Below are 72,089 nucleotides of genomic sequence, written 5' to 3'. Positions count from 1 at the left end.
ACGAGGGTTAGCGTCAGAACAACAAGGGTTAGCGTCACAACAACTAGGGTTAGCATCAGGACAACTAGGGTTAGCGTCAGGACAACTAGGGTTAGCGTCACGACAACTAGGGTTAGCGTCACGACAACTAGGGTTAGCGTCAGGACAACTAGGGTTAGCGTCAGGACAACTAGGGTTAGCGTCAGGACAACTAGGTTTAGCATCAGGACAACTAGGGTTAGCGTCAGGACAACTAGGGTTAGCGTCAGGACAACTAGGGTTAGCGTCGGGACAACTAGGGTTAGCGTCAGGACAACTAGGGTTAGCGTCAGGACAACTAGGGTTAGCGTCAGGACAACTAGGGTTAGCGTCACAACAACTAGGGTTAGCGTCAGGACAACTAGGGTTAGCGTCAGGACAACTAGGATTAGCGTCACGACAACTAGGGTTAGCGTCACGACAACTAGGGTTAGCGTCAGGACAACTAGGGTTAGCGTCAGGACAACTAGGGTTAGCGTCAGGACAACTAGGGTTAGCGTCAGGACAACTAGGGTTGGCGTCAGGACAACTAGGGTTAGCGTCAGGACAACTAGGGTTAGCGTCAGGACAACTAGGGTTAGCGTCACGACAACTAGGGTTAGCGTCAGGACAACTAGGGTTAGCGTCAGGACAACTAGGGTTAGCGTCACGACAACTAGGGTTAGCGTCAGGACAACTAGGGTTAGCGTCACGACAACTAGGGTTAGCGTCAGGACAACTAGGGTTAGCGTCACGACAACTAGGGTTAGCGTCACGACAACTAGGGTTAGCGTCAGGACAACTAGGGTTAGCGTCAGGACAACTAGAGTTAGCGTCAGGACAACTAGGGTTAGCGTCAGGACAACTAGGGATAGCATCAGGACAACTAGGGTTAGCGTCAGGACAACTAGGGTTAGCGTCACGACAACTAGGGTTTACGTCACGACAACTAGGGTTAGCGTCAAGACACCTAGGGTTAGCGTCACGACAACTAGGGTTAACGTCAGTACAACTAGGGTTAGCGTCAGGACAACTAGGGTTAGCGTCAGGACAACTAGGGTTACCGTCAGGACAACTAGGGTTAGCGTCAGGACAACTAGGGTTAGCGTCAGGACAACTAGGGTTAGCGTCAGGACAACTAGGGTTAGCGTCACGACAACTAGGGTTAGCGTCAAGACACCTAGGGTTAGCGTCAGGACAACTAGGGTTACCGTCAGGACAACTAGGGTTAGCGTCAGGACAACTAGGGTTAGCGTCAGGACAACTAGGGTTAGCGTCACGACAACTAGGGTTAGCGTCAAGACACCTAGGGTTAGCGTCACGACAACTAGGGTTAGCGTCAGGACAACTAGGGTTAGCGTCAGGACAACTAGGGTTAGCGTCAGGACAACTAGGGTTAGCGTCAGGACAACTAGGGTTAGCGTCATGACAACTAGGGTTAGCGTCAGGACAACTAGGGTTAGCGTCAGGACAAATAGGGTTAGCGTCAGGACAACTAGGGTTAGCGTCAGGACAACTAGGGTTAGCGTCAGGACAACTAGGGTTAGCGTCACGACAACTAGGGTTAGCGTCACGACAACTAGGGTTAGCGTCAGGACAACTAGGGTTAGAGTCAGGACAACTAGGGTTAGCGTCACGACAACTAGGGTTAGCGTCACGACAACTAGGGTTAGCGTCGGGACAACTAGGGTTAGCGTCGGGACAACTAGGGTTAGCGTCAGGACAACTAGGGTTAGCGTCAGGACAACTAGGGTTAGCGTCAGGACAACTAGGGTTAGCGTCACAACAACTAGGGTTAGCGTCAGGACAACTAGGGTTAGAGTCAGGACAACTAGGGTTAGCGTCACGACAACTAGGGTTAGCGTCACGACAACTAGGGTTAGCGTCGGGACAACTAGGGTTAGCGTCAGGACAACTAGGGTTAGCATCAGGACAACTAGGGTTAGCGTCAGGACAACTAGGGTTAGCGTCAGGACAACTAGGGTTAGCGTCAGGACAACTAGGGTTAGCCTCAGGACAACTAGGGTTAGCGTCAGGACAACTAGGGTTAGCGTCGGGACAACTAGGGTTAGCGTCGGGACAACTAGGGTTAGCGTCAGGACAACTAGGGTTAGCGTCAGGACAACTAGGGTTAGCGTCAGGACAACGAGGGTTAGCGTCAGGACAACAAGGGTTAGCGTCACAACAACTAGGGTTAGCATCAGGACAACTAGGGTTAGCGTCAGGACAACTAGGGTTAGCGTCACGACAACTAGGGTTAGCGTCACGACAACTAGGGTTAGCGTCACGACAACTAGGGTTAGCGTCAGGACAACTAGGGCTAGCGTCAGGACAGCTAGGGTTAGCGTCAGGACAACTAGGGTTAGCGTCAGGACAACTAGGGTTAGCGTCACGACAACTAGGGTTAGCGTCAGGACAACTAGGGTTAGCGTCAGGACAACTAGGTTTAGCATCAGGACAACTAGGGTTAGCGTCAGGACAACTAGGGTAAGCATCAGGACAACTAGGGTTAGCGTCACGACAACTAGGGTTAGCGTCAGGACAACTAGGGTTAGCGTCACGACAACTAGGGTTAGCGTCAGGACAACTAGGGTTAGCGTCAGGACAACTAGGGTTAGCGTCAGGACAACTAGGGTTAGCATCACGACAACTAGGGTTAGCGTCAGGACAACTAGGGTTAGCGTCACGACAACTAGGGTTAGCGTCAGGACAACTAGGGTTAGCGTCAGGACAACTAGGGTTAGCGTCACGACAACTAGGGTTAGCGTCAGGACAACAAGGGTTAGCGTCACAACAACTAGGGTTAGCGTCAGGACAACTAGGGTTAGCGTCATGACAACTAGGGTTAGCGTCAGGACAACTAGGGTTAGCGTCAGGACAAATAGGGTTAGCGTCAGGACAACTAGGGTTAGCGTCAGGACAACTAGGGTTAGCGTCACGACAACTAGGGTTAGCGTCAGGACAACTAGGGTTAGAGTCAGGACAACTAGGGTTAGCGTCACGACAACTAGGGTTAGCGTCACGACAACTAGGGTTAGCGTCGGGACAACTAGGGTTAGCGTCGGGACAACTAGGGTTAGCGTCAGGACAACTAGGGTTAGCGTCAGGACAACTAGGGTTAGCGTCAGGACAACTAGGGTTAGCGTCACGACAACTAGGGTTAGCGTCAGGACAACTAGGGTTAGAGTCAGGACAACTAGGGTTAGCGTCACGACAACTAGGGTTAGCGTCACGACAACTAGGGTTAGCGTCGGGACAACTAGGGTTAGCGTCGGGACAACTAGGGTTAGCGTCGGGACAACTAGGGTTAGCGTCAGGACAACTAGGGTTAGCATCAGGACAACTAGGGTTAGCGTCAGGACAACTAGGGTTAGCGTCAGGACAACTAGGGTTAGCGTCAGGACAACTAGGGTTAGCCTCAGGACAACTAGGGTTAGCGTCAGGACAACTAGGGTTAGCGTCGGGACAACTAGGGTTAGCGTCGGGACAACTAGGGTTAGCGTCAGGACAACTAGGGTTAGCGTCAGGACAACTAGGGTTAGCGTCAGGACAACGAGGGTTAGCGTCAGGACAACAAGGGTTAGCGTCACAACAACTAGGGTTAGCATCAGGACAACTAGGGTTAGCGTCAGGACAACTAGGGTTAGCGTCACGACAACTAGGGTTAGCGTCACGACAACTAGGGTTAGCGTCAGGACAACTAGGGCTAGCGTCAGGACAACTAGGGTTAGCGTCAGGACAACTAGGGTTAGCGTCAGGACAACTAGGGTTAGCGTCACGACAACTAGGGTTAGCGTCAGGACAACTAGGGTTAGCGTCAGGACAACTAGGTTTAGCGTCAGGACAACTAGGGTTAGCGTCAGGACAACTAGGGTTAGCATCAGGACAACTAGGGTTAGCATCAGGACAACTAGGGTTAGCGTCACGACAACTAGGGTTAGCGTCAGGACAACTAGGGTTAGCGTCACGACAACTAGGGTTAGCGTCAGGACAACTAGGGTTAGCGTCAGGACAACTAGGGTTAGCGTCAGGACAACTAGGGTTAGCGTCAGGACAACTAGGGTTAGCATCACGACAACTAGGGTTAGCGTCAGGACAACTAGGGTTAGCGTCACGACAACTAGGGTTAGCGTCAGGACAACTAGGGTTAGCGTCAGGACAACTAGGGTTAGCGTCACGACAACTAGGGTTAGCGTCAGGACAACTAGGGTTAGCGTCACGACAACTAGGGTTAGCGTCAGGACAACTAGGGTTAGCGTCACGACAACTAGGGTTAGCGTCACGACAACTAGGGTTAGCGTCAGGACAACTAGGGTTAGCGTCAGGACAACTAGAGTTAGCGTCAGGACAACAAGGGTTAGCGTCAGGACAACTAGGGATAGCATCAGGACAACTAGGGTTAGCGTCAGGACAACTAGGGTTAGCGTCAGGACAACTAGGGTTAGCCTCACGACAACTAGGGTTAGCGTCAGGACAACTAGGGTTAGCGTCACGACAACTAGGGTTAGCGTCAGGACAACTAGGGTTAGCGACACGACAACTAGGGTTAGCGTCAGGACAACTAGGGTTAGCGACACGACAACTAGGGTTAGCGTCGGGACAACTAGGGTTAGCGTCAGGACAACTAGGGTTAGCGTCAGGACAACTAGGGTTAGCATCAGGACAACTAGGGTTAGCGTCAGGACAACTAGGGTTAGCGTCAGGACAACTAGGGTTAGCGTCAGGACAACTAGGGTTAGAGTCAGGACAACTAGGGTTAGCGTCACGACAACTAGGGTTAGCATCACGACAACTAGGGTTAGCGTCGGGACAACTAGGGTTAGCGTCGGGACAACTAGGGTTAGCGTCAGGACAACTAGGGTTAGCGTCAGGACAACTAGGGTTAGCGTCAGGACAACTAGGGTTAGCGTCAGGACAACTAGGGTTAGCGTCAGGACAACTAGGGTTAGCCTCAGGACAACTAGGGTTAGCGTCAGGACAACTAGGGTTAGCGTCGGGACAACTAGGGTTAGCGTCGGGACAACTAGGGTTAGCGTCAGGACAACTAGGGTTAGCGTCAGGACAACGAGGGTTAGCGTCAGGACAACAAGGGTTAGCGTCACAACAACTAGGGTTAGCATCAGGACAACTAGGGTTAGCGTCAGGACAACTAGGGTTAGCGTCACGACAACTAGGGTTAGCGTCACGACAACTAGGGTTAGCGTCAGGACAACTAGGGTTAGCGCCAGGACAACTAGGGTTAGCATCAGGACAACTAGGGTTAGCGTCAGGACAACTAGGGTTAGCGTCAGGACAACTAGGGTTAGCGTCGGGACAACTAGGGTTAGCGTCAGGACAACTAGGGTTAGCGTCAGGACAACTAGGGTTAGCGTCAGGACAACTAGGGTTAGCGTCACAACAACTAGGGTTAGCGTCAGGACAACTAGGGTTAGCGTCAGGACAACTAGGATTAGCGTCACGACAACTAGGGTTAGCGTCACGACAACTAGGGTTAGCGTCAGGACAACTAGGGTTAGCGTCAGGACAACTAGGGTTAGCGTCAGGACAACTAGGGTTGGCGTCAGGACAACTAGGGTTGGCGTCAGGACAACTAGGGTTAGCGTCAGGACAACTAGGGTTAGCGTCAGGACAACTAGGGTTAGCGTCAGGACAACTAGGGTTAGCGTCACGACAACTAGGGTTAGCGTCAGGACAACTAGGGTTAGCGTCAGGACAACTAGGGTTAGCGTCACGACAACTAGGGTTAGCGTCAGGACAACTAGGGTTAGCGTCACGACAACTAGGGTTAGCGTCAGGACAACTAGGGTTAGCGTCACAACAACTAGGGTTAGCGTCACGACAACTAGGGTTAGCGTCAGGACAACTAGGGTTAGCGTCAGGACAACTAGAGTTAGCGTCAGGACAACTAGGGTTAGCGTCAGGACAACTAGGGATAGCATCAGGACAACTAGGGTTAGCGTCAGGACAACTAGGGTTAGCGTCACGACAACTAGGGTTAGCGTCACGACAACTAGGGTTAGCGTCAAGACACCTAGGGTTAGCGTCACGACAACTAGGGTTAACGTCAGTACAACTAGGGTTAGCGTCAGGACAACTAGGGTTAGCGTCAGGACAACTAGGGTTACCGTCAGGACAACTAGGGTTAGCGTCAGGACAACTAGGGTTAGCGTCAGGACAACTAGGGTTAGCATCAGGACAACTAGGGTTAGCGTCACGACAACTAGGGTTAGCGTCAAGACACCTAGGGTTAGCGTCAGGACAACTAGGGTTACCGTCAGGACAACTAGGGTTAGCATCAGGACAACTAGGGTTAGCGTCAGGACAACTAGGGTTAGCGTCACGACAACTAGGGTTAGCGTCAAGACACCTAGGGTTAGCGTCACGACAACTAGGGTTAGCGTCAGGACAACTAGGGTTACCGTCAGGACAACTAGGGTTAGCGTCAGGACAACTAGGGTTAGCGTCAGGACAACTAGGGTTAGCGTCATGACAACTAGGGTTAGCGTCAGGACAACTAGGGTTAGCGTCAGGACAAATAGGGTTAGCGTCAGGACAACTAGGGTTAGCGTCAGGACAACTAGGGTTAGCGTCACGACAACTAGGGTTAGCGTCAGGACAACTAGGGTTAGAGTCAGGACAACTAGGGTTAGCGTCACGACAACTAGGGTTAGCGTCACGACAACTAGGGTTAGCGTCGGGACAACTAGGGTTAGCGTCGGGACAACTAGGGTTAGCGTCAGGACAACTAGGGTTAGCGTCAGGACAACTAGGGTTAGCGTCAGGACAACTAGGGTTAGCGTCACGACAACTAGGGTTAGCGTCAGGACAACTAGGGTTAGAGTCAGGACAACTACGGTTAGCGTCACGACAACTAGGGTTAGCGTCACGACAACTAGGGTTAGCGTCGGGACAACTAGGGTTAGCGTCGGGACAACTAGGGTTAGCGTCAGGACAACTAGGGTTAGCGTCAGGACAACTAGGGTTAGCGTCAGGACAACTAGGGTTAGCGTCAGGACAACTAGGGTTAGCGTCAGGACAACTAGGGTTAGCCTCAGGACAACTAGGGTTAGCGTCAGGACAACTAGGGTTAGCGTCGGGACAACTAGGGTTAGCGTCGGGACAACTAGGGTTAGCGTCAGGACAACTAGGGTTAGCGTCAGGACAACGAGGGTTAGCGTCAGGACAACAAGGGTTAGCGTCACAACAACTAGGGTTAGCATCAGGACAACTAGGGTTAGCGTCAGGACAACTAGGGTTAGCGTCAGGACAACTAGGGTTAGCGTCACGACAACTAGGGTTAGCGTCACGACAACTAGGGTTAGCGTCAGGACAACTAGGGTTAGCGTCAGGACAACTAGGGTTAGCGTCAGGACAACTAGGGTTAACGTCAGGACAACTAGGGTTAGCGTCAGGACAACTAGGGTTAGCGTCAGGACAACTAGGGTTAGCGTCAGGACAACTAGGGTTAGAGTCACGACAACTAGGGTTAGCGTCAGGACAACTAGGGTTAGCGTCGGGACAACTAGGGTTAGCGTCAGGACAACTAGGGTTAGCATCAGGACAACTAGGGTTAGCGTCACGACAACTAGAGTTAGCGTCAGGACACCTAGGGTTAGCGTCACGACAACTAGGGTTAGCATCAGGACAACTAGGGTTAGCGTCAGGACAACTAGGGTTAGCATCACGACAACTAGGGTTAGCGTCACGACAACTAGGGTTAGCGTCAGGACAACTAGGGCTAGCGTCAGGACAACTAGGGTTAGCGTCAGGACAACTAGGGTTAGCGTCAGGACAACTAGGGTTAGCGTCACGACAACTAGGGTTAGCGTCCGGACAACTAGGGCTAGCGTCAGGACAACTAGGTTTAGCGTCAGGACAACTAGGGTTAGCGTCAGGACAACTAGGGTTAGCATCAGGACAACTAGGGTTAGCGTCACGACAACTAGGGTTAGCGTCAGGACAACTAGGGTTAGCGTCACGACAACTAGGGTTAGCGTCAGGACAACTAGGGTTAGCGTCAGGACAACTAGGGTTAGCGTCAGGACAACTAGGGTTAGCGTCAGGACAACTAGGGTTAGCGTCAGGACAACTAGGGTTAGCATCACGACAACTAGGGTTAGCGTCAGGACAACTAGGGTTAGCGTCACGACAACTAGGGTTAGCGTCAGGACAACTAGGGTTAGCGTCACGACAACTAGGGTTAGCGTCAGGACAACTAGGGTTAGCGTCAGGACAACTAGGGTTAGCGTCAGGACAACTAGGGTTAGCGTCACGACAACTAGGGTTAGCATCAGGACACCTAGGGTTAGCGTCACGACAACTAGGGTTAGCGTCAGGACAACTAGGGTTAGCGTCAGGACAACTAGGGTTAGCGTCACGACAACTAGGGTTAGCGTCACGACAACTAGGGTTAGCGTCAGGACAACTAGGGTTAGCGTCAGGACAACTAGGGTTAGCGTCAGGACAACTAGGGATAGCGTCAGGACAACTAGGGTTAGCGTCAGGACAACTAGGGTTAACGTCAGGACAACTAGGGTTAGCGTCAGGACAACTAGGGTTAGCGTCAGGACAAATAGGGTTAGAGTCACGACAACTAGGGTTAGCGTCAGGACAACTAGGGTTAGCGTCGGGACAACTAGGGTTAGCGTCAGGACAACTAGGGTTAGCGTCAGGACAACTAGGGTTAGCGTCACGACAACTAGGGTTAGCGTCAGGACACCTAGGGTTAGCGTCACGACAACTAGGGTTAGCGTCAGGACAACTAGGGTCAGCGTCAGGACAACTAGGGTTAGCGTCACGACAACTAGGGTTAGCGTCAGGACAACTAGGGTTAGCGTCAGGATAACTAGGGTTAGCGTCAGGACAACTAGGGTTAGCGTCACGACAACTAGGGTTAGCGTCAGGACACCTAGGGTTAGCGTCACGACAACTAGGGTTAGCGTCAGGACAACTAGGGTTAGCGTCAGGACAACTAGGGTTAGCGTCACGACAACTAGGGTTAGCGTCACGACAACTAGGGTTAGCGTCACGACAACTAGGGTTAGCGTCAGGACAACTAGGGTTAGCGTCAGGACAACTAGGGATAGCGTCAGGACAACTAGGGTTAGCGTCAGGACAACTAGGGTTAACGTCAGGACAACTAGGGTTAGCGTCAGGACAACTAGGGTTAGCGTCAGGACAACTAGGGTTAGCGTCGGGACAACTAGGGTTAGCGTCAGGACAACTAGGGTTAGCGTCAGGACAACTAGGGTTAGCGTCGGGACAACTAGGGTTAGCGTCAGGACAACTAGGGTTAGCGTCAGGACAACTAGGGTTAGCTTCAGGACAACTAGGGTTAGCATCAGGACAACTAGGGTTAGCGTCAGGACAACTAGGGTTAGCGTCAGGACAACTAGGGTTAGCGTCAGGACAACTAGGGTTAGCGTCACGACAACTAGGGTTAGCGTCAGGACAACTAGGGTTAGCGTCACGACAGCTAGGGTTAGCGTCAGGACAACTAGGGTTAGCGTCAGGACAACTAGGGTTAGCGTCAGGACAACTAGGGGTAGCGTCAGGACTACTAGGGGTAGCGTCAGGACAACTAGGGCTAGTGTCAGGACAACTAGGGTTAGCGTCAGGACAACTAGGGTTAGCGCCAGGACAACTAGGGCTAGCGTCAGGACAACTAGGGTTAGCGTCAGGACAACTAGGGTTAGCGTCAGGACAACTAGGGTTAGCGTCAGGACAACTAGGTTTAGCGTCAGGACAACTAGGGTTAGCGTCAGGACAACTAGGGTTAGCGTCACGACAACTAGGGTTAGCGTCAGGACAACTAGGGTTAGCGTCACGACAACTAGGGTTAGCGTCAGGACAACTAGGGTTAGCGTCAGGACAACTAGGGTTAGCGTCAGGACAACTAGGGTTAGCGTCACGACAACTAGGGTTAGCGTCAGGACAACTAGGGTTAGCATCACGACAACTAGGGTTAGCGTCAGGACAACTAGGGTTAGCGTCACGACAACTAGGGTTAGCGTCACGACAACTAGGGTTAGCGTCAGGACAACTAGGGTTAGCGTCAGGACAACTAGGGTTAGCGTCAGGACAACTAGGGTTAGCGTCACGACAACTAGGGTTAGCGTCAGGACACCTAGGGTTAGCGTCAGGACAACTAGGGTTAGCGTCAGGACAACTAGGGTTAGCGTCAGGACAACTAGGGTTAGCGTCAGGACAACTAGGGTTAGCGTCACGACAACTAGGGTTAGCGTCAGGACAACTAGGGTTAGCGTCAGGACAACTAGGGTTAGCGTCAGGACAACTAGGGTTAGCGTCAGGACAACTAGGGTTAGCGTCAGGACAACTAGGGTTAGCGTCACGACAACTAGGGTTAGCGTCACGACAACTAGGGTTAGCGTCACGACAACTAGGGTTAGCGACAGGACAACTAGGATTAGCGTCAGGACAACTAGGGTTAGCGTCAGGACACCTAGGGTTATCGTCACGACAACTAGGGTTAGCGTCAGGACAACTAGGGTTAGCGTCAGGACAACTAGGGTTAGCGTCACGACAACTAGGGTTAGCGTCAGGACAACTAGGGTTAGCGTCAGGACGACTAGGGTTAGCTTCAGGACAACTAGGGTTAGCGTCAGGACAACTAGGGTTAGCGTCAGGACAACTAGGGTTAGCGTCACGACAACTAGGGTTAGCGTCAGGACAACTAGGGTTAGCGTCACGACAACTAGGGTTAGCGTCAGGACAACTAGGGTTAGCGTCAGGACAACTAGGGTTAGCGTCAGGACAACTAGGGTTAGCTTCAGGACAACTAGGGTTAGCGTCAGGACAACTAGGGTTAGCGTCAGGACAACTAGGGTTAGCGTCAGTACAACTAGGGATTGCGTCAGGACAACTAGGGTTAGCGTCAGGACAACTAGGGTTAGCGTCACGACAACTAGGGTTAGCGTCACGACAACTAGGGTTAGCGTCAGGACAACTAGGGTTAGCGTCACGACAACTAGGTTTAGCGTCAGGACAACTAGGGTTAGCGTCATGACAACTAGGGTTAGCGTCAGGACAACTAGGGTTAGCGTCAGGACATCTAGGGTTAGCGTCAGGACAACTAGGGTTAGCGTCAGGACACCTAGGGTTAGCGTCACGACAACTAGGGTTAGCGTCAGGACAACTAGGGTTAGCGTCAGGACAACTAGGGTTAGCGTCACGACAACTAGGGTTAGCGTCAGGACAACTAGGGTTAGCGTCAGGACAACTAGGGTTAGCGTCAGGACAACTAGGGATAGCGTCAGGACAACTAGGGTTAGCATCAGGACAACTAGGGTTAGCGTCAGGACAACTAGGGTTAGCGTCACGACAACTAGGGTTAGCGTCACGACAACTAGGGTTAGCGTCAGGACAACTAGGGTTAGCGTCAGGACAACTAGGGTTAGCGTCACGACAACTAGGGTTTGCGTCAGGACAACTAGGGTTAGCGTCACGACAACTAGGGTTAGCGTCACGACAACTAGGGTTAGCGTCAGGACAACTAGGTTTAGCGTCAGGACAACTAGGGTTAGCGTCAGGACAACTAGGGTTAGCGTCACAACAACTAGGGTTAGCGTCAGGACAACTAGGGTTAGCGTCAGGACAACTAGGGTTAGCGTCAGGACAACTAGGGTTAGCGTCACAACAACTAGGGTTAGCGTCAGGACAACTAGGGTTAGCGTCACGACAACTAGGGTTAGCGTCAGGACAACTAGTGTTAGCGTCAGGACAACTAGGGTTAGCGTCAGGACAACTAGGGTTAGCGTCAGGACAACTAGGGTTAGCGTCAGGACAACTAGGGTTAGCGTCACGACAACTAGGGTTAGCGTCAGGACAACTAGGGTTAGCGTCACGACAACTAGGGTTAGCGTCACGACAACTAGGGTTAGCGTCAGGACAACTAGGGTTAGCGTCAGGACAACTAGGGTTAGCGTCAGGACAACTAGGGTTAGCGTCACGACAACTAGGGTTAGCGTCAGGACAACTAGGGTTAGCGTCAGGACAACTAGGGTTAGCGTCAGGACAACTAGGGTTAGCGTCAGGACAACTAGGGTTAGCGTCAGGACAACTAGGGTTAGCGTCAGGACAACTAGGGTTAGCGTCAGGACAACTAGGGTTAGCGTCAGGACAACTAGGGTTAGCTTCAGGACAACTAGGGTTAGCGTCAGGACAACTAGGGTTAGCGTCAGTACAACTAGGGTTAGCGTCAGGACAACTAGGTTTAGCGTCAGGACAACTAGGGTTAGCGTGAGGACAAATAGGGTTAGCGTCAGGACAACTAGGGTTAGCGTCACGACAACTAGGGTTAGCATCAGGACAACTAGGGATAGCGTCACGACAACTAGGGTTAGCGTCAGGACAACTAGGGTTAGCGTTAGGACAACTAGGGTTAGCGTCACGACAACTAGGGTTAGCGTCAGGACAACTAGGGTTAGCGTCACGACAACTAGGGTTAGCGTCAGGACAACTAGGGTTAGCATCACGACAACTAGGGTTAGCGTCAGGACAACTAGGGTTAGCGTCAGGACAACTAGGGTTAGCGTCAGGACAACTAGGGTTAGCGTCACGACAACTAGGGTTAGCGTCAGGACACCTAGGGTTATCGTCACGACAACTAGGGTTAGCGTCAGGACAACTAGGGTTAGCGTCACGACAACTAGTGTTAGCGTCAGGACAACTAGGGTTAGCGTCAGGACAACTAGGGTTAGCGTCAGGACAACTAGGGTTAGCGTCAGGACAACTAGGGATAGCGTCAGGACAACTAGGGTTAGCGTCAGGACAACTAGGGTTAGCGTCACGACAACTAGGGTTAGCGTCACGACAACTAGGGTTAGCGTCAGGACAACTAGGGTTAGCGTCAGGACAACGAGGGTTAGCATCAGGACAACTAGGGTTAGCGTCAGGACAACTAGGGTTAACGTCAGGACAACTAGGGTTAGCGTCAGGACAACTAGGGTTAGCGTCAGGACAACTAGGGTTAGCGTCAGGACAACTAGGGTTAGCGTCAGGACAACTAGGGTTAGCGTCGGGACAACTAGGGTTAGCGTCAGGACAACTAGGGTTAGTGTCAGGACAACTAGGGTTAGCGTCACGACAACTAGGGTTAGCTTCAGGACAACTAGGGTTAGCGTCAGGACAACTAGGGTTAGCGTCAGTACAACTAGGGTTAGCGTCAGGACAACTACGGTTAGCGTCACGACAACTAGGGTTAGCGTCAGGACAACTAGGGTTTGCGTCAGGACAACTAGGGTTAGCGTCACCACTAGGGTTAGAGTCACGACAACTAGGGTTAGCGTCACGACAACTAGGGTTAGCGTCAGGACAACTAGGGTTAGCGTCAGGACAACTAGGGTTAGCGTCACGACAACTAGGGTTAGCGTCACGACAACTAGGGTTAGCATCAGGACAACTAGGGTTAGCGTCAGGACAACTAGGGTTAGCGCCAGGACAACTAGGGTTAGCGTCACGACAACTAGGGTTAGCGTCAGGACAACTAGGGTTAGCGTCAGGACAACTAGGGTTAGCTTCAGGACAACTAGGGTTAGCGTCAGGACAACTAGGGTTAGCGTCAGGACAACTAGGGTTAGCGTCACGACAACTAGGGTTAGCGTCAGGACAACTAGGGTTAGCGTCACGACAACTAGGGTTAGCGTCAGGACAACTAGGGTTAGCGTCAGGACAACTAGGGTTAGCGTCAGGACAACTAGGGTTAGCGCCAGGACAACTAGGGTTAGCGCCAGGACAAGTAGGGTTAGCGCCAGGACAACTAGGGTTAGCGCCAGGACAACTAGGGTTAACGTCAGGACAACTAGGGTTAGCGCCAGGACAACAAGGAGGAAATGGTTGAGGAGGTAAAAGTGGCTGGGACCCTAGGAGGCAGCGATCATGCTATTATAGAATTTTGGATAACTAGAGGAGGAAGACATGTGAAGACTCAAACTTCAAGGTTAGATTTTAGAAAGGCAGATTTTAAGAGACTCAGAAAGAGAATAGGAGGGATCCAATGGCTGGATGTCCTTAAGGACAAAAATGTCCAGGAAGGATGGGAAATTTTTAAAAATGAGATTCTCAAAGCACAATCGTTAACAATCCCGAAAAGTAGGAAGAATGGGAAGCATTTAAGGAAACCAGGATGGATGAACACAGAACTTAAACACATGCTAAAAAGAAAGAAAGAAATGTTTATTAAATGGAAAGAGGGAGGCATATCTAAAGAAGATTATAATGCAGTCTGCAGATCCTGCAGGGCATGTATCAGGTTAGCTAAAGCTGACAATGAATTAAGGCTTGCAAGAGATGTCAAAAGCAATAAAAAAGGATTTTGGGGGTATGTCAAAAGTAAAAGAAAAGTCAAAGATGCTATAGGATTTTTACAGGATGAAAATGGAGAAATGGTAAGAGAGGATGTTGAGAAGGCTAAACTTTTTAATTCCTATTTTGCATCTGTTTTCTCTCAGAAAGAAAATGTAACATCAACTGATCTTCACTGTCCTTTTAAAGGAATAGAAGAATCCAAGTTATCTGTAAACAGAAAGATTGTGAGGGAATATTTAGCTAACATAAATGAGTTCAAGTCTCCAGGTCCAGATGAATTACACCCCAGAGTACTGAAGGAGATCGTAGAAGAAATTTTAGAACCACTCTCCATAATCTTTGAAAATTCTTGGAGAACAGGAGAAGTCCCAGAAGACTGGAGAAGAGCAAATGTTGTTCCTATCTTCAAAAAGGGGAAGAAGGTGGACCCAGGGAACTATAGGCCGGTGAGTCTGACTTCTATACCAGGAAAGATCTTTGAACAAATTATTAAACAACATGTATGTAAGTACCTGGATAAGAATGAAGTGATTAACCAGAGTCAGCATGGGTTTATAACTAACAAGTCATGTCAGACTAACTTAATTTCCTTCTATGACAGAATCACTGACTGGGTGGATCAGGGAAATGCTGTAGATATAGTATATCTTGACTTCAGCAAAGCATTTGACAAAGTATCTCACACCATCCTTATTGAAAAAATGACCAAGTATGCAATGGACCAGGCAACTGTTAGGTGGATTCATAACTGGCTTAGTGATCGGACTCAAAGGGTGATTGTAAATGGCTTCACATCCAGCTGGATGAATGTCTCAAGTGGGGTACCACAGGGCTCCGTCCTGGGACCTGTATTGTTCAACATCTTTATCAATGATTTAGATGAAGGAATTGAGGGTAAACTGATTAAATTTGCTGATGACACAAAGCTAGGAGGGATAGCTAATACTAGAGAAGAGAGAGAGAGGATTCAAAAAGACCTAAATAAACTGGAGCAGTGGGCAGCAACCAACAGAATGGTTTTTAACAGGGAAAAATGCAAAGTACTACATCTGGGCAATAAAAATGAAAAAAGCATATACAGAATGGGAGGAATAGAGCTAAGCAACAGTACATGTGAAAAAGACTTAGGTATACTAATAGATCATAGACTGAACATGAGTCAACAGTGTGATGCAGCAGCAAAAAAGGCAAATACAATTCTGGGATGTATTAACAGAAGCATACAGTCTAGATCACGTGAAGTCATTATTGGTCTTTACTCCTCTTTGGTCAGACCTCATCTGGAATACTGTGTACAGTTTTGGGCACCACATTTTAAAAAAGACATAGACAAACTGGAGCAAGTTCAGAGAAGAGCGACCAGAATGGTGACTGGTCTGCAAACCATGTCCTATGAGGAACGGTTGCAGGATTTGGGAATGTTTAGCTTGCAAAAAAGAAGACTGAGAGGAGACTTAATAGCTGTCTACAAATATGTCAAGGGCTGTCACATTGTAGAAGGATCATCTTTATTCTCATTTGCACAAGGAAAGACTAGAAGCAATGGGATGAAACTAAATGGGAGGAGACACAGATTAGATATTAGAAAAAACTTTTTGACAGTTAGGGTGATTAATGAGTGGAACAGGCTGCCACGAGAGGTGGTGAGTTCCCCTTCAATGGACGTCTTCAAACAGAGGCTGGACAGACATCTGTCTGAGATGATTTAGTGAATCCTGCTTTAAGCAGGGGGTTGGACCAGATGACCCAGGAGGTCCCTTCCAACTCTACCATTCTATGATTCTATGATTCTATGATTCTATGAACTAGGGTTAGCGCCAGGACAACTAGGGTTAGCGTCAGGACAACTAGGGTTAGCTTCAGGACAACTAGGGTTAGCGCCAGGACAACTAGGGTTAGCGCCAGGACAACTAGGGTTAACGTCAGGACAACTAGGGTAAGCGCCAGGACAACTAGGGTTAGCGCCAGGACAACTAGGTTTAGCGTCAGGACAACTAGGGTTAGCGTCAGGACAACTAGGATTAGCTTCAGGACAACTAGGGTTACCGTCAGGACAACTAGGGTTAGCGTCAGGACAACTAGGGTTAGCGTCAGGACAACTACGGTTAGCGTCACGACAACTAGGGTTAGCGTCAGGACAACTAGGGTTAGCGTCAGGACAACTAGGGTTAGCGTCACCACTAGGGTTAGCGTCACGACAACTAGGGTTAGCGTCACGACAACTAGGGTTAGCGTCAGGACAACTAGGGTTAGCGTCAGGACAACTAGGGTTAGCGTCAGGACAACTAGGGTTAGCGTCACGACAACTAGGGTTAGCGTCAGGACAACTAGGGTTAGCGCCAGGACAACTAGGGTTAGCGTCACGACAACTAGGGTTAGCGTCAGGACAACTAGGGTTAGCGTCAGGACAACTAGGGTTAGCGTCAGGACAACTAGAGTTAGCATCAGGACAACTAGGGTTAGCTTCAGGACAACTAGGGTTAGCGTCAGGACAACTAGGGTTAGCGTCAGGACAACTAGGGTTAGCGTCAGGACAACTACGGTTAGCGTCACGACAACTAGGGTTAGCGTCAGGACAACTAGGGTTAGCGTCAGGACAACTAGGGTTAGCGTCACCACTAGGGTTAGCGTCATGACAACTAGGGTTAGCGTCAGGACAACTAGGGTTAGCGTCAGGACAACTAGGGTTAGCGTCAGGACAACTAGGGTTAGCGTCACGACAACTAGGGTTAGCGTCAGGACAACTAGGGTTAGCGTCAGGACAACTAGGGTTAGCGCCAGGACAACTAGGGTTAGCGTCACGACAACTAGGGTTAGCGTCACGACAACTAGGGTTAGCGTCAGGACAACTAGGGTTAGCGTCAGGACAACTAGGGTTAGCGTCACGACAACTAGGGTTAGCGTCAGGACAACTAGGGTTAGCGTCACGACAACTAGGGTTAGCGTCAGGACAACTAGGGTTAGCGTCAGGACAACTAGGGTTAGCGTCAGGACAACTAGGGTTAGCTTCAGGACAACTAGGGTTAACGTCAGGACAACTAGGGCTAGCGTCAGGACAACTAGGGTTAGCGTCAGGACAACTAGGGTTAGCGTCAGGACAACTAGGGTTAGCGCCAGGACAACTAGGGTTAGCGCCAGGACAACTAGGGTTAGCGCCAGGAAAACTAGGGTTACCGCCAGGACAACTAGGGTTAGCGCCAGGACAACTAGGGTTAGCGCCAGGACAACTAGGGTTAGCGCCAGGACAACTAGGGTTAGCGCCAGGACAACTAGGGTTAACATCAGGACAACTAGGGTTAGCGCCAGGACAACTAGGGTTAGCGCCAGGACAACTAGGATTAGCATCAGGACAACTAGGGTTAGCGTCAGGACAACTAGGGTTAGCGTCAGGAAAACTAGGGTTAGCGTCAGGACAACTAGGGTTAGCGTCAGGACAACTAGGGTTAGCTTCAGGACAACTAGGGTTAGCATCAGGACAACTAGGGCTAGCTTCAGGACAACTAGGGTTAGCGTCAGGACAACTAGGGTTAGCGTCAGGATAACTAGGGTTAGCGTCAGGACAACTAGGGTTAGCGCCAGGACAACTAGGGTTAGCGCCAGGACAACTAGGGTTAGCGCCAGGAAAACTAGGGTTACCGCCAGGACAACTAGGGTTAGCGCCAGGACAATTAGGGTTAGCGCCAGGACAACTAGGGTTAGCGCCAGGACAACTAGGGTTAGCGCCAGGACAACTAGGGTTAACGTCAGGACAACTAGGGTTAGCGCCATGACAACTAGGGTTAGCGCCAGGACAACTAGGGTTAGCGTCAGGACAACTAAGGTTAGCGTCAGGACAACTAGGGTTAGCTTCAGGACAACTAGGGTTAGCGTCAGGACAACTAGGGTTAGCATCAGGACAACTACGGTTAGCGTCACGACAACTAGGGTTAGCGTCAGGACAACTAGGGTTAGCGTCAGGACAACTAGGGTTAGCGTCAGGACAACTAGGGTTAGCGTCACCACTAGGGTTAGCGTCACGACAACTAGGGTTAGCGTCACGACAACTAGGGTTAGCGTCAGGACAACTAGGGTTAGCTTCCGGACAACTAGGGTTAGCGTCACGACAACTAGGGTTAGCGTCAGGACAACTAGGGTTAGCGTCAGGACAACTAGGGTTAGCGCCAGGACAACTAGGGTTAGCGTCAGGACAACTAGGGTTAGCGTCAGGACAACTAGGGTTAGCGTCAGGACAACTAGGGTTAGCGTCAGGACAACTAGGGTTAGCGTCAGGACAACTAGTGTTAGCTTCAGGACAACTAGGGTTAGCGTCAGGACAACTAGGGTTAGCGTCAGGACAACTAGGGTTAGCGTCAGGACAACTAGGGTTAGAGTCACGACAACTAGGGTTAGCGTCAGGACAACTAGGGTTAGCGTCACGACAACTAGGGTTAGCGTCAGGACAACTAGGGTTAGCGTCAGGGCAACTAGGGTTAGCGTCAGGACAACTAGGGTTAGCATCAGGACAACTAGGGTTAGCGCCAGGACAACTAGGGTTAGCGCCAGGACAACTAGGGTTAGCGCCAGGACAACTAGGGTTAGCGCCAGGACAACTAGGGTTAGCGCCAGGACAACTAGGGTTAGCGCCAGGACAACTAGGGTTAGCGCCAGGACAACTAGTATTAGCGCCAGGACAACTAGGGTTAACGTCAGGACAACTGGGGTTAGCGCCAGGACAACTAGGGTTAGCGTCAGGACAACTAGGGTTAGCGTCAGGACAACTAGGGTTAGCTTCAGGACAACTAGGGTTAGCTTCAGGACAACTAGGGTTAGCGTCAGGACAACTAGTGTTAGCGTCAGGACAACTAGGGTTAGCGTCAGGACAACTACGGTTAGCGTCACGACAACTAGGGTTAGCGTCAGGACAACTAGGGTTAGCGTCAGGACAACTAGGGTTAGCGTCAGGACAACTAGGGTTAGCGTCACGACAACTAGGGTTAGCGTCAGGACAACTATGGTTAGCGTCAGGACAACTAGGGTTAGCGCCAGGACAACTAGGGTTAGCGTCAGGACAACTAGGGTTAGCGTCAGGACAACTAGGGTTAGCGTCAGGACAACTAGGGTTAGCGCCAGGACAACTAGGGTTAGCGTCACGACAACTAGGGTTAGCGTCAGGACAACTAGGGTTAGCGTCAGGACAACTAGGGTTAGCTTCAGGACAACTAGGGTTAGCGTCAGGACAACTAGGGTTAGCGTCAGGACAACTAGGGTTAGCGTCAGGACAACTAGGGTTAGCGTCAGGACAACTAGGGTTAGCGTCACGACAACTAGGGTTAGCGTCAGGACAACTAGGGTTAGCGTCACGACAACTAGGGTTAGCGTCAGGACAACTAGGGTTAGCGTCAGGACAACTAGGGTTAGCGCCAGGACAACTAGGGTTAGCGCCAGGACAACTAGGGTTAGCGCCAGGACAACTAGGGTTAGCGCCAGGACAACTAGGGTTAACGTCAGGACAACTAGGGTTAGCGCCAGGACAACTAGGGTTAGCGCCAGGACAACTAGGGTTAGCGTCAGGACAACTAGGGTTAGCTTCAGGACAACTAGGGTTAGCGCCAGGACAACTAGGGTTAGCGCCAGGACAACTAGGGTTAACGTCAGGACAACTAGGGTAAGCGCCAGGACAACTAGGGTTAGCGCCAGGACAACTAGGGTTAGCGTCAGGACAACTAGGGTTAGCGTCAGGACAACTAGGGTTAGCTTCAGGACAACTAGGGTTACCGTCAGGACAACTAGGGTTAGCGTCAGGACAACTAGGGTTAGCGTCAGGACAACTACGGTTAGCGTCACGACAACTAGGGTTAGCGTCAGGACAACTAGGGTTAGCGTCAGGACAACTAGGGTTAGCGTCACCACTAGGGTTAGCGTCACGACAACTAGGGTTAGCGTCAGGACAACTAGGGTTAGCGTCAGGACAACTAGGGTTAGCGTCAGGACAACTAGGGTTAGCGTCACGACAACTAGGGTTAGCGTCAGGACAACTAGGGTTAGCGTCAGGACAACTAGGGTTAGCGCCAGGACAACTAGGGTTAGCGTCACGACAATTAGGGTTAGCGTCAGGACAACTAGGGTTAGCGTCAGGACAACTAGGGTTAGCGTCAGGACAACTAGAGTTAGCGTCAGGACAACTAGGGTTAGCGTCAGGACAACTAGGGTTAGCGTCTCGACAACTAGGGTTAGCGTCAGGACAACTAGGGTTAGCGCCAGGACAACTAGGGTTAGCGCCAGGACAACTAGGGTTAGCGCCAGGACAACTAGGGTTAGCACCAGGACAACTAGGGTTAGCGCCAGGACAACTAGGGTTAACGTCAGGACAACTAGGGTTAGCGCCAGGACAACTAGGGTTAACGTCAGGACAACTAGGGTTAGCGCCAGGAGAACTAGGGTTAGCGCCAGGACAACTAGGGTTAGCGTCAGGACAACTAGGGTTAGCTTCAGGACAACTAGGGTTAGCGTCAGGACAACTAGGGTTAGCGTCAGGACAACTAGGGTTAGCGTCAGGACAACTACGGTTAGCGTCACGACAACTAGGGTTAGCGTCAGGACAACTAGGGTTAGCGTCACCACTAGGGTTAGCGTCATGACAACTAGGGTTAGCGTCAGGACAACTAGGGTTAGCGTCAGGACAACTAGGGTTAGCGTCACGACAACTAGGGTTAGCGTCAGGACAACTAGGGTTAGCGTCAGGACAACTAGGGTTAGCGCCAGGACAACTAGGGTTAGCGTCACGACAACTAGGGTTAGCGTCAGGACAACTAGGGTTAGCGTCAGGACAACTAGTGTTAGCGTCACGACAACTAGGGTTAGCGTCAGGACAACTAGGGTTAGCGTCACGACAACTAGGGTTAGCGTCAGGACAACTAGGGTTAGCGTCAGGACAACTAGGGTTAGCGTCAGGACAACTAGGGTTAGCGTCAGGACAACTAGGGTTAGCTTCAGGACAACTAGGGTTAACGTCAGGACAACTAGGGCTAGCGTCAGGACAACTAGGGTTAGCGTCAGGACAACTAGGGTTAGCGTCAGGACAACTAGGGTTAGCGTCACCACTAGGGTTAGCGTCACGACAACTAGGGTTAGCGTCAGGACAACTAGGGTTAGCGTCAGGACAACTAGGGTTAGCGTCAGGACAACTAGGGTTAGCGTCACGACAACTAGGGTTAGCGTCAGGACAACTAGGGTTAGCGTCAGGACAACTAGGGTTAGCGCCAGGACAACTAGGGTTAGCGTCACGACAATTAGGGTTAGCGTCAGGACAACTAGGGTTAGCGTCAGGACAACTAGGGTTAGCGTCAGGACAACTAGAGTTAGCGTCAGGACAACTAGGGTTAGCGTCAGGACAACTAGGGTTAGCGTCTCGACAACTAGGGTTAGCGTCAGGACAACTAGGGTTAGCGCCAGGACAACTAGGGTTAGCGCCAGGACAACTAGGGTTAGCGCCAGGACAACTAGGGTTAGCACCAGGACAACTAGGGTTAGCGCCAGGACAACTAGGGTTAACGTCAGGACAACTAGGGTTAGCGCCAGGACAACTAGGGTTAACGTCAGGACAACTAGGGTTAGCGCCAGGAGAACTAGGGTTAGCGCCAGGACAACTAGGGTTAGCGTCAGGACAACTAGGGTTAGCTTCAGGACAACTAGGGTTAGCGTCAGGACAACTAGGGTTAGCGTCAGGACAACTAGGGTTAGCGTCAGGACAACTACGGTTAGCGTCACGACAACTAGGGTTAGCGTCAGGACAACTAGGGTTAGCGTCACCACTAGGGTTAGCGTCATGACAACTAGGGTTAGCGTCAGGACAACTAGGGTTAGCGTCAGGACAACTAGGGTTAGCGTCACGACAACTAGGGTTAGCGTCAGGACAACTAGGGTTAGCGTCAGGACAACTAGGGTTAGCGCCAGGACAACTAGGGTTAGCGTCACGACAACTAGGGTTAGCGTCAGGACAACTAGGGTTAGCGTCAGGACAACTAGTGTTAGCGTCACGACAACTAGGGTTAGCGTCAGGACAACTAGGGTTAGCGTCACGACAACTAGGGTTAGCGTCAGGACAACTAGGGTTAGCGTCAGGACAACTAGGGTTAGCGTCAGGACAACTAGGGTTAGCGTCAGGACAACTAGGGTTAGCTTCAGGACAACTAGGGTTAACGTCAGGACAACTAGGGCTAGCGTCAGGACAACTAGGGTTAGCGTCAGGACAACTAGGGTTAGCGTCAGGACAACTAGGGTTAGCGCCAGGACAACTAGGGTTAGCGCCAGGACAACTAGGGTTAGCGCCAGGAAAACTAGGGTTACCGACAGGACAACTAGGGTTAGCGCCAGGACAACTAGGGTTAGCGCCAGGACAACTAGGGTTAGCGCCAGGACAACTAGGGTTAGCGCCAGGACAACTAGGGTTAACATCAGGACAACTAGGGTTAGCGCCAGGACAACTAGGGTTAGCGTCAGGACAACTAGGGTTAGCGTCACGACAACTAGGGTTAGCGTCAGGACAACTAGGGTTAGCGTCAGGACAACTAGGGTTAGCGTCAGGACAACTAGGGTTAGCTTCAGGTCAACTAGGGTTAGCGTCAGGACAACTAGGGCTAGCGTCAGGACAACTAGGGTTAGCGTCAGGACAACTAGGGTTAGCGTCAGGATAACTAGGGTTAGCGTCAGGACAACTAGGGTTAGCGCCAGGACAACTAGGGTTAGCGCCAGGAACACTAGGGTTAGCGCCAGGAAAACTAGGGTTACCGCCAGGACAACTAGGGTTAGCGCCAGGACAATTAGGGTTAGCGCCAGGACAACTAGGGTTAGCGCCAGGACAACTAGGGTTAGCGCCAGGACAACTAGAGTTAACGTCAGGACAGCTAGGGCTAGCGCCATGACAACTAGGGTTAGCGCCAGGACAACTAGGGTTAGCATCAGGACAACTAGGGTTAGCGTCAGGACAACTAGGGTTAGCTTCAGGACAACTAGGGTTAGCGTCAGGACAACTAGGGTTAGCGTCAGGACAACTAGGGTTAGCATCAGGACAACTACGGTTAGCGTCACGACAACTAGGGTTAGCGTCAGGACAACTACGGTTAGCGTCACGACAACTAGGGTTAGCGTCAGGACAACTAGGGTTAGCGTCACCACTAGGGTTAGCGTCATGACAACTAGGGTTAGCGTCAGGACAACTAGGGTTAGCGTCAGGACAACTAGGGTTAGCGTCACGACAACTAGGGTTAGCGTCAGGACAACTAGGGTTAGCGTCAGGACAACTAGGGTTAGCGCCAGGACAACTAGGGTTAGCGCCAGGACAACTAGGGTTAGCGTCACGACAACTAGGGTTAGCGTCACGACAACTAGGGTTAGCGTCAGGACAACTAGGGTTAGCGTCAGGACAACTAGTGTTAGCGTCACGACAACTAGGGTTAGCGTCAGGACAACTAGGGTTAGCGTCACGACAACTAGGGTTAGCGTCAGGACAACTAGGGTTAGCGTCAGGACAACTAGGGTTAGCGTCAGGACAACTAGGGTTAGCGTCAGGACAACTAGGGTTAGCTTCAGGACAACTAGGGTTAACGTCAGGACAACTAGGGCTAGCGTCAGGACAACTAGGGTTAGCGTCAGGACAACTAGGGTTAGCGTCAGGACAACTAGGGTTAGCGCCAGGACAACTAGGGTTAGCGCCAGGACAACTAGGGTTAGCGCCAGGACAACTAGGGTTAGCGCCAGGAAAACTAGGGTTACCGACAGGACAACTAGGGTTAGCGGCAGGACAACTAGGGTTAGCGCCAGGACAACTAGGGTTAGCGCCAGGACAACTAGGGTTAGCGCCAGGACAACTAGGGTTAACATCAGGACAACTAGGGTTAGCGCCAGGACAACTAGGGTTAGCGCCAGGACAACTAGGGTTAGCGTCAGGACAACTAGGGTTAGCGTCACGACAACTAGGGTTAGCGTCAGGACAACTAGGGTTAGCGTCAGGACAACTAGGGTTAGCTTCAGGTCAACTAGGGTTAGCGTCAGGACAACTAGGGCTAGCGTCAGGACAACTAGGGTTAGCGTCAGGACAACTAGGGTTAGCGTCAGGATAACTAGGGTTAGCGTCAGGACAACTAGGGTTAGCGCCAGGACAACTAGGGTTAGCGCCAGGAACACTAGGGTTAGCGCCAGGAAAACTAGGGTTACCGCCAGGACAACTAGGGTTAGCGCCAGGACAATTAGGGTTAGCGCCAGGACAACTAGGGTTAGCGCCAGGACAACTAGGGTTAGCGCCAGGACAACTAGAGTTAACGTCAGGACAGCTAGGGCTAGCGCCATGACAACTAGGGTTAGCGCCAGGACAACTAGGGTTAGCGTCAGGACAACTAGGGTTAGCGTCAGGACAACTAGGGTTAGCTTCAGGACAACTAGGGTTAGCGTCAGGACAACTAGGGTTAGCGTCAGGACAACTAGGGTTAGCATCAGGACAACTACGGTTAGCGTCACGACAACTAGGGTTAGCGTCAGGACAACTAGGGTTAGCGTCAGGACAACTAGGGTTAGCGTCAGGACAACTAGGGTTAGCGTCACCACTAGGGTTAGCGTCACGACAACTAGGGTTAGCGTCACGACAACTAGGGTTAGCGTCAGGACAACTAGGGTTAGCGTCAGGACAACTAGGGTTAGCGTCACGACAACTAGGGTTAGCATCAGGACAACTAGGGTTAGCGTCAGGACAACTAGGGTTAGCGCCAGGACAACTAGGGTTAGCGTCAGGACAACTAGGGTTAGCGTCAGGACAACTAGTGTTAGCGTCAGGACAACTAGGGTTAGCGTCAGGACAACTAGGGTTAGCTTCAGGACAACTAGGGTTAGCGTCACGACAACTAGGGTTAGCGTCACGACAACTAGGGTTAGCGTCAGGACAACTAGGGTTAGCGTCAGGACAACTAGGGTTAGCGTCACGACAACTAGGGTTAGCGTCAGGACAACTAGGGTTAGCGTCACGACAACTAGGGTTAGCGTCAGGACAACTAGGGTTAGCGTCAGGACAACTAGGGTTAGCGTCAGGACAACTAGGGTTAGCTTCAGGACAACTAGGGTTAACGTCAGGACAACTAGGGCTAGCGTCAGGACAACTAGGGTTAGCGTCAGGACAACTAGGGTTAGCGTCAGGACAACTAGGGTTAGCGCCAGGACAACTAGGGTTAGCGCCAGGACAACTAGGGTTAGCGCCAGGAAAACTAGGGTTACCGACAGGACAACTAGGGTTAGCGCCAGGACAACTAGGGTTAGCGCCAGGACAACTAGGGTTAGCGCCAGGACAACTAGGGTTAGCGCCAGGACAACTAGGGTTAACATCAGGACAACTAGGGTTAGCGTCACGACAACTAGGGTTAGCGTCAGGACAACTATGGTTAGCGTCAGGACAACTAGGGTTAGCGCCAGGACAACTAGGGTTAGCGTCAGGACAACTAGGGTTAGCGTCAGGACAACTAGGGTTAGCGCCAGGACAACTAGGGTTAGCGTCACGACAACTAGGGTTAGCGTCAGGACAACTAGGGTTAGCGTCAGGACAACTAGGGTTAGCTTCAGGACAACTAGGGTTAGCGTCAGGACAACTAGGGTTAGCGTCAGGACAACTAGGGTTAGCGTCAGGACAACTAGGGTTAGCGTCACGACAACTAGGGTTAGCGTCACGACAACTAGGGTTAGCGTCAGGACAACTAGGGTTAGCGTCACGACAACTAGGGTTAGCGTCAGGACAACTAGGGTTAGCGTCAGGACAACTAGGGTTAGCGTCAGGACAACTAGGGTTAGCGCCAGGACAACTAGGGTTAGCGCCAGGACAACTAGGGTTAGCGCCAGGACAACTAGGGTTAGCGCCAGGACAACTAGGGTTAGCGCCAGGACAACTAGGGTTAGCGTCAGGACAACTAGGGTTAGCGCCAGGACAACTAGGGTTAGCGCCAGGACAACTAGGGTTAGCGTCAGGACAACTAGGGTTAGCTTCAGGACAACTAGGGTTAGCGCCAGGACAACTAGGGTTAGCGCCAGGACAACTAGGGTTAACGTCAGGACAACTAGGGTAAGCGCCAGGACAACTAGGGTTAGCGCCAGGACAACTAGGGTTAGCGTCAGGACAACTAGGGTTAGCGTCAGGACAACTAGGGTTAGCTTCAGGACAACTAGGGTTACCGTCAGGACAACTAGGGTTAGCGTCAGGACAACTAGGGTTAGCGTCAGGACAACTACGGTTAGCGTCACGACAACTACGGTTAGCGTCAGGACAACTAGGGTTAGCGTCAGGACAACTAGGGTTAGCGTCACCACTAGGGTTAGCGTCACGACAACTAGGGTTAGCGTCAGGACAACTAGGGTTAGCGTCAGGACAACTAGGGTTAGCGTCAGGACAACTAGGGTTAGCGTCACGACAACTAGGGTTAGCATCAGGACAACTAGGGTTAGCGTCAGGACAACTAGGGTTAGCGCCAGGACAACTAGGGTTAGCGTCAGGACAACTAGGGTTAGCGTCAGGACAACTAGGGTTAGCGTCAGGACAACTAGGGTTAGCGTCAGGACAACTAGAGTTAGCATCAGGACAACTAGGGTTAGCGTCAGGACAACTAGGGTTAGCGTCTCGACAACTAGGGTTAGCGTCAGGACAACTAGGGTTAGCGCCAGGACAACTAGGGTTAGCGCCAGGACAACTAGGGTTAGCGCCAGGACAACTAGGGTTAGCACCAGGACAACTAGGGTTAGCGCCAGGACAACTAGGGTTAACGTCAGGACAACTAGGGTTAACGTCAGGACAACTAGGGTTAGCGCCAGGACAACTAGGGTTAGCGCCAGGACAACTAGGGTTAGCGTCAGGACAACTAGGGTTAGCTTCAGGACAACTAGGGTTAGCGTCAGGACAACTAGGGTTAGCGTCAGGACAACTAGGGTTAGCGTCAGGACAACTACGGTTAGCGTCACGACAACTAGGGTTAGCGTCAGGACAACTAGGGTTAGCGTCACCACTAGGGTTAGCGTCATGACAACTAGGGTTAGCGTCAGGACAACTAGGGTTAGCGTCAGGACAACTAGGGTTAGCGTCACGACAACTAGGGTTAGCGTCAGGACAACTAGGGTTAGCGTCAGGACAACTAGGGTTAGCGCCAGGACAACTAGGGTTAGCGTCACGACAACTAGGGTTAGCGTCACGACAACTAGGGTTAGCGTCAGGACAACTAGGGTTAGCGTCAGGACAACTAGTGTTAGCGTCACGACAACTAGGGTTAGCGTCAGGACAACTAGGGTTAGCGTCACGACAACTAGGGTTAGCGTCAGGACAACTAGGGTTAGCGTCAGGACAACTAGGGTTAGCGTCAGGACAACTAGGGTTAGCGTCAGGACAACTAGGGTTAGCGTCAGGACAACTAGGGTTAGCATCAGGACAACTACGGTTAGCGTCACGACAACTAGGGTTAGCTTCAGGACAACTAGGGTTAGCGTCAGGACAACTAGGGTTAGCGTCAGGACAACTAGGGTTAGCGTCACCACTAGGGTTAGCGTCACGACAACTAGGGTTAGCGTCACGACAACTAGGGTTAGCGTCAGGACAACTAGGGTTAGCGTCAGGACAACTAGGGTTAGCGTCACGACAACTAGGGTTAGCATCAGGACAACTAGGGTTAGCATCAGGACAACTAGGGTTAGCGCCAGGACAACTAGGGTTACCGTCAGGACAACTAGGGTTAGCGTCAGGACAACTAGGGTTAGCGTCAGGACAACTACGGTTAGCGTCACGACAACTAGGGTTAGCGTCAGGACAACTAGGGTTAGCGTCAGGACAACTAGGGTTAGCGTCACCACTAGGGTTAGCGTCAGGACAACTAGGGTTAGCGTCAGGACAACTAGGGTTAGCGTCAGGACAACTAGGGTTAGCGTCAGGACAACTAGGGTTAGCGTCACGACAACTAGGGTTAGCGTCAGGACAACTAGGGTTAGCGTCAGGACAACTAGGGTTAGCGCCAGGACAACTAGGGTTAGCGTCACGACAACTAGGGTTAGCGTCAGGACAACTAGGGTTAGCGTCAGGACAACTAGGGTTAGCGTCAGGACAACTAGAGTTAGCGTCAGGACAACTAGAGTTAGCGTCAGGACAACTAGGGTTAGCGTCAGGACAACTAGGGTTAGCGTCTCGACAACTAGGGTTAGCGTCAGGACAACTAGGGTTAGCGCCAGGACAACTAGGGTTAGCGCCAGGACAACTAGGGTTAGCGCCAGGACAACTAGGGTTAGCACCAGGACAACTAGGGTTAGCGCCAGGACAACTAGGGTTAACGTCAGGACAACTAGGGTTAGCGCCAGGACAACTAGGGTTAGCGCCAGGACAACTAGGGTTAGCGTCAGGACAACTAGGGTTAGCTTCAGGACAACTAGGGTTAGCGTCAGGACAACTAGGGTTAGCGTCAGGACAACTAGGGTTAGCGTCAGGACAACTACGGTTAGCGTCACGACAACTAGGGTTAGCGTCAGGACAACTAGGATTAGCGTCACCACTAGGGTTAGCGTCATGACAACTAGGGTTAGCGTCAGGACAACTAGGGTTAGCGTCAGGACAACTAGGGTTAGCGTCACGACAACTAGGGTTAGCGTCAGGACAACTAGGGTTAGCGCCAGGACAACTAGGGTTAGCGTCACGACAACTAGGGTTAGCGTCACGACAACTAGGGTTAGCGTCAGGACAACTAGGGTTAGCGTCAGGACAACTAGTGTTAGCGTCACGACAACTAGGGTTAGCGTCAGGACAACTAGGGTTAGCGTCACGACAACTAGGGTTAGCGTCAGGACAACTAGGGTTAGCGTCAGGACAACTAGGGTTAGCGTCAGGACAACTAGGGTTAGCTTCAGGACAACTAGGGTTAACGTCAGGACAACTAGGGCTAGCGTCAGGACAACTAGGGTTAGCGTCAGGACAACTAGGGTTAGCGTCAGGACAACTAGGGTTAGCGCCAGGACAACTAGGGTTAGCGCCAGGACAACTAGGGTTAGCGCCAGGAAAACTAGGGTTACCGACAGGACAACTAGGGTTAGCGCCAGGACAACTAGGGTTAGCGCCAGGACAACTAGGGTTAGTGCCAGGACAACTAGGGTTAGCGCCAGGACAACTAGGGTTAACATCAGGACAACTAGGGTTAGCGCCAGGACAACTAGGGTTAGCGCCAGGACAACTAGGGTTAGCGTCAGGACAACTAGGGTTAGCGTCACGACAACTAGGGTTAGCGTCAGGACAACTAGGGTTAGCGTCAGGACAACTAGGGTTAGCTTCAGGTCAACTAGGGTTAGCGTCAGGACAACTAGGGCTAGCGTCAGGACAACTAGGGTTAGCGTCAGGACAACTAGGGTTAGCGCCAGGAACACTAGGGTTAGCGCCAGGAAAACTAGGGTTACCGCCAGGACAACTAGGGTTAGCGCCAGGACAATTAGGGTTAGCGCCAGGACAACTAGGGTTAGCGCCAGGACAACTAGGGTTAGCGCCAGGACAACTAGGGTTAACGTCAGAACAGCTAGGGCTAGCGCCATGACAACTAGGGTTAGCGCCAGGACAACTAGGGTTAGCGTCAGGACAACTAGGGTTAGCGTCAGGACAACTAGGGTTAGCTTCAGGACAACTAGGGTTAGCGTCAGGACAACTAGGGTTAGGGTCAGGACAACTAGGGTTAGCATCAGGACAACTACGGTTAGCGTCACGACAACTAGGGTTAGCGTCAGGACAACTAGGGTTAGCGTCAGGACAACTAGGGTTAGCGTCAGGACAACTAGGGTTAGCGTCACCACTAGGGTTAGCGTCACGACAACTAGGGTTAGCGTCACGACAACTAGGGTTAGCGTCAGGACAACTAGGGTTAGCGTCAGGACAACTAGGGTTAGCGTCACGACAACTAGGGTTAGCATCAGGACAACTAGGGTTAGCGTCAGGACAACTAGGGTTAGCGCCAGGACAACTAGGGTTAGCGTCAGGACAACTAGGGTTAGCGTCAGGACAACTAGTGTTAGCGTCAGGACAACTAGGGTTAGCGTCAGGACAACTAGGGTTAGCTTCAGGACAACTAGGGTTAGCGTCACGACAACTAGGGTTAGCGTCACGACAACTAGGGTTAGCGTCAGGACAACTAGGGTTAGCGTCAGGACAACTAGGGTTAGCGTCACGACAACTAGGGTTAGCGTCAGGACAACTAGGGTTAGCGTCAGGACAACTAGGGTTAGCGTCAGGACAACTAGGGTTAGCGTCACGACAACTAGGGTTAGCGTCAGGACAACTAGGGTTAGCTTCAGGACAACTAGGGTTAACGTCAGGACAACTAGGGCTAGCGTCAGGACAACTAGGGTTAGCGTCAGGACAACTAGGGTTAGCGTCAGGACAACTAGGGTTAGCGCCAGGACAACTAGGGTTAGCGCCAGGACAACTAGGGTTAGCGCCAGGAAAACTAGGGTTACCGACAGGACAACTAGGGTTAGCGCCAGGACAACTAGGGTTAGCGTCAGGACAACTAGGGTTAGCTTCAGGACAACTAGGGTTAGCGTCACGACAACTAGGGTTAGCGTCACGACAACTAGGGTTAGCGTCAGGACAACTAGGGTTAGCGTCAGGACAACTAGGGTTAGCGTCACGACAACTAGGGTTAACGTCAGGACAACTAGGGTTAGCGTCAGGACAACTAGGGTTAGCGTCAGGACAACTAGGGTTAGCGTCAGGACAACTAGGGTTAGCGTCAGGACAACTAGGGTTAGCTTCAGGACAACTAGGGTTAACGTCAGGACAACTAGGGCTAGCGTCAGGACAACTAGGGTTAGCGTCAGGACAACTAGGGTTAGCGTCAGGACAACTAGGGTTAGCGCCAGGACAACTAGGGTTAGCGCCAGGACAACTAGGGTTAGCGCCAGGAAAACTAGGGTTACCGACAGGACAACTAGGGTTAGCGCCAGGACAACTAGGGTTAGCGCCAGGACAACTAGGGTTAGCGCCAGGACAACTAGGGTTAGCGCCAGGACAACTAGGGTTAACATCAGGACAACTAGGGTTAGCGCCAGGACAACTAGGGTTAGCGCCAGGACAACTAGGGTTAGCGTCAGGACAACTAGGGTTAGCGTCACGACAACTAGGGTTAGCGTCAGGACAACTAGGGTTAGCGTCAGGACAACTAGGGTTAGCTTCAGGTCAACTAGGGTTAGCGTCAGGACAACTAGGCCTAGCGTCAGGACAACTAGGGTTAGCGTCAGGACAACTAGGGTTAGCGTCAGGATAACTAGGGTTAGCGTCAGGACAACTAGGGTTAGCGCCAGGACAACTAGGGTTAGCGCCAGGACAACTAGGGTTAGCGCCAGGAAAACTAGGGTTACCGCCAGGACAACTAGGGTTAGCGCCAGGACAATTAGGGTTAGCACCAGGACAACTAGGGTTAGCGCCAGGACAACTAGGGTTAGCGCCAGGACAACTAGGGTTAACGTCAGGACAGCTAGGGTTAGCGCCATGACAACTAGGGTTAGCGCCAGGACAACTAGGGTTAGCGTCAGGACAACTAGGGTTAGCGTCAGGACAACTAGGGTTAGCTTCAGGACAACTACGGTTAGCGTCACGACAACTAGGGTTAGCGTCAGGACAACTAGGATTAGCGTCACCACTAGGGTTAGCGTCATGACAACTAGGGTTAGCGTCAGGACAACTAGGGTTAGCGTCAGGACAACTAGGGTTAGCGTCACGACAACTAGGGTTAGCGTCAGGACAACTAGGGTTAGCGTCAGGACAACTAGGGTTAGCGTCAGGACAACTAGGGTTAGCGTCACGACAACTAGGGTTAGCGTCAGGACAACTAGGGTTAGCGTCAGGACAACTAGGGTTAGCGCCAGGACAACTAGGGTTAGCGTCACGACAACTAGGGTTAGCGTCAGGACAACTAGGGTTAGCGTCAGGACAACTAGGGTTAGCTTCAGGACAACTAGAGTTAGCGTCAGGACAACTAGAGTTAGCGTCAGGACAACTAGGGTTAGCGTCAGGACAACTAGGGTTAGCGTCTCGACAACTAGGGTTAGCGTCAGGACAACTAGGGTTAGCGCCAGGACAACTAGGGTTAGCGCCAGGACAACTAGGGTTAGCGCCAGGACAACTAGGGTTAGCACCAGGACAACTAGGGTTAGCGCCAGGACAACTAGGGTTAACGTCAGGACAACTAGGGTTAGCGCCAGGACAACTAGGGTTAGCGCCAGGACAACTAGGGTTAGCGTCAGGACAACTAGGGTTAGCTTCAGGACAACTAGGGTTAGCGTCAGGACAACTAGGGTTAGCGTCAGGACAACTAGGGTTAGCGTCAGGACAACTACGGTTAGCGTCACGACAACTAGGGTTAGCGTCAGGACAACTAGGATTAGCGTCACCACTAGGGTTAGCGTCATGACAACTAGGGTTAGCGTCAGGACAACTAGGGTTAGCGTCAGGACAACTAGGGTTAGCGTCACGACAACTAGGGTTAGCGTCAGGACAACTAGGGTTAGCGCCAGGACAACTAGGGTTAGCGTCACGACAACTAGGGTTAGCGTCACGACAACTAGGGTTAGCGTCAGGACAACTAGGGTTAGCGTCAGGACAACTAGTGTTAGCGTCACGACAACTAGGGTTAGCGTCAGGACAACTAGGGTTAGCGTCACGACAACTAGGGTTAGCGTCAGGACAACTAGGGTTAGCGTCAGGACAACTAGGGTTAGCGTCAGGACAACTAGGGTTAGCTTCAGGACAACTAGGGTTAACGTCAGGACAACTAGGGCTAGCGTCAGGACAACTAGGGTTAGCGTCAGGACAACTAGGGTTAGCGCCAGGACAACTAGGGTTAGCGCCAGGACAACTAGGGTTAGCGCCAGGAAAACTAGGGTTACCGACAGGACAACTAGGGTTAGCGCCAGGACAACTAGGGTTAGCGCCAGGACAACTAGGGTTAGCGCCAGGACAACTAGGGTTAGCGCCAGGACAACTAGGGTTAACATCAGGACAACTAGGGTTAGCGCCAGGACAACTAGGGTTAGCGCCAGGACAACTAGGGTTAGCGTCAGGACAACTAGGGTTAGCGTCACGACAACTAGGGTTAGCGCCAGGACAACTAGGGTTAGCGTCAGGACAACTAGGGTTAGCTTCAGGTCAACTAGGGTTAGCGTCAGGACAACTAGGGCTAGCGTCAGGACAACTAGGGTTAGCGTCAGGACAACTAGGGTTAGCGCCAGGAACACTAGGGTTAGCGCCAGGAAAACTAGGGTTACCGCCAGGACAACTAGGGTTAGCGCCAGGACAATTAGGGTTAGCGCCAGGACAACTAGGGTTAGCGCCAGGACAACTAGGGTTAGCGCCAGGACAACTAGGGTTAACGTCAGAACAGCTAGGGCTAGCGCCATGACAACTAGGGTTAGCGCCAGGACAACTAGGGTTAGCGTCAGGACAACTAGGGTTAGCGTCAGGACAACTAGGGTTAGCTTCAGGACAACTAGGGTTAGCGTCAGGACAACTAGGGTTAGGGTCAGGACAACTAGGGTTAGCATCAGGACAACTACGGTTAGCGTCACGACAACTAGGGTTAGCGTCAGGACAACTAGGGTTAGCGTCAGGACAACTAGGGTTAGCGTCAGGACAACTAGGGTTAGCGTCACCACTAGGGTTAGCGTCACGACAACTAGGGTTAGCGTCACGACAACTAGGGTTAGCGTCAGGACAACTAGGGTTAGCGTCAGGACAACTAGGGTTAGCGTCACGACAACTAGGGTTAGCATCAGGACAACTAGGGTTAGCGTCAGGACAACTAGGGTTAGCGCCAGGACAACTAGGGTTAGCGTCAGGACAACTAGGGTTAGCGTCAGGACAACTAGTGTTAGCGTCAGGACAACTAGGGTTAGCGTCAGGACAACTAGGGTTAGCTTCAGGACAACTAGGGTTAGCGTCACGACAACTAGGGTTAGCGTCACGACAACTAGGGTTAGCGTCAGGACAACTAGGGTTAGCGTCAGGACAACTAGGGTTAGCGTCACGACAACTAGGGTTAGCGTCAGGACAACTAGGGTTAGCGTCAGGACAACTAGGGTTAGCGTCAGGACAACTAGGGTTAGCGTCACGACAACTAGGGTTAGCGTCAGGACAACTAGGGTTAGCTTCAGGACAACTAGGGTTAACGTCAGGACAACTAGGGCTAGCGTCAGGACAACTAGGGTTAGCGTCAGGACAACTAGGGTTAGCGTCAGGACAACTAGGGTTAGCGCCAGGACAACTAGGGTTAGCGCCAGGACAACTAGGGTTAGCGCCAGGAAAACTAGGGTTACCGACAGGACAACTAGGGTTAGCGCCAGGACAACTAGGGTTAGCGTCAGGACAACTAGGGTTAGCTTCAGGACAACTAGGGTTAGCGTCACGACAACTAGGGTTAGCGTCACGACAACTAGGGTTAGCGTCAGGACAACTAGGGTTAGCGTCAGGACAACTAGGGTTAGCGTCACGACAACTAGGGTTAACGTCAGGACAACTAGGGTTAGCGTCAGGACAACTAGGGTTAGCGTCAGGACAACTAGGGTTAGCGTCAGGACAACTAGGGTTAGCGTCAGGACAACTAGGGTTAGCTTCAGGACAACTAGGGTTAACGTCAGGACAACTAGGGCTAGCGTCAGGACAACTAGGGTTAGCGTCAGGACAACTAGGGTTAGCGTCAGGACAACTAGGGTTAGCGCCAGGACAACTAGGGTTAGCGCCAGGACAACTAGGGTTAGCGCCAGGAAAACTAGGGTTACCGACAGGACAACTAGGGTTAGCGCCAGGACAACTAGGGTTAGCGCCAGGACAACTAGGGTTAGCGCCAGGACAACTAGGGTTAGCGCCAGGACAACTAGGGTTAACATCAGGACAACTAGGGTTAGCGCCAGGACAACTAGGGTTAGCGCCAGGACAACTAGGGTTAGCGTCAGGACAACTAGGGTTAGCGTCACGACAACTAGGGTTAGCGTCAGGACAACTAGGGTTAGCGTCAGGACAACTAGGGTTAGCTTCAGGTCAACTAGGGTTAGCGTCAGGACAACTAGGCCTAGCGTCAGGACAACTAGGGTTAGCGTCAGGACAACTAGGGTTAGCGTCAGGATAACTAGGGTTAGCGTCAGGACAACTAGGGTTAGCGCCAGGACAACTAGGGTTAGCGCCAGGACAACTAGGGTTAGCGCCAGGAAAACTAGGGTTACCGCCAGGACAACTAGGGTTAGCGCCAGGACAATTAGGGTTAGCACCAGGACAACTAGGGTTAGCGCCAGGACAACTAGGGTTAGCGCCAGGACAACTAGGGTTAACGTCAGGACAGCTAGGGTTAGCGCCATGACAACTAGGGTTAGCGCCAGGACAACTAGGGTTAGCGTCAGGACAACTAGGGTTAGCGTCAGGACAACTAGGGTTAGCTTCAGGACAACTAGGGTTAGCGTCAGGACAACTAGGGTTAGCGTCAGGACAACTAGGGTTAGCATCAGGACAACTACGGTTAGCGTTACGACAACTAGGGTTAGCGTCAGGACAACTAGGGTTAGCGTCAGGACAACTAGGGTTAGCGTCAGGACAACTAGGGTTAGCGTCACCACTAGGGTTAGCGTCACGACAACTAGGGTTAGCGTCACGACAACTAGGGTTAGCGTCAGGACAACTAGGGTTAGCGTCAGGACAACTAGGGTTAGCGTCACGACAACTAGGGTTAGCATCAGGACAACTAGGGTTAGCGTCAGGACAACTAGGGTTAGCGCCAGGACAACTAGGGTTAGCGTCAGGACAACTAGGGTTAGCGTCAGGACAACTAGGGTTAGCGTCAGGACAACTAGGGTTAGCGTCAGGACAACTAGGGTTAGCGCCAGGACAACTAGGGTTAGCGCCAGGACAACTAGGGTTAGCGCCAGGAAAACTAGGGTTACCGACAGGACAACTAGGGTTAGCGCCAGGACAACTAGGGTTAGCGTCAGGACAACTAGGGTTAGCTTCAGGACAACTAGGGTTAGCGTCACGACAACTAGGGTTAGCGTCACGACAACTAGGGTTAGCGTCAGGACAACTAGGGTTAGCGTCAGGACAACTAGGGTTAGCGTCACGACAACTAGGGTTAACGTCAGGACAACTAGGGTTAGCGTCAGGACAACTAGGGTTAGCGTCAGGACAACTAGGGTTAGCGTCACGACAACTAGGGTTAGCGTCAGGACAACTAGGGTTAGCTTCAGGACAACTAGGGTTAACGTCAGGACAACTAGGGCTAGCGTCAGGACAACTAGGGTTAGCGTCAGGACAACTAGGGTTAGCGTCAGGACAACTAGGGTTAGCGCCAGGACAACTAGGGTTAGCGCCAGGACAACTAGGGTTAGCGCCAGGAAAACTAGGGTTACCGACAGGACAACTAGGGTTAGCGCCAGGACAACTAGGGTTAGCGCCAGGACAACTAGGGTTAGCGCCAGGACAACTAGGGTTAGCGCCAGGACAACTAGGGTTAACATCAGGACAACTAGGGTTAGCGCCAGGACAACTAGGGTTAGCGCCAGGACAACTAGGGTTAGCGTCAGGACAACTAGGGTTAGCGTCACGACAACTAGGGTTAGCGTCAGGACAACTAGGGTTAGCGTCAGGACAACTAGGGTTAGCTTCAGGTCAACTAGGGTTAGCGTCAGGACAACTAGGCCTAGCGTCAGGACAACTAGGGTTAGCGTCAGGACAACTAGGGTTAGCGTCAGGATAACTAGGGTTAGCGTCAGGACAACTAGGGTTAGCGCCAGGACAACTAGGGTTAGCGCCAGGACAACTAGGGTTAGCGCCAGGAAAACTAGGGTTACCGCCAGGACAACTAGGGTTAGCGCCAGGACAATTAGGGTTAGCACCAGGACAACTAGGGTTAGCGCCAGGACAACTAGGGTTAGCGCCAGGACAACTAGGGTTAACGTCAGGACAGCTAGGGTTAGCGCCATGACAACTAGGGTTAGCGCCAGGACAACTAGGGTTAGCGTCAGGACAACTAGGGTTAGCGTCAGGACAACTAGGGTTAGCTTCAGGACAACTAGGGTTAGCGTCAGGACAACTAGGGTTAGCGTCAGGACAACTAGGGTTAGCATCAGGACAACTACGGTTAGCGTCACGACAACTAGGGTTAGCGTCAGGACAACTAGGGTTAGCGTCAGGACAACTAGGGTTAGCGTCAGGACAACTAGGGTTAGCGTCACCACTAGGGTTAGCGTCACGACAACTAGGGTTAGCGTCACGACAACTAGGGTTAGCGTCAGGACAACTATGGTTAGCGTCAGGACAACTAGGGTTAGCGTCACGACAACTAGGGTTAGCATCAGGACAACTAGGGTTAGCGTCAGGACAACTAGGGTTAGCGCCAGGACAACTAGGGTTAGCGTCAGGACAACTAGGGTTAGCGTCAGGACAACTAGGGTTAGCGTCAGGACAACTAGGGTTAGCGTCAGGACAACTAGGGTTAGCTTCAGGACAACTAGGGTTAGCGTCAGGACAACTAGGGTTAGCGTCAGGACAACTAGGGTTAGCGTCAGGACAACTAGGGTTAGAGTCACGACAACTAGGGTTAGCGTCAGGACAACTAGGGTTAGCGCCAGGACAATTAGGGTTAGCGCCAGGAAAACTAGGGTTACCGCCAGGACAACTAGGGTTAGCGCCAGGACAATTAGGGTTAGCACCAGGACAACTAGGGTTAGCGCCAGGACAACTAGGGTTAGCGCCAGGACAACTAGGGTTAACGTCAGGACAGCTAGGGTTAGCGCCATGACAACTAGGGTTAGCGCCAGGACAACTAGGGTTAGCGTCAGGACAACTAGGGTTAGCTTCAGGACAACTAGGGTTAGCGTCAGGACAACTAGGGTTAGCGTCAGGACAACTAGGGTTAGCATCAGGACAACTACGGTTAGCGTCACGACAACTAGGGTTAGCGTCAGGACAACTAGGGTTAGCGTCAGGACAACTAGGGTTAGCGTCACCACTAGGGTTAGCGTCATGACAACTAGGGTTAGCGTCACGACAACTAGGGTTAGCGTCAGGACAACTAGGGTTAGCGTCAGGACAACTAGGGTTAGCGTCACGACAACTAGGGTTAGCATCAGGACAACTAGGGTTAGCGTCAGGACAACTAGGGTTAGCGCCAGGACAACTAGGGTTAGCGTCAGGACAACTAGGGTTAGCGTCAGGACAACTAGGGTTAGCGTCAGGACAACTAGGGTTAGCGTCAGGACAACTAGGGTTAGCTTCAGGACAACTAGGGTTAGCGTCAGGACAACTAGGGTTAGCGTCAGGACAACTAGGGTTAGCGTCAGGACAACTAGGGTTAGAGTCACGACAACTAGGGTTAGCGTCAGGACAACTAGGGTTAGCGTCACGACAACTAGGGTTAGCGTCAGGACAACTAGGGTTAGCGTCAGGGCAACTAGGGTTAGCGTCAGGACAACTAGGGTTAGCATCAGGACAACTAGGGTTAGCGCCAGGACAACTAGGGTTAGCGCCAGGACAACTAGGGTTAGCGCCAGGACAACTAGAGTTAGCGCCAGGAAAACTAGGGTTACCGCCAGGACAACTAGGGTTAGCACCAGGACAACTAGGGTTAGCGCCAGGACAACTAGGATTAGCGCCAGGACAACTAGGGTTAACGTCAGGACAACTAGGGTTAGCGCCAGGACAACTAGGGTTAGCGTCAGGACAACTAGGGTTAGCGTCAGGACAACTAGGGTTAGCGTCAGGACAACTAGGGTTAGCGTCAGGACAACTAGTGTTAGCGTCAGGACAACTAGGGTTAGCGTCAGGACAACTACGGTTAGCGTCACGACAACTAGGGTTAGCGTCAGGACAACTAGGGTTAGCGTCAGGACAACTAGGGTTAGCGCCAGGACAACTAGGGTTAGCGCCAGGACAACTAGGGTTAGCACCAGGACAACTAGGGTTAGCGCCAGGACAACTAGGGTTAGCGCCAGGACAACTAGGGTTAACGTCAGGACAACTAGGGTTAGCGCCAGGACAACTAGGGTTAGCGCCAGGACAACTAGGGTTAGCATCAGGACAACTAGGGTTAGCGTCAGGACAACTAGGGTTAGCTTCAGGACAACTAGGGTTAGCGTCAGGACAACTAGGGTTATCGCCAGGACAACTAGGGTTAACGTCAGGACAACTAGGGTTAGCGCCAGGACAACTAGGGTTAGCGCCAGGACAACTAGGGTTAGCGTCAGGACAACTAGGGTTAGCGTCAGGACAACTAGGGTTAACTTCAGGACAACTAGGGTTAGCGTCAGGACAACTAGGGTTAGCGTCAGGACAACTACGGTTAGCGTCACGACAACTAGGGTTAGCGTCAGGACAACTAGGGTTAGCGGCAGGACAACTAGGGCTAGCGTCACCACTAGGGTTAGCGTCACGACAACTAGGGTTAGCGTCACTACAACTAGGGTTAGCGTCAGGACAACTAGGGTTAGCGTCAGGACAACTAGGGTTAGCGTCAGGACAACTAGGGTTAGCGTCACGACAACTAGGGTTAGCGTCAGGACAACTAGGGTTAGCGTCAGGACAACTAGGGTTAGCGCCAGGACAACTAGGGTTAGCGTCAGGACAACTAGGGTTAGCGTCAGGACAACTAGGGTTAGCGTCAGGACAACTAGGGTTAGCGTCAGGACAACTAGGGTTAGAGTCAGGACAACTAGGGTTAGCGTCAGGACAACTAGGGTTAGCGTCAGGACAACTAGGTTTAGCGTCAGGACAACTAGGGTTAGCGTCAGGACAACTAGGGTTAGCATCAGGACAACTAGGGTTAGCGTCACGACTACTAGGGTTAGCGTCAGGACAACTAGGGTTAGCGTCAGGACAACTAGGGTTAGCGTCACAACTAGGGTTAGCGTCAGGACAACTAGGGTTAGCATCACGACAACTAGGGTTAGCGTCAGGACAACTAGGGTTAGCGTCAGGACAACTAGGGTTAGCGCCAGGACAACTAGGGTTAGCGTCAGGACAACTAGGGTTAGCGTCAGGACAACTAGGGTTAGCGTCAGGACAACTAGGTTTAGCGTCAGGACAACTAGGGTTAGAGTCAGGACAACTAGGGTTAGCGTCAGGACAACTAGGGTTAGCGTCAGGACAACTAGGTTTAGCATCAGGACAACTAGGGTTAGCGTCAGGACAACTAGGGTTAGCGTCAGGACAACTAGGGTTAACTTCAGGACAACTAGGGTTAGCGTCAGGACAACTAGGGTTAGCGTCAGGACAACTACGGTTAGCGTCACGACAACTAGGGTTAGCGTCAGGACAACTAGGGTTAGCGTCAGGACAACTAGGGTTAGCGTCAGGACAACTAGGGTTAGAGTCAGGACAACTAGGGTTAGCGTCAGGACAACTAGGGTTAGCGTCAGGACAACTAGGTTTAGCGTCAGGACAACTAGGGTTAGCGTCAGGACAACTAGGGTTAGCATCAGGACAACTAGGGTTAGCGTCACGACTACTAGGGTTAGCGTCAGGACAACTAGGGTTAGCGTCAGGACAACTAGGGTTAGCGTCACAACTAGGGTTAGCGTCAGGACAACTAGGGTTAGCGTCACGACAACTAGGGTTAGCGTCAGGACAACTAGGGTTAGCGCCAGGACAACTAGGGTTAGCGTCAGGACAACTAGGGTTAGCGTCAGGACAACTAGGGTTAGCGTCAGGACAACTAGGTTTAGCGTCAGGACAACTAGGGTTAGAGTCAGGACAACTAGGGTTAGCGTCAGGACAACTAGGGTTAGCGTCAGGACAACTAGGTTTAGCATCAGGACAACTAGGGTTAGCGTCAGGACAACTAGGGTTAGCGTCAGGACAACTAGGGTTAACTTCAGGACAACTAGGGTTAGCGTCAGGACAACTAGGGTTAGCGTCAGGACAACTACGGTTAGCGTCACGACAACTAGGGTTAGCGTCAGGACAACTAGGGTTAGCGTCAGGACAACTAGGGCTAGCGTCACCACTAGGGTTAGCGTCACGACAACTAGGGTTAGCGTCACTACAACTAGGGTTAGCGTCAGGACAACTAGGGTTAGCGTCAGGACAACTAGGGTTAGCGTCAGGACAACTAGGGTTAGCGTCACGACAACTAGGGTTAGCGTCAGGACAACTAGGGTTAGCGTCAGGACAACTAGGGTTAGCGCCAGGACAACTAGGGTTAGCGTCAGGACAACTAGGGTTAGCGTCAGGACAACTAGGGTTAGCGTCAGGACAACTAGGTTTAGCGTCAGGACAACTAGGGTTAGAGTCAGGACAACTAGGGTTAGCGTCAGGACAACTAGGGTTAGCGTCAGGACAACTAGGGTTAGCGTCAGGACAACTAGGGTTAGCATCAGGACAACTAGGGTTAGCGTCACGACTACTAGGGTTAGCGTCAGGACAACTAGGGTTAGCGTCAGGACAACTAGGGTTAGCGTCACAACTAGGGTTAGCGTCAGGACAACTAGGGTTAGCGTCACGACAACTAGGGTTAGCGTCAGGACAACTAGGGTTAGCGTCAGGACAACTAGGGTTAGCGTCACGACAACTAGGGTTAGCGTCAGGACAACTAGGGTTAGCGTCACGACAACTAGGGTTAGCATCAGGACAACTAGGGTTAGCGTCACGACAACTAGGGTTAGCGTCAGGACAACTAGGGTTAGCGTCAGGACAACTAGGGTTAGCGTCAGGACAACTAGGGTTAGCGTCAGGACAACTAGGGTTAGCTTCAGGACAACTAGGGTTAGCGTCAGGACAACTAGGGCTAGCGTCAGGACAACTAGGGTTAGCGTCAGGACAACTAGGGTTAGCGCCAGGACAACTAGGGTTAGCGCCAGGACAACTAGGGTTAGCGCCAGGACAACTAGGGTTACCGCCAGGACAACTAGGGTTAGCACCTGGACAACTAGGGTTAGCGCCAGGACAACTAGGGTTAGCGCCAGGACAACTAGGGTTAGCGCCAGGACAACTAGGGTTAACGTCAGGACAACTAGGGTTAGCGCCAGGACAACTAGGGTTAGCGTCAGGACAACTAGGGTTAGCGTCAGGACAACTAGGGTTAGCTTCAGGACAACTAGGGTTAGCGTCAGGACAACTAGGGTTAGCGTCAGGACAACTAGGGTTAGCGTCAGGACAACTATGGTTAGCGTCACGACAACTAGGGTTAGCGTCAGGACAACTAGGGTTAGCGTCAGGACAACTAGGGTTAGCGTCAGGACAACTAGGTTTAGCGTCAGGACAACTAGGGTTAGAGTCAGGACAACTAGGGTTAGCGTCAGGACAACTAGGGTTAGCGTCAGGACAACTAGGTTTAGCGTCAGGACAACTAGGGTTAGCGTCAGGACAACTAGGGTTAGCGTCAGGACAACTAGGGTTAGCGTCAGGACAACTAGGGTTAACTTCAGGACAACTAGGGTTAGCGTCAGGACAACTAGGGTTAGCGTCAGGACAACTACGGTTAGCGTCACGACAACTAGGGTTAGCGTCAGGACAACTAGGGTTAGCGTCAGGACAACTAGGGCTAGCGTCACCACTAGGGTTAGCGTCACGACAACTAGGGTTAGCGTCACTACAACTAGGGTTAGCGTCAGGACAACTAGGGTTAGCGTCAGGACAACTAGGGTTAGCATCAGGACAACTAAGGTTAGCGTCACGACAACTAGGGTTAGCGTCAGGACAACTAGGGTTAGCGTCAGGACAACTAGGGTTAGCGCCAGGACAACTAGGGTTAGCGTCAGGACAACTAGGGTTAGCGTCAGGACAACTAGGGTTAGCGTCAGGACAACTAGGTTTAGCGTCAGGACAACTAGGGTTAGAGTCAGGACAACTAGGGTTAGCGTCAGGACAACTAGGGTTAGCGTCAGGACAACTAGGTTTAGCGTCAGGACAACTAGGGTTAGCGGCAGGACAACTAGGGTTAGCATCAGGACAACTAGGGTTAGCGTCACGACTACTAGGGTTAGCGTCAGGACAACTAGGGTTAGCGTCAGGACAACTAGGGTTAGCGTCACAACTAGGGTTAGCGTCAGGACAACTAGGGTTAGCGTCAAGACAACTAGGGTTAGCGTCAGGACAACTAGGGTTAGCGTCAGGACAACTAGGGTTAGCGTCACGACAACTAGGGTTAGCGTCAGGACAACTAGGGTTAGCGTCACGACAACTAGGGTTAGCGTCAGGACAACTAGGGTTAGCGTCACGACAACTAGGGTTAGCGTCAGGACAACTAGGGTTAGCGTCAGGACAACTAGGGTTAGCGTCAGGACAACTAGGGTTAGCGTCAGGACAACTAGGGTTAGCTTCAGGACAACTAGGGTTAGCGTCAGGACAACTAGGGCTAGCATCAGGACAACTAGGGTTAGCGTCAGGACAACTAGGGTTAGCGTCAGGACAACTAGGGTTAGCGCCAGGACAACTAGGGTTAGCGCCAGGACAACTAGGGTTAGCGCCAGGACAACTAGGGTTAGCGCCAGGACAACTAGGGTTACCGCCAGGACAACTAGGGTTAGCGCCTGGACAACTAGGGTTAGCGCCAGGACAACTAGGGTTAGCACCAGGACAACTAGGGTTAGCGCCAGGACAACTAGGGTTAACGTCAGGACAACTAGGGTTAGCGCCAGGACAACTAGGGTTAGCGTCAGGACAACTAGGGTTAGCGTCAGGACAACTAGGGTTAGCGTCAGGACAACTAGGGTTAGCATCAGGACAACTATGGTTAGCGTCACGACAACTAGGGTTAGCGTCAGGACAACTAGGGTTAGCGTCAGGACAACTAGGGTTAGCGTCAGAACAACTAGGGTTAGCGTCAGGACAACTAGGTTTAGCGTCAGGACAACTAGGGTTAGCGTCAGGACAACTAGGGTTAGCGTCAGGACAACTAGGGTTAGCGTCACGACAACTAGGGTTAGCATCAGGACAACTAGGCTTAGCGTCAGGACAACTAGGGTTAGCGTCAGGACAACTAGGGTTAGCGTCAGGACAACTAGGGTTAGCGTCGGGACAACTAGGGTTAGCGTCACGACAACTAGGGTTAGCGTCACGACAACTAGGGTTAGCGTCAGGACAACTAGGGTTAGCGTCAGGACAACTAGGGTTAGCGTCAGGACAACTAGGGTTAGCGTCAGGACAACTAGGGTTAGCGTCAGGACAACTAGGGTTAGCTTCAGTACAACTAGGGTTAGCGTCAGGACAACTAGGGTTAGCGTCAGGACAACTAGGGTTAGCGTCAGGACAACTAGGGTTAGTGTCAGGACAACTAGCGTTAGCGTCAGGACAACTAGGGTTAGCGTCGGGACAACTAGGGTTAGCGTCAGGACAACTAGGGTTAGCGTCAGGACAACTAGGGTTAGCGTCCGGACAACTAGGGTTAGCGTCAGGACAACTAGGGTTAGCTTCAGGACAACTAGGGTTAGCGTCAGGACAACTAGGGTTAGCGTCAGGACAACTAGGGTTAGCGTCAGGACAACTACGGTTAGCGCCAGGACAACTAGGGTTAGCGTCAGGACAACTAGGGTTAGCGTCAGGACAACTAGGGTTAGCGTCAGAACAACTAGGGTTAGCGTCAGGACAACTAGGTTTAGCGTCAGGACAACTAGGGTTAGCGTCAGGACAACTAGGGTTAGCGTCACGACAACTAGGGTTAGCATCAGGACAACTAGGCTTAGCGCCAGGACAACTAGGGTTAGCGCCAGGACAACTAGGGTTAGCGCCAGGACAACTAGGGTTACCGCCAGGACAACTAGGGTTAGCGCCTGGACAACTAGGGTTAGCGCCAGGACAACTAGGGTTAGCGCCAGGACAACTAGGGTTAGCGCCAGGACAACTAGGGTTAACGTCAGGACAACTAGGGTTAGCGCCAGGACAACTAGGGTTAGCGTCAGGACAACTAGGGTTAGCGTCAGGACAACTAGGGTTAGCTTCAGGACAACTAGGGTTAGCGTCAGGACAACTAGGGTTAGCGTCAGGACAACTAGGGTTAGCGTCAGGACAACTATGGTTAGCGTCACGACAACTAGGGTTAGCGTCAGGACAACTAGGGTTAGCGTCAGGACAACTAGGGTTAGCGTCAGGACAACTAGGTTTAGCGTCAGGACAACTAGGGTTAGAGTCAGGACAACTAGGGTTAGAGTCAGGACAACTAGGGTTAGCGTCAGGACAACTAGGGTTAGCGTCAGGACAACTAGGTTTAGCGTCAGGACAACTAGGGTTAGCGTCAGGACAACTAGGGTTAGCGTCAGGACAACTAGGGTTAACTTCAGGACAACTAGGGTTAGCGTCAGGACAACTAGGGTTAGCGTCAGGACAACTACGGTTAGCGTCACGACAACTAGGGTTAGCGTCAGGACAACTAGGGTTAGCGTCAGGACAACTAGGGCTAGCGTCACCACTAGGGTTAGCGTCACGACAACTAGGGTTAGCGTCACTACAACTAGGGTTAGCGTCAGGACAACTAGGGTTAGCGTCAGGACAACTAGGGTTAGCATCAGGACAACTAAGGTTAGCGTCACGACAACTAGGGTTAGCGTCAGGACAACTAGGGTTAGCGTCAGGACAACTAGGGTTAGCGCCAGGACAACTAGGGTTAGCGTCAGGACAACTAGGGTTAGCGTCAGGACAACTAGGGTTAGCGTCAGGACAACTAGGTTTAGCGTCAGGACAACTAGGGTTAGAATCAGGACAACTAGGGTTAGCGTCAGGACAACTAGGGTTAGCGTCAGGACAACTAGGTTTAGCGTCAGGACAACTAGGGTTAGCGGCAGGACAACTAGGGTTAGCATCAGGACAACTAGGGTTAGCGTCACGACTACTAGGGTTAGCGTCAGGACAACTAGGGTTAGCGTCAGGACAACTAGGGTTAGCGTCACAACTAGGGTTAGCGTCAGGACAACTAGGGTTAGCGTCAAGACAACTAGGGTTAGCGTCAGGACAACTAGGGTTAGCGTCAGGACAACTAGGGTTAGCGTCACGACAACTAGGGTTAGCGTCAGGACAACTAGGGTTAGCGTCACGACAACTAGGGTTAGCGTCAGGACAACTAGGGTTAGCGTCACGACAACTAGGGTTAGCGTCAGGACAACTAGGGTTAGCGTCAGGACAACTAGGGTTAGCGTCAGGACAACTAGGGTTAGCGTCAGGACAACTAGGGTTAGCTTCAGGACAACTAGGGTTAGCGTCAGGACAACTAGGGCTAGCGTCAGGACAACTAGGGTTAGCGTCAGGACAACTAGGGTTAGCGTCAGGACAACTAGGGTTAGCGCCAGGACAACTAGGGTTAGCGCCAGGACAACTAGGGTTAGCGCCAGGACAACTAGGGTTAGCGCCAGGACAACTAGGGTTACCGCCAGGACAACTAGGGTTAGCACCTGGACAACTAGGGTTAGCGCCAGGACAACTAGGGTTAGCACCAGGACAACTAGGGTTAGCGCCAGGACAACTAGGGTTAACGTCAGGACAACTAGGGTTAGCGCCAGGACAACTAGGGTTAGCGTCAGGACAACTAGGGTTAGCGTCAGGACAACTAGGGTTAGCGTCAGGACAACTAGGGTTAGCATCAGGACAACTATGGTTAGCGTCACGACAACTAGGGTTAGCGTCAGGACAACTAGGGTTAGCGTCAGGACAACTAGGGTTAGCGTCAGAACAACTAGGGTTAGCGTCAGGACAACTAGGTTTAGCGTCAGGACAACTAGGGTTAGCGTCAGGACAACTAGGGTTAGCGTCAGGACAACTAGGGTTAGCGTCACGACAACTAGGGTTAGCATCAGGACAACTAGGCTTAGCGTCAGGACAACTAGGGTTAGCGTCAGGACAACTAGGGTTAGCGTCAGGACAACTAGCGTTAGCGTCAGGACAACTAGGGTTAGCGTCAGGACAACTAGGGTTAGCGTCAGGACAACTAGGGTTAGCTTCAGGACAACTAGGGTTAGCGTCAGGACAACTAGGGTTAGCGTCAGGACAACTAGGTTTAGCGTCAGGACAACTAGGGTTAGCGTCAGGACAACTAGGGTTAGCGTCAGGACAACTAGGGTTAGCGTCACGACAACTAGGGTTAGCGTCAGGACAACTAGGGTTAGCGTCACGACAACTAGGGTTAGCGTCACGACAACTAGGGTTAGCGTCAGGACAACTAGGGTTAGCGTCAGGACAACTAGGTTTAGCGTCAGGACAACTAGGGTTAGCGTCAGGACAACTAAGGTTAGCGTCACGACAACTAGGGTTAGCGTCAGGACAACTAGGGTTAGCGTCACGACAACTAGGGTTAGCGTCAGGACACCTAGGGTTAGCGTCACGACAACTAGGGTTAGCGTCAGGACAACTAGGGTTAGCGTCAGGACAACTAGGGTTAGCGTCACGACAACTAGGGTTAGCGTCACGACAACTAGGGTTATCGTCAGGACAACTAGGGTTAGCGTCACGACAACTAGGGTTAGCGTCAGGACAACTAGGGTTAGCGTCACGACAACTAGGGTTAGCGTCAGGACAACTAGGGTTAGCGTCAGGACAACTAGGGTTAGCGTCAGGACAACTAGGGTTAGCGTCAGGACAACTAGGGTTAGCTTCAGGACAACCAGTGCTAGCGTCAGGACAACTAGGGTTAGCGTCAGGACAACTAGGGTTAGCGTCAGGACAACTAGGGTTAGCGTCACGACAACTAGGGTTAGCGTCAGGACAACTAGGGTTGGCGTCAGGACAACTAGGGTTAGCGCCAGGACAACTAGGGTTAGCGTCAGGACAACTAGGGTTAGCGTCAGGACAACTAGGGTTAGCGTCAGGACAACTAGGGTTAGCGTCAGGACAACTAGGGTTAGCTTCAGGACAACTAGGGTTAGCGTCAGGACAACTAGGGTTAGCGTCAGGACAACTAGGGTTAGCGTCACGACAACTAGGGTTAGCGTCAGGACAACTAGGGTTAGCGTCACGACAACTTGGGTTAGCGCCAGGACAACTAGGGTTAGCGCCAGGACAACTAGGGTTAGCGCCAGGACAACTAGGGTTAACGTCAGGACAACTAGGGTTAGCGTCAGGACAACTAGGGTTAGCGTCAGGACAACTAGGGTTAGCGTCACGACAACTAGGGTTAGCGTCAGGACAACTAGGGTTAGCGTCAGGACAACTAGGGTTAGCGCCAGGACAACTAGGGTTAGCGTCAGGACAACTAGGGTTAGCGTCAGGACAACTAGGGTTAGCGTCAGGACAACTAGGGTTAGCTTCAGGACAACTAGGGTTAGCGTCAGGACAACTAGGGTTAGCGTCAGGACAACTAGGGTTAGCGTCAGGACAACTAGGGTTAGCGTCACGACAACTAGGGTTAGCGTCACGACAACTAGGGTTAGCGTCAGGACAACTAGGGTTAGCGTCACGACAACTAGGGTTAGCGTCAGGACAACTAGGGTTAGCGTCAGGACAACTAGGGTTAGCATCAGGACAACTAGGGTTAGCGTCACGACAACTAGGGTTAGCGTCAGGACACCTAGGGTTAGCGTCACGACAACTAGGGTTAGCGTCAGGACAACTAGGGTTAGCGTCAGGACAACTAGGGTTAGCGTCACGACAACTAGGGTTAGCGTCACGACAACTAGGGTTATCGTCAGGACAACTAGGGTTAGCGTCACGACAACTAGGGTTAGCGTCAGGACAACTAGGGTTAGCGTCACGACAACTAGGGTTAGCGTCAGGACAACTAGGGTTAGCGTCAGGACAACTAGGGTTAGCGTCAGGACAACTAGGGTAAGCTTCAGGACAACTAGGGCTAGCGTCAGGACAACTAGGGTTAGCGTCAGGACAACTAGGGTTAGCGTCAGGACAACTAGGGTTAGCGTCACGACAACTAGGGTTAGCGTCAGGACAACTAGGGTTAGCGTCAGGACAACTAGGGTTAGCGCCAGGACAACTAGGGTTAGCGTCAGGACAACTAGGGTTAGCGTCAGGACAACTAGGGTTAGCGTCAGGACAACTAGGGTTAGCGTCAGGACAACTAGGGTTAGCTTCAGGACAACTAGGGTTAGCGTCAGGACAACTAGGGTTAGCGTCACGACAACTAGGGTTAGCGTCAGGACAACTAGGGCTAGCGTCACGACAACTAGGGTTAGCGTCAGGACAACTAGGGTTAGCGTCAGGACAACTAGGGTTAGCGTCAGGACAACTAGGGTTGGCTTCAGGACAACTAGGGCTAGCGTCAGGACAACTAGGGTTAGCGTCAGGACAACTAGGGTTAGCGTCAGGACAACTAGGGTTAGCGCCAGGACAACTAGGGTTAGCGCCAGGACAACTAGGGTTAGCGCCAGGACAACTAGGGTTAGCGCCAGGACAACTAGGGTTAGCGCCAGGACAACTAGGGTTAACGTCAGGACAACTAGGGTTAGCGCCAGGACAACTAGGGTTAGCACCAGGACAACTAGGGTTAGCGTCAGGACAACTAGGGTTAGCGTCAGGACAACTAGGGTTAGCTTCAGGACAACTAAGGTTAGCGTCAGGACAACTAGGGTTAGCGCCAGGACAACTAGGGTTAACGTCAGGACAACTAGGGTTAGCGCCAGGACAACTAGGGTTAGCGCCAGGACAACTAGGGTTAGCGTCAGGACAACTAGGGTTAGCGTCAGGACAACTAGGGTTAGCTTCAGGACAACTAGGGTTAGCGTCAGGACAACTAGGGTTAGCGTCAGGACAACTACGGTTAGCGTCACGACAACTAGGGTTAGCGTCAGGACAACTAGGGTTAGCGTCAGGACAACTAGGGTTAGCGTCACCACTAGGGTTAGCGTCACGACAACTAGGGTTAGCGTCACTACAACAAGGGTTAGCGTCAGGACCACTAGGGTTAGCGTCAGGACAACTAGGGTTAGCGTCAGGACAACTAGGGTTAGCGTCACGACAACTAGGGTTATCGTCAGGACAACTAGGGTTAGCGTCAGGACAACTAGGGTTAGCGCCAGGACAACTAGGGTTAGCGTCAGGACAACTAGGGTTAGCGTCAGGACAACTAGGGTTAGCGTCAGGACAACTAGGTTTAGCGTCAGGACAACTAGGGTTAGAGTCAGGACAACTAGGGTTAGCGTCAGGACAACTAGGGTTAGCGTCAGGACAACTAGGGTTAGCGTCAGGACAACTAGGGTTAGCGTCAGGACAACTAGGGTTAGCGTCACGACTACTAGGGTTAGCGTCAGGACAACTAGGGTTAGCGTCAGGACAACTAGGGTTAGCGTCACAACTAGGGTTAGCGTCAGGACAACTAGGGTTAGCGTCACGACAACTAGGGTTAGCGTCAGGACAACTAGGGTTAGCGTCAGGACAACTAGGGTTAGCGTCAGGACAACTAGGGTTAGCGTCACGACAACTAGGGTTAGCGTCAGGACAACTAGGGTTAGCGTCACGACAACTAGGGTTAGCGTCAGGACAACTAGGGTTAGCGTCAGGACAACTAGGGTTAGCATCAGGACAACTAGGGTTAGCGTCAGGACAACTAGGGTTAGCGTCAGGACAACTAGGGCTAGCGTCAGGACAACTAGGGTTAGCATCAGGACAACTAGGGTTAGCGTCAGGACAACTAGGGTTAGCGCCAGGACAACTAGGGTTAGCGCCAGGACAACTAGGGTTAGCGCCAGGACAACTAGGGTTAGCGTCAGGACAACTAGGGTTAGCGTCAGGACAACTAGTTTTAGCGTCAGGACAACTAGGGTTAGAGTCAGGACAACTAGGGTTAGCGTCAGGACAACTAGGTTTAGCGTCAGGACAACTAGGGTTAGCGTCAGGACAACTAGGGTTATCGTCAGGACAACTAGGGTTAGCGTCACGACTACTAGGGTTAGCGTCAGGACAACTAGGGTTAGCGTCAGGACAACTAGGGTTAGCGTCACAACTAGGGTTAGCGTCAGGACAACTAGGGTTAGCGTCACAACAACTAGGGTTAGCGTCAGGACAACTAGGGTTAGCATCAGGACAACTAGGGTTAGCGTCACGACAACTAGGGTTAGCGTCAGGACAACTAGGGTTAGCGTCACGACAACTAGGGTTAGCGTCAGGACAACTAGGGTTAGCGTCACGACAACTAGGGTTAGCGTCAGGACAACTAGGGTTAGCGTCAGGACAACTAGGGTTAGCGTCACGACTACTAGGGTTAGCGTCAGGACAACTAGGGTTAGCGTCAGGACAACTAGGGTTAGCGTCACAACTAGGGTTAGCGTCAGGACAACTAGGGTTAGCGTCACGACAACTAGGGTTAGCGTCAGGACAACTAGGGTTAGCGTCAGGACAACTAGGGTTAGCGTCACGACAACTAGGGTTAGCGTCAGGACAACTAGGGTTAGCGTCAGGACAACTAGGGTTAGCGTCAGGACAACTAGGGTTAGCGCCAGGACAACTAGGGTTAGCGCCAGGACAACTAGGGTTAGCGCCAGGACAACTAGGGTTAGCGCCAGGACAAATAGGGTTAGCGCCAGGACAACTAGGGTTACCGCCAGGACAACTAGGGTTAGCGCCTGGACAACTAGGGTTAGTGCCAGGACAACTAGGGTTAGCGCCAGGACAACTAGGGTTAGCGCCAGGACAACTAGGGTTAACGTCAGGACAACTAGGGTTAGCGCCAGGACAACTAGGGTTAGCGTCAGGACAACTAGGGTTAGCGTCAGGACAACTAGGGTTAGCTTCAGGACAACTAGGGTTAGCGTCAGGACAACTAGGGTTAGCGTCAGGACAACTACGGTTAGCGTCACGACAACTAGGGTTAGCGTCAGGACAACTAGGGTTAGCGTCAGGACAACTAGGGTAGCATCAGGACAACTAGGGTTAGCGTCACCACTAGGGTTAGCGTCACGACAACTAGGGTTAGCGTCACGACAACTAGGGTTAGCGTCAGGACAACTAGGGTTAGCGTTAGGACAACTAGGGTTAGCGTCACGACAACTAGGGTTAGCGTCAGGACAACTAGGGTTAGCGCCAGGACAACTAGGGTTAGCGTCAGGACAACTAGGGTTAGCGTCAGGACAACTAGGGTTAGCGTCAGAACAACTAGGGTTAGCGTCAAGACAACTAGGTTTAGCGTCAGGACAACTAGGGTTAGCGTCAGGACAACTAGGGTTAGCGTCAGGACAACTAGGGTTAGCGTCACGACAACTAGGGTTAGCATCAGGACAACTAGGGTTAGCGTCAGGACAACTAGGGTTAGCGTCAGGACAACTAGGGTTAGCGTCAGGACAACTAGCGTTAGCGTCAGGACAACTAGGGTTAGCGTCGGGACAACTAGGGTTTGCGTCAGGACAACTAGGGTTAGCGTCAGGACAACTAGGGTTAGCGTCCGGACAACTAGGGTTAGCGTCACGACAACTAGGGTTAGCGTCAGGACAACTAGGGTTAGCGTCAGGACAACTAGCGTTAGCGTCAGGACAACTAGGGTTAGCGTCAGGACAACTAGGGTTAGCGTCAGGACAACTAGGGTTAGCTTCAGGACAACTAGGGTTAGCTTCAGGACAACTAGGGTTAGCGTCAGGACAACTAGGGCTAGCGTCAGGACAACTAGGGTTAGCGTCAGGACAACTAGGGTTAGCGTCAGGACAACTAGGGTTAGCGCCAGGACAACTAGGGTTAGCGTCAGGACAACTATGGTTAGCGTCAGGACAACTAGGTTTAGCGTCAGGACAACTAGGGTTAGAGTCAGGACAACTAGGGTTAGCGTCAGGACAACTAGGTTTAGCGTCAGGACAACTAGGGTTAGCGTCAGGACAACTAGGGTTATCGTCAGGACAACTAGGGTTAGCGTCACGACTACTAGGGTTAGCGTCAGGACAACTAGGGTTAGCGTCAGGACAACTAGGGTTAGCGTCACAACTAGGGTTAGCGTCAGGACAACTAGGGTTAGCGTCACAACAACTAGGGTTAGCGTCAGGACAACTAGGGTTAGCATCAGGACAACTAGGGTTAGCGTCACGACAACTAGGGTTAGCGTCAGGACAACTAGGGTTAGCGTCACGACAACTAGGGTTAGCGTCAGGACAACTAGGGTTAGCGTCACGACAACTAGGGTTAGCGTCAGGACAACTAGGGTTAGCGTCAGGACAACTAGGGTTAGCGTCAGGACAACTAGGGTTAGCGTCACGACTACTAGGGTTAGCGTCAGGACAACTAGGGTTAGCGTCAGGACAACTAGGGTTAGCGTCAGGACAACTAGGGTTAGCGTCACAACTAGGGTTAGCGTCAGGACAACTAGGGTTAGCGTCACGACAACTAGGGTTAGCGTCAGGACAACTAGGGTTAGCGTCAGGACAACTAGGGTTAGCGTCACGACAACTAGGGTTAGCATCAGGACAACTAGGGTTAGCGTCACGACAACTAGGGTTAGCGTCAGGACAACTAGGGTTAGCGTCACGACAACTAGGGTTAGCGTCAGGACAACTAGGGTTAGCGTCAGGACAACTAGGGTTAGCGTCAGGACAACTAGGGTTAGCTTCAGGACAACTAGGGTTAGCGTCAGGACAACTAGGGCTAGCGTCAGGACAACTAGGGTTAGCGTCAGGACAACTAGGGTTAGCGTCAGGACAACTAGGGTTAGCGCCAGGACAACTAGGGTTAACGTCAGTACAACTAGGGTTAGCGCCAGGACAACTAGGGTTAGCGCCAGGACAACTAGGGTTAGCGTCAGGACAACTAGGGTTAGCGTCAGGACAACTAGGGTTAGCTTCAGGACAACTAGGGTTAGCGTCAGGACAACTAGGGTTAGCGTCAGGACAACTACGGTTAGCGTCACGACAACTAGGGTTAGCGTCAGGACAACTAGGGTTAGCGTCAGGACAACTAGGGTAAGCGTCACCACTAGGGTTAGCGTCACGACAACTAGGGTTAGCGTCACTACAACAAGGGTTAGCGTCAGGACCACTAGGGTTAGCGTCAGGACAACTAGGGTTAGCGTCAGGACAACTAGGGTTAGCGTCACGACAACTAGGGTTATCGTCAGGACAACTAGGGTTAGCGTCAGGACAACTAGGGTTAGCGCCAGGACAACTAGGGTTAGCGTCAGGACAACTAGGGTTAGCGTCAGGACAACTAGGGTTAGCGTCAGGACAACTAGGTTTAGCGTCAGGACAACTAGGGTTAGAGTCAGGACAACTAGGGTTAGCGTCAGGACAACTAGGGTTAGCGTCAGGACAACTAGGGTTAGCGTCAGGACAACTAGGGTTAGCGTCAGGACAACTAGGGTTAGCGTCAGGACAACTAGGGTTAGCGTCACGACTACTAGGGTTAGCGTCAGGACAACTAGGGTTAGCGTCAGGACAACTAGGGTTAGCGTCACAACTAGGGTTAGCGTCAGGACAACTAGGGTTAGCGTCACGACAACTAGGGTTAGCGTCAGGACAACTAGGGTTAGCGTCAGGACAACTAGGGTTAGCGTCAGGACAACTAGGGTTAGCGTCACGACAACTAGGGTTAGCGTCAGGACAACTAGGGTTAGCGTCACGACAACTAGGGTTAGCGTCAGGACAACTAGGGTTAGCGTCAGGACAACTAGGGTTAGCATCAGGACAACTAGGGTTAGCGTCAGGACAACTAGGGTTAGCTTCAGGACAACTAGGGTTAGCGTCAGGACAACTAGGGCTAGCGTCAGGACAACTAGGGTTAGCATCAGGACAACTAGGGTTAGCGTCAGGACAACTAGGGTTAGCGCCAGGACAACTAGGGTTAGCGCCAGGACAACTAGGGTTAGCGCCAGGACAACTAGGGTTAGCGTCAGGACAACTAGGGTTAGCGTCAGGACAACTAGTTTTAGCGTCAGGACAACTAGGGTTAGAGTCAGGACAACTAGGGTTAGCGTCAGGACAACTAGGTTTAGCGTCAGGACAACTAGGGTTAGCGTCAGGACAACTAGGGTTATCGTCAGGACAACTAGGGTTAGCGTCACGACTACTAGGGTTAGCGTCAGGACAACTAGGGTTAGCGTCAGGACAACTAGGGTTAGCGTCACAACTAGGGTTAGCGTCAGGACAACTAGGGTTAGCGTCACAACAACTAGGGTTAGCGTCAGGACAACTAGGGTTAGCATCAGGACAACTAGGGTTAGCGTCACGACAACTAGGGTTAGCGTCAGGACAACTAGGGTTAGCGTCACGACAACCAGGGTTAGCGTCAGGACAACTAGGGTTAGCGTCACGACAACTAGGGTTAGCGTCAGGACAACTAGGGTTAGCGTCAGGACAACTAGGGTTAGCGTCACGACTACTAGGGTTAGCGTCAGGACAACTAGGGTTAGCGTCAGGACAACTAGGGTTAGCGTCACAACTAGGGTTAGCGTCAGGACAACTAGGGTTAGCGTCACGACAACTAGGGTTAGCGTCAGGACAACTAGGGTTAGCGTCAGGACAACTAGGGTTAGCGTCACGACAACTAGGGTTAGCGTCAGGACAACTAGGGTTAGCGTCAGGACAACTAGGGTTAGCGTCAGGACAACTAGGGTTAGCGCCAGGACAACTAGGGTTAGCGCCAGGACAACTAGGGTTAGCGCCAGGACAACTAGGGTTAGCGCCAGGACAAATAGGGTTAGCGCCAGGACAACTAGGGTTACCGCCAGGACAACTAGGGTTAGCGCCTGGACAACTAGGGTTAGCGCCAGGACAACTAGGGTTAGCGCCAGGACAACTAGGGTTAGCGCCAGGACAACTAGGGTTAACGTCAGGACAACTAGGGTTAGCGCCAGGACAACTAGGGTTAGCGTCAGGACAACTAGGGTTAGCGTCAGGACAACTAGGGTTAGCTTCAGGACAACTAGGGTTAGCGTCAGGACAACTAGGGTTAGCGTCAGGACAACTACGGTTAGCGTCACGACAACTAGGGTTAGCGTCAGGACAACTAGGGTTAGCGTCAGGACAACTAGGGTAGCATCAGGACAACTAGGGTTAGCGTCACCACTAGGGTTAGCGTCACGACAACTAGGGTTAGCGTCACGACAACTAGGGTTAGCGTCAGGACAACTAGGGTTAGCGTTAGGACAACTAGGGTTAGCGTCACGACAACTAGGGTTAGCGTCAGGACAACTAGGGTTAGCGCCAGGACAACTAGGGTTAGCGTCAGGACAACTAGGGTTAGCGTCAGGACAACTAGGGTTAGCGTCAGAACAACTAGGGTTAGCGTCAAGACAACTAGGTTTAGCGTCAGGACAACTAGGGTTAGCGTCAGGACAACTAGGGTTAGCGTCAGGACAACTAGGGTTAGCGTCACGACAACTAGGGTTAGCATCAGGACAACTAGGGTTAGCGTCAGGACAACTAGGGTTAGCGTCAGGACAACTAGGGTTAGCGTCAGGACAACTAGCGTTAGCGTCAGGACAACTAGGGTTAGCGTCGGGACAACTAGGGTTTGCGTCAGGACAACTAGGGTTAGCGTCAGGACAACTAGGGTTAGCGTCCGGACAACTAGGGTTAGCGTCACGACAACTAGGGTTAGCGTCAGGACAACTAGCGTTAGCGTCAGGACAACTAGCGTTAGCGTCAGGACAACTAGGGTTAGCGTCAGGACAACTAGGGTTAGCGTCAGGACAACTAGGGTTAGCGTCAGGACAACTAGGGTTAGCTTCAGGACAACTAGGGTTAGCTTCAGGACAACTAGGGTTAGCGTCAGGACAACTAGGGCTAGCGTCAGGACAACTAGGGTTAGCGTCAGGACAACTAGGGTTAGCGTCAGGACAACTAGGGTTAGCGCCAGGACAACTAGGGTTAGCGTCAGGACAACTATGGTTAGCGTCAGGACAACTAGGTTTAGCGTCAGGACAACTAGGGTTAGAGTCAGGACAACTAGGGTTAGCGTCAGGACAACTAGGTTTAGCGTCAGGACAACTAGGGTTAGCGTCAGGACAACTAGGGTTATCGTCAGGACAACTAGGGTTAGCGTCACGACTACTAGGGTTAGCGTCAGGACAACTAGGGTTAGCGTCAGGACAACTAGGGTTAGCGTCACAACTAGGGTTAGCGTCAGGACAACTAGGGTTAGCGTCACAACAACTAGGGTTAGCGTCAGGACAACTAGGGTTAGCATCAGGACAACTAGGGTTAGCGTCACGACAACTAGGGTTAGCGTCAGGACAACTAGGGTTAGCGTCACGACAACTAGGGTTAGCGTCAGGACAACTAGGGTTAGCGTCACGACAACTAGGGTTAGCGTCAGGACAACTAGGGTTAGCGTCAGGACAACTAGGGTTAGCGTCAGGACAACTAGGGTTAGCGTCACGACTACTAGGGTTAGCGTCAGGACAACTAGGGTTAGCGTCAGGACAACTAGGGTTAGCGTCACAACTAGGGTTAGCGTCAGGACAACTAGGGTTAGCGTCACGACAACTAGGGTTAGCGTCAGGACAACTAGGGTTAGCGTCAGGACAACTAGGGTTAGCGTCACGACAACTAGGGTTAGCATCAGGACAACTAGGGTTAGCGTCACGACAACTAGGGTTAGCGTCAGGACAACTAGGGTTAGCGTCACGACAACTAGGGTTAGCGTCAGGACAACTAGGGTTAGCGTCAGGACAACTAGGGTTAGCGTCAGGACAACTAGGGTTAGCTTCAGGACAACTAGGGTTAGCGTCAGGACAACTAGGGCTAGCGTCAGGACAACTAGGGTTAGCGTCAGGACAACTAGGGTTAGCGTCAGGACAACTAGGGTTAGCGCCAGGACAACTAGGGTTAGCGCCAGGACAACTAGGGTTAGCGCCAGGACAACTAGGGTTAGCGCCAGGACAACTAGGGTTACCGCCAGGACAACTAGGGTTAGCGCCTGGACAACTAGGGTTAGCGCCAGGACAACTAGGGTTAGCGCCAGGACAACTAGGGTTAGCGCCAGGACAACTAGGGTTAACGTCAGGACAACTAGGGTTAGCGTCAGGACAACTAGGGTTAGCGTCAGGACAACTAGCGTTAGCGTCAGGACAACTAGGGTTAGCGTCAGGACAACTAGGGTTAGCGTCAGGACAACTAGGGTTAGCTTCAGGACAACTAGGGTTAGCGTCAGGTCAACTAGGGTTAGCGTCAGGACAACTAGGGTTAGAGTCAGGACAACTAGGGTTAGCGTCAGGACAACTAGGGTTAGCGTCAGGACAACTAGGTTTAGCGTCAGGACAACTAGGGTTAGCGTCAGGACAACTAGGGTTAGCGTCAGGACAACTAGGGTTAGCGTCAGGACAACTAGGGTTAGCGTCATGACTACTAGGGTTAGCGTCAGGACAACTAGGGTTAGCGTCAGGACAACTAGGGTTAGCGTCACAACTAGGGTTAGCGTCAGGACAACTAGGGTTAGCGTCACGACAACTAGGGTTAGCGTCAGGACAACTAGGGTTAGCGTCAGGACAACTAGGGTTAGCGTCAGGACAACTAGGGTTAGCGTCACGACAACTAGGGTTAGCGTCAGGACAACTAGGGTTAGCGTCAGGACAACTAGGGTTAGCGTCAGGACAACTAGGGTTAGCTTCAGGACAACTAGGGTTAGCGTCATGACAACTAGGGCTAGCGTCAGGACAACTAGGGTTAGCGTCAGGACAACTAGGGTTAGCGTCAGGACAACTAGGGTTAGCGTCAGGACAACTAGGGTTAGCGCCAGGACAACTAGGGTTAGCGCCAGGACAACTAGGGTTAGCGTCAGGACAACTAGAGTTAGCGTCAGGACAACTAGGTTTAGCGTCAGGACAACTAGGGTTAGAGTCAGGACAACTAGGGTTAGCGTCAGGACAACTAGGTTTAGCGTCAGGACAACTAGGGTTAGCGTCAGGACAACTAGGGTTATCGTCAGGACAACTAGGGTTAGCGTCACGACTACTAGGGTTAGCGTCAGGACAACTAGGGTTAGCGTCAGGACAACTAGGGTTAGCGTCACAACTAGGGTTAGCGTCAGGACAACTAGGGTTAGCGTCACAACAACTAGGGTTAGCGTCAGGACAACTAGGGTTAGCATCAGGACAACTAGGGTTAGCGTCAGGACAACTAGGGTTAGCGTCAGGACAACTAGGGTTAGCGTCAGGACAACTAGGGTTAGCGTCAGGACAACTAGGGTTAGCTTCAGGACAACTAGGGTTAGCGTCAGGACAACTAGGGCTAGCGTCAGGACAACTAGGGTTAGCGTCAGGACAACTAGGGTTAGCGTCAGGACAACTAGGGTTAGCGCCAGGACAACTAGGGTTAGCGTCAGGACAACTAGGGTTAGCGCCACGACAACTAGGGTTAGCGTCAGGACAACTAGGGTTAGCGTCAGGACAACTAGGGTTAGCTTCAGGACAACTAGGGTTAGCGTCAGGACAACTAGGGTTAGCGTCAGGACAACTACGGTTAGCGTCACGACAACTAGGGTTAGCGTCAGGACAACTAGGGTTAGCGTCAGGACAACTAGGGTAGCGTCAGGACAACTAGGGTTAGCGTCACCACTAGGGTTAGCGTCACGACAACTAGGGTTAGCGTCACGACAACTAGGGTTAGCGTCAGGACACCTAGGGTTAGCGTCACGACAACTAGGGTTAGCGTCAGGACAACTAGGGTTAGCGTCAGGGCAACTAGGGTTAGCTTCAGGACAACTAGGGTTAGCGTCAGGACAACTAGGGTTAGCGTCAGGACAACTAGGGTTAGCGTCAGGACAACTACGGTTAGCGTCACGACAACTAGGGTTAGCGTCAGGACAACTAGGGTTAGCGTCAGGACAACTAGGGTAGCGTCAGGACAACTAGGGTTAGCGTCACCACTAGGGTTAGCGTCACGACAACTAGGGTTAGCGTCACAACAACTAGGGTTAGCGTCAGGACACCTAGGGTTAGCGTCACGACAACTAGGGTTAGCGTCAGGACAACTAGGGTTAGCGTCAGGACAACTAGAGTTAGCGTCAGGACAACTAGGTTTAGCGTCAGGACAACTAGGGTTAGAGTCAGGACAACTAGGGTTAGCGTCAGGACAACTAGGTTTAGCGTCAGGACAACTAGGGTTAGCGTCAGGACAACTAGGGTTATCGTCAGGACAACTAGGGTTAGCGTCACGACTACTAGGGTTAGCGTCAGGACAACTAGGGTTAGCGTCAGGACAACTAGGGTTAGCGTCACAACTAGGGTTAGCGTCAGGACAACTAGGGTTAGCGTCACAACAACTAGGGTTAGCGTCAGGACAACTAGGGTTAGCATCAGGACAACTAGGGTTAGCGTCACGACAACTAGGGTTAGCGTCAGGACAACTAGGGTTAGCGTCACGACAACTAGGGTTAGCGTCAGGACAACTAGGGTTAGCGTCACGACAACTAGGGTTAGCGTCAGGACAACTAGGGTTAGCGTCAGGACAACTAGGGTTAGCGTCAGGACAACTAGGGTTAGCGTCACGACTACTAGGGTTAGCGTCAGGACAACTAGGGTTAGCGTCAGGACAACTAGGGTTAGCGTCACAACTAGGGTTAGCGTCAGGACAACTAGGGTTAGCGTCACGACAACTAGGGTTAGCGTCAGGACAACTAGGGTTAGCGTCACGACAACTAGGGTTAGCGTCAGGACAACTAGGGTTAGCGTCAGGACAACTAGGGTTAGCGTCAGGACAACTAGGGTTAGCGTCAGGACAACTAGGGTTAGCGTCAGGACAACTAGGGCTAGCGTCAGGACAACTAGGGTTAGCGTCAGGTCAACTAGGGTTAGCGTCAGGACAACTAGGGTTAGCGCCAGGACAACTAGGGTTAGCGTCAGGACAACTAGGGTTAGCGCCACGACAACTAGGGTTAGCGTCAGGACAACTAGGGTTAGCGTCAGGACAACTAGGGTTAGCTTCAGGACAACTAGGGTTAGCGTCAGGACAACTAGGGTTAGCGTCAGGACAACTACGGTTAGCGTCACGACAACTAGGGTTAGCGTCACGACAACTAGGGTTAGCGTCAGGACAACTAGGGTAGCGTCAGGACAACTAGGGTTAGCGTCACCACTAGGGTTAGCGTCACGACAACTAGGGTTAGCGTCACGACAACTAGGGTTAGCGTCAGGACAACTAGGGTTAGCGTTAGGACAACTAGGGTTAGCGTCACGACAACTAGGGTTAGCGTCAGGACAACTAGGGTTAGCATCAGGACAACTAGGGTTAGCGCCAGGACAACTAGGGTTAGCGTCAGGACAACTAGGGTTAGCGTCAGGACAACTAGGGTTAGCGTCAGAACAACTAGGGTTAGCGTCAAGACAACTAGGTTTAGCGTCAGGACAACTAGGGTTAGCGTCAGGACAACTAGGGTTAGCGTCAGGACAACTAGGGATAGCGTCACAACAACTAGGGTTAGCATCAGGACAACTAGGGTTAGCGTCAGGACAACTAGGGTTAGCGTCAGGACAACTAGGGTTAGCGTCAGGACAACTAGCATTAGCGTCAGGACAACTAGGGTTAGCGTCGGGACAACTAGGGTTAGCGTCAGGACAACTAGGGTTAGCGTCAGGACAACTAGGGTTAGCGTCCGGACAACTAGGGTTAGCGTCACGACAACTAGGGTTAGCGTCAGGACAACTAGGGTTAGCGTCAGGACAACTAGCGTTAGCGTCAGGACAACTAGGGTTAGTGTCAGGACAACTAGGGTTAGCGTCAGGACAACTAGGGTTAGCTTCAGGACAACTAGGGTTAGCGTCAGGTCAACTAGGGTTAGCGTCAGGACAACTAGGGTTAGCGTCAGGACAACTAGGTTTAGCTTCAGGACAACTAGGGTTAGCGTCAGGACAACTAGGGTTAGCGTCACGACAACTAGGGTTAGCGTCAGGACAACTAGGGTTAGCGTCACGACAACTAGGGTTAGCGTCAGGACAACTAGGCTTAGCGTCAGGACAACTAGGGTTAGCGTCAGGACAACTAGGGTTAGCGTCAGGACAACTAGGGTTAGCGTCACGACAACTAGGGTTAGCGTCAGGACAACTAGGGTTAGCGTCACGACAACTAGGGTTAGCGTCAGGACAACTAGGGTTAGCGTCAGGACAACTAGGGTTAGCGTCACGACAACTAGGGTTAGCGTCAGGACAACTAGGGTTAGCGTCACGACAACTAGGGTTAGCGTCACGACAACTAGGGTTAGCGTCAGGACAACTAGGGTTAGCGTCAGGACAACTATGGTTAGCGTCAGGACAACTAGGGTTAGCGTCACAACAACTAGGGTTAGCGTCAGGACACCTAGGGTTAGCGTCACGACAACTAGGGTTAGCGTCAGGACAACTAGGGTTAGCGTCAGGACAACTAGGGTTAGCGTCACGACAACTAGGGTTAGCGTCAGGACAACTAGGGTTAACGTCAGGACAACTAGGGTTAGCGTCAGGACAACTAGGGTTAGCGTCACGACAACTAGGGTTAGCGTCAGGACAACTAGGGTTAGCGTCAGGACAACTAGGGTTAGCGTCAGGACAACTAGGGTTAGCTTCAGGACAACTAGGGTTAGCGTCAGGACAACTAGGGTTAGCGTCAGGACAACTACGGTTAGCGTCACGACAACTAGGGTTAGCGTCAGGACAACTAGGGTTAGCGTCAGGACAACTAGGGTAGCATCAGGACAACTAGGGTTAGCGTCACCACTATGGTTAGCGTCACGGCAACTAGGGTTAGCGTCACGACAACTAGGGTTAGCGTCAGGACAACTAGGGTTAGCGTTAGGACAACTAGGGTTAGCGTCACGACAACTAGGGTTAGCGTCAGGACAACTAGGGTTAGCGTCAGGACAACTAGGGTTAGCGCCAGGACAACTAAGGTTAGCGTCAGGACAACTAGGGTTAGCGTCAGGACAACTAGGGTTAGCGTCAGAACAACTAGGGTTAGCGTCAAGACAACTAGGTTTAGCGTCAGGACAACTAGGGTTAGCGTCAGGACAACTAGGGTTAGCGTCAGGACAACTAGGGTTAGCGTCACGACAACTAGGGTTAGCATCAGGACAACTAGGGTTAGCGTCAGGACAACTAGGGTTAGCGTCAGGACAACTAGGGTTAGCGTCAGGACAACTAGGGTTAGCGTCGGGACAACTAGGGTTAGCGTCAGGACAACTAGGGTTAGCGTCAGGACAACTAGGGTTAGCGTCCGGACAACTAGGGTTAGCGTCACGACAACTAGGGTTAGCGTCAGGACAACTAGGGTTAGCGTCAGGACAACTAGCGTTAGCTTCAGGACAACTAGCGTTAGCTTCAGGACAACTAGGGTTAGCGTCAGGACAACTAGGGTTAGCGTCAGGACAACTAGGGTTAGCGTCAGGACAACTAGGGTTAGCTTCAGGACAACTAGGGTTAGCGTCAGGTCAACTAGGGTTAGCGTCAGGACAACTAGGGTTAGAGTCAGGACAACTAGGGTTAGCGTCAGGACAACTAGGGTTAGCGTCAGGACAACTAGGTTTAGCGTCAGGACAACTAGGGTTAGCGTCAGGACAACTAGGGTTAGCGTCAGGACAACTAGGGTTAGCGTCATGACTACTAGGGTTAGCGTCAGGACAACTAGGGTTAGCGTCAGGACAACTAGGGTTAGCGTCACAACTAGGGTTAGCGTCAGGACAACTAGGGTTAGCGTCACGACAACTAGGGTTAGCGTCAGGACAACTAGGGTTAGCGTCAGGACAACTAGGGTTAGCGTCAGGACAACTAGGGTTAGCGTCACGACAACTAGGGTTAGCGTCAGGACAACTAGGGTTAGCGTCAGGACAACTAGGGTTAGCGTCAGGACAACTAGGGTTAGCTTCAGGACAACTAGGGTTAGCGTCATGACAACTAGGGCTAGCGTCAGGACAACTAGGGTTAGCGTCAGGACAACTAGGGTTAGCGTCAGGACAACTAGGGTTAGCGCCAGGACAACTAGGGTTAGCACCAGGACAACTAGGGTTAGAGCCAGGACAACTAGGGTTAGCGTCAGGACAACTAGAGTTAGCGTCAGGACAACTAGGTTTAGCGTCAGGACAACTAGGGTTAGAGTCAGGACAACTAGGGTTAGCGTCAGGACAACTAGGTTTAGCGTCAGGACAACTAGGGTTAGCGTCAGGACAACTAGGGTTATCGTCAGGACAACTAGGGTTAGCGTCACGACTACTAGGGTTAGCGTCAGGACAACTAGGGTTAGCGTCAGGACAACTAGGGTTAGCGTCACAACTAGGGTTAGCGTCAGGACAACTAGGGTTAGTGTCACAACAACTAGGGTTAGCGTCAGGACAACTAGGGTTAGCATCAGGACAACTAGGGTTAGCGTCACGACAACTAGGGTTAGCGTCAGGACAACTAGGGTTAGCGTCACGACAACTAGGGTTAGCGTCAGGACAACTAGGGTTAGCGTCACGACAACTAGGGTTAGCGTCAGGACAACTAGGGTTAGCGTCAGGACAACTAGGGTTAGCGTCAGGACAACTAGGGTTAGCGTCACGACTACTAGGGTTAGCGTCAGGACAACTAGGGTTAGCGTCAGGACAAATAGGGTTAGCGTCACAACTAGGGTTAGCGTCAGGACAACTAGGGTTAGCGTCACGACAACTAGGGTTAGCGTCAGGACAACTAGGGTTAGCGTCAGGACAACTAGGGTTAGCGTCACGACAACTAGGGTTAGCGTCAGGACAACTAGGGTTAGCGTCACGACAACTAGGGTTAGCGTCAGGACAACTAGGGTTAGCGTCAGGACAACTAGGGTTAGCGTCAGGACAACTAGGGTTAGCGTCAGGACAACTAGGGTTAGCTTCAGGACAACTAGGGTTAGCGTCAGGACAACTAGGGCTAGCGTCAGGACAACTAGGGTTAGCGTCAGGACAACTAGGGTTAGCGTCAGGACAACTAGGGTTAGCGCCAGGACAACTAGGGTTAGCGTCAGGACAACTAGGGTTAGCGCCACGACAACTAGGGTTAGCGTCAGGACAACTAGGGTTAGCGTCAGGACAACTAGGGTTAGCTTCAGGACAACTAGGGTTAGCGTCAGGACAACTAGGGTTAGCGTCAGGACAACTACGGTTAGCGTCACGACAACTAGGGTTAGCGTCAGGACAACTAGGGTTAGCGTCAGGACAACTAGGGTAGCGTCAGGACAACTAGGGTTAGCGTCACCACTAGGGTTAGCGTCACGACAACTAGGGTTAGCGTCACGACAACTAGGGTTAGCGTCAGGACAACTAGGGTTAGCGTTAGGACAACTAGGGTTAGCGTCACGACAACTAGGGTTAGCGTCAGGACAACTAGGGTTAGCGTCAGGACAACTAGGGTTAGCGCCAGGACAACTAGGGTTAGCGTCAGGACAACTAGGGTTAGCGTCAGGACAACTAGGGTTAGCGTCAGAACAACTAGGGTTAGCGTCAAGACAACTAGGTTTAGCGTCAGGACAACTAGGGTTAGCGTCAGGACAACTAGGGTTAGCGTCAGGACAACTAGGGTTAGCGTCACAACAACTAGGGTTAGCATCAGGACAACTAGGGTTAGCGTCAGGACAACTAGGGTTAGCGTCAGGACAACTAGGGTTAGCGTCAGGACAACTAGCGTTAGCGTCAGGACAACTAGGGTTAGCGTCGGGACAACTAGGGTTAGCGTCAGGACAACTAGGGTTAGCGTCAGGACAACTAGGGTTAGCGTCACGACAACTAGGGTTAGCGTCACGACAACTAGGGTTAGCGTCAGGACAACTAGGGTTAGCGTCAGGACAACTAGCGTTAGCGTCAGGACAACTAGGGTTAGCGTCAGGACAACTAGGGTTAGCGTCAGGACAACTAGGGTTAGCTTCAGGACAACTAGGGTTAGCGTCAGGTCAACTAGGGTTAGCGTCAGGACAACTAGGGTTAGCGTCAGGACAACTAGGTTTAGCTTCAGGACAACTAGGGTTAGCGTCAGGACAACTAGGGTTAGCGTCACGACAACTAGGGTTAGCGTCAGGACAACTAGGGTTAGCGTCACGACAACTAGGGTTAGCGTCAGGACAACTAGGCTTAGCGTCAGGACAACTAGGGTTAGCGTCAGGACAACTAGGGTTAGCGTCAGGACAACTAGGGTTAGCGTCACGACAACTAGGGTTAGCGTCAGGACAACTAGGGTTAGCGTCACGACAACTAGGGTTAGCGTCAGGACAACTAGGGTTAGCGTCACGACAACTAGGGTTAGCGTCACGACAACTAGGGTTAGCGTCAGGACAACTAGGGTTAGCGTCAGGACAACTATGGTTAGCGTCAGGACAACTAGGGTTAGCGTCACAACAACTAGGGTTAGCGTCAGGACACCTAGGGTTAGCGTCACGACAACTAGGGTTAGCGTCAGGACAACTAGGGTTAGCGTCAGGACAACTAGGGTTAGCGTCACGACAACTAGGGTTAGCGTCACGACAACTAGGGTTAGCGTCAGGACAACTAGGGTTAACGTCAGGACAACTAGGGTTAGCGTCAGGACAACTAGGGTTAGCGTCACGACAACTAGGGTTAGCGTCAGGACAACTAGGGTTAGCGTCAGGACAACTAGGGTTAGCGTCAGGACAACTAGGGTTAGCGTCAGGACAACTAGGGTTAGCTTCAGGACAACTAGGGCTAGCGTCAGGACAACTAGGGTTAGCGTCAGGACAACTAGGGTTAGCGTCAGGACAACTAGGGTTAGCGTCACGACAACTAGGGTTAGCGTCAGGACAACTAGGATTAGCGTCAGGACAACTAGGGTTAGCGCCAGGACAACTAGGGTTAGCGTCAGGACAACTAGGGTTAGCGTCAGGACAACTAGGGTTAGCTTCAGGACAACTAGGGTTAGCGTCAGGACAACTAGGGTTAGCGTCAGGACAACTAGGGTTAGCGTCAGGACAACTAGGGTTAGCGTCACGACAACTAGGGTTAGCGTCAGGACAACTAGGGTTAGCGTCACGACAACTAGGGTTAGCGTCAGGACAACTAGGGTTAGCGTCAGGACAACTAGGGTTAGCGTCAGGACAACTAGGGTTGGCTTCAGGACAACTAGGGCTAGCGTCAGGACAACTAGGGTTAGCGTCAGGACAACTAGGGTTAGCGTCAGGACAACTAGGGTTAGCGCCAGGACAACTAGGGTTAGCGCCAGGACAACTAGGGTTAGCGCCAGGACAACTAGGGTTAGCGCCAGGACAACTAGGGTTAACGTCAGGACAACTAGGGTTAGCGCCAGGACAACTAGGGTTAGCGCCAGGACAACTAGGGTTAGCGTCAGGACAACTAGGGTTAGCGTCAGGACAACTAGGGTTAGCTTCAGGACAACTAAGGTTAGCGTCAGGACAACTAGGGTTAGCGCCAGGACAACTAGGGTTAGCTTCAGGACAACTAAGGTTAGCGTCAGGACAACTAGGGTTAGCGCCAGGACAACTAGGGTTAGCGTCACGACTACTAGGGTTAGCGTCAGGACAACTAGGGTTAGCGTCAGGACAACTAGGGTTAGCGTCACAACTAGGGTTAGCGACAGGACAACTAGGGTTAGCGTCACGACAACTAGGGTTAGCGTCAGGACAACTAGGGTTAGCGTCAGGACAACTAGGGTTAGCGTCACGACAACTAGGGTTAGCGTCACGACAACTAGGGTTAGCGTCACGACAACTAGGGTTAGCGTCAGGACAACTAGGGTTAGCGTCAGGACAACTAGGGTTAGCTTCAGGACAACTAGGGTTAGCGTCAGGACAACTAGGGTTAGCGTCAGGACAACTACGGTTAGCGTCACGACAACTAGGGTTAGCGTCAGGACAACTAGGGTTAGCGTCAGGACAACTAGGGTTAGCGTCACCACTAGGGTTAGCGTCAGGACAACTAGGGTTAGCGTTAGGACAACTAGGGTTAGCGTCACGACAACTAGGGTTAGCGTCAGGACAACTAGGGTTAGCGTCAGGACAACTAGGGTTAGCGCCAGGACAACTAGGGTTAGCGTCAGGACAACTAGGGTTAGCGTCAGGACAACTAGGGTTAGCGTCAGAACAACTAGGGTTAGCGTCAAGACAACTAGGTTTAGCGTCAGGACAACTAGGGTTAGCGTCAGGACAACTAGGGTTAGCGTCAGGACAACTAGGGTTAGCGTCACGACAACTAGGGTTAGCATCAGGACAACTAGGGTTAGCGTCAGGACAACTAGGGTTAGCGTCAGGACAACTAGGGTTAGCGTCAGGACAACTAGCGTTAGCGTCAGGACAACTAGGGTTAGCGTCGGGACAACTAGGGTTAGCGTCAGGACAACTAGGGTTAGCGTCAGGACAACTAGGGTTAGCGTCCGGACAACTAGGGTTAGCGTCAGGACAACTAGGGTTAGCGTCAGGACAACTAGCGTTAGCGTCAGGACAACTAGGGTTAGCGTCAGGACAACTAGGGTTAGCTTCAGGACAACTAGGGTTAGCGTCAGGTCAACTAGGGTTAGCGTCAGGACAACTAGGGTTAGCGTCAGGACAACTAGGTTTAGCTTCAGGACAACTAGGGTTAGCGTCAGGACAACTAGGGTTAGCGTCACGACAACTAGGGTTAGCGTCAGGACAACTAGGGTTAGCGTCACGACAACTAGGGTTAGCGTCAGGACAACTAGGCTTAGCGTCAGGACAACTAGGGTTAGCGTCAGGACAACTAGGGTTAGCGTCACAACAACTAGGGTTAGCGTCAGGACACCTAGGGTTAGCGTCACGACAACTAGGGTTAGCGTCAGGACAACTAGGGTTAGCGTCAGGACAACTAGGGTTAGCGTCACGACAACTAGGGTTAGCGTCACGACAACTAGGGTTAGCGTCAGGACAACTAGGGTTAACGTCAGGACAACTAGGGTTAACGTCAGGACAACTAGGGTTAGCATCAGGACAACTAGGGTTAGCGTCAGGACAACTAGGGTTAGCGTCAGGACAACTAGGGTTAGCGTCAGGACAACTAGGGTTAGCGTCAGGACAACTAGGGTTAGCGTCAGGACAACTAGGGTTAGCTTCAGGACAACTAGGGCTAGCGTCAGGACAACTAGGGTTAGCGTCAGGACAACTAGGGTTAGCGTCAGGACAACTAGGGTTAGCGTCACGACAACTAGGGTTAGCGTCAGGACAACTAGGATTAGCGTCAGGACAACTAGGGTTAGCGCCAGGACAACTAGGGTTAGCGTCAGGACAACTAGGGTTAGCGTCAGGACAACTAGGGTTAGCGTCAGGACAACTAGGGTTAGCGTCAGGACAACTAGGGTTAGCGTCACAACTAGGGTTAGCGACAGGACAACTAGGGTTAGCGTCACGACAACTAGGGTTAGCGTCAGGACAACTAGGGTTAGCGTCAGGACAACTAGGGTTAGCGTCACGACAACTAGGGTTAGCGTCAGGACAACTAGGGTTAGCGTCACGACAACTAGGGTTAGCGTCAGGACAACTAGGGTTAGCGTCACGACAACTAGGGTTAGCGTCAGGACAACTAGGGTTAGCGTCAGGACAACTAGGGTTAGCGTCAGGACAACTAGGGTTAGCTTCAGGACAACTAGGGTTAGCGTCAGGACAACTAGGGCTAGCGTCAGGACAACTAGGGTTAGCGTCAGGACAACTAGGGTTAGCGTCAGGACAACTAGGGTTAGCGCCAGGACAACTAGGGTTAGCGTCAGGACAACTAGGGTTAGCGCCACGACAACTAGGGTTAGCGTCAGGACAACTAGGCTTAGCGTCAGGACAACTAGGGTTAGCTTCAGGATAACTAGGGTTAGCGTCAGGACAACTAGGGTTAGCGTCAGGACAACTACGGTTAGCGTCACGACAACTAGCGTTAGCGTCAGGACAACTAGGGTTAGCGTCAGGACAACTAGGGTTAGCGTCACCACTAGGGTTAGCGTCACGACAACTAGGGTTAGCGTCACGACAACTAGGGTTAGCGTCAGGACAACTAGGGTTAGCGTTAGGACAACTAGGGTTAGCGTCACGACAACTAGGGTTAGCGTCAGGACAACTAGGGTTAGCGTCAGGACAACTAGGGTTAGCGCCAGGACAACTAGGGTTAGCGTCAGGACAACTAGGGTTAGCGTCAGGACAACTAGGGTTAGCGTCAGAACAACTAGGGTTAGCGTCAAGACAACTAGGTTTAGCGTCAGGACAACTAGGGTTAGCGTCAGGACAACTAGGGTTAGCGTCAGGACAACTAGGGTTAGCGTCACGACAACTAGGGTTAGCATCAGGACAACTAGGGTTAGCGTCAGGACAACTAGGGTTAGCGTCAGGACAACTAGGGTTAGCGTCAGGACAACTAGCGTTAGCGTCAGGACAACTAGGGTTAGCGTCAGGACAACTAGGGTTAGCGTCAGGACAACTAGGGTTAGCGTCAGGACAACTAGGGTTAGCGTCCGGACAACTAGGGTTAGCGTCACGACAACTAGGGTTAGCGTCAGGACAACTAGGGTTAGCGTCAGGACAACTAGCGTTAGCGTCAGGACAACTAGGGTTAGCGTCAGGACAACTAGGGTTAGCTTCAGGACAACTAGGGTTAGCGTCAGGTCAACTAGGGTTAGCGTCAGGACAACTAGGGTTAGCGTCAGGACAACTAGGTTTAGCTTCAGGACAACTAGGGTTAGCGTCAGGACAACTAGGGTTAGCGTCAGGACAACTAGGGTTAGCGTCAGGACAACTAGGGTTAGCGTCACGACAACTAGGGTTAGCGTCAGGACAACTAGGCTTAGCGTCAGGACAACTAGGGTTAGCGTCAGGACAACTAGGGTTAGCGTCACAACAACTAGGGTTAGCGTCAGGACACCTAGGGTTAGCGTCACGACAACTAGGGTTAGCGTCAGGACAACTAGGGTTAGCGTCAGGACAACTAGGGTTAGCGTCACGACAACTAGGGTTAGCGTCACGACAACTAGGGTTAGCGTCAGGACAACTAGGGTTAACGTCAGGACAACTAGGGTTAGCGTCAGGACAACTAGGGTTAGCGTCACGACAACTAGGGTTAGCGTCAGGACAACTAGGGTTAGCGTCAGGACAACTAGGGTTAGCGTCAGGACAACTAGGGTTAGCGTCAGGACAACTAGGGTTAGCTTCAGGACAACTAGGGCTAGCGTCAGGACAACTAGGGTTAGCGTCAGGACAACTAGGGTTAGCGTCAGGACAACTAGGGTTAGCGTCACGACAACTAGGGTTAGCGTCAGGACAACTAGGATTAGCGTCAGGACAACTAGGGTAGCGCCAGGACAACTAGGGTTAGCGTCAGGACAACTAGGGTTAGCGTCAGGACAACTAGGGTTAGCGTCAGGACAACTAGGGTTAGCTTCAGGACAACTAGGGTTAGCGTCAGGACAACTAGGGTTAGCGTCAGGACAACTAGGGTTAGCGTCAGGACAACTAGGGTTAGCGTCACGACAACTAGGGTTAGCGTCAGGACAACTAGGGTTAGCGTCAGGACAACTAGGGTTAGCGTCAGGACAACTAGGGTTAGCGTCAGGACAACTAGGGTTAGCGTCAGGACAACTAGGGTTGGCTTCAGGACAACTAGGGCTAGCGTCAGGACAACTAGGGTTAGCGTCAGGACAACTAGGGTTAGCGTCAGGACAACTAGGGTTAGCGCCAGGACAACTAGGGTTAGCGCCAGGACAACTAGGGTTAGCGCCAGGACAACTAGGGTTAGCGCCAGGACAACTAGGGTTAACGTCAGGACAACTAGGGTTAGCGCCAGGACAACTAGGGTTAGCGCCAGGACAACTAGGGTTAGCGTCAGGACAACTAGGGTTAGCGTCAGGACAACTAGGGTTAGCTTCAGGACAACTAAGGTTAGCGTCAGGACAACTAGGGTTAGCGCCAGGACAACTAGGGTTAACGTCAGGACAACTAGGGTTAGCGCCAGGACAACTAGGGTTAGCGCCAGGACAACTAGGGTTAGCGTCAGGACAACTAGGGTTAGCGTCAGG

Source organism: Phyllobates terribilis, unplaced genomic scaffold (genome assembly GCF_046119375.1).
Source record: "Phyllobates terribilis strain yellow unplaced genomic scaffold, ASM4611937v1 Scaffold_67__1_contigs__length_7525285, whole genome shotgun sequence".
Taxonomy (NCBI): domain Eukaryota; kingdom Metazoa; phylum Chordata; class Amphibia; order Anura; family Dendrobatidae; genus Phyllobates; species Phyllobates terribilis.
This window is presented reverse-complemented; position numbering follows the sequence as displayed.